Source organism: Dipodomys merriami, unplaced genomic scaffold (assembly GCF_024711535.1).
Source record: "Dipodomys merriami isolate MVZ:Mamm:240054 unplaced genomic scaffold, mDipMer1.0.p SCAF_15, whole genome shotgun sequence".
Taxonomy (NCBI): domain Eukaryota; kingdom Metazoa; phylum Chordata; class Mammalia; order Rodentia; family Heteromyidae; genus Dipodomys; species Dipodomys merriami.
The window spans coordinates 18,444,644-18,516,732 of NW_027202826.1; the positions used below are offsets into that span (position 1 = coordinate 18,444,644).

General features: G+C 41.1%; 2 protein-coding genes across 2 annotated transcripts; one reads left to right on the forward strand and one right to left on the reverse strand.

Annotated features, from left to right (window-relative positions):
* The first annotated feature begins 476 nt into the window (after positions 1 to 476).
* On the forward strand, positions 477 to 45,259 carry Mttp (microsomal triglyceride transfer protein). Its single transcript, XM_070022326.1, has 18 exons — positions 477 to 611; positions 7,607 to 7,794; positions 9,933 to 10,076; positions 16,304 to 16,411; positions 18,647 to 18,763; positions 19,197 to 19,336; positions 21,011 to 21,161; positions 22,920 to 23,077; positions 23,667 to 23,835; positions 24,704 to 24,811; positions 26,826 to 27,038; positions 28,863 to 29,074; positions 30,758 to 30,855; positions 30,947 to 31,068; positions 32,710 to 32,937; positions 39,543 to 39,667; positions 41,764 to 41,934; positions 43,801 to 45,259. Exons 1-18 carry the CDS (start codon positions 551 to 553, stop codon positions 43,970 to 43,972), a joined length of 2,685 nt encoding a protein of 894 aa, XP_069878427.1. The 5' UTR covers positions 477 to 550; the 3' UTR covers positions 43,973 to 45,259.
* A 9,164-nt stretch (positions 45,260 to 54,423) lies between these two features.
* Positions 54,424 to 70,627, reverse strand: CUNH4orf54 (chromosome unknown C4orf54 homolog). Its single transcript, XM_070022033.1, has 2 exons — positions 65,155 to 70,627; positions 54,424 to 55,603 (listed from the first exon to the last, which is right to left on the reverse strand). Exon 1 carries the CDS (start codon positions 70,625 to 70,627, stop codon positions 65,198 to 65,200), a length of 5,430 nt encoding a protein of 1,809 aa, XP_069878134.1. The 3' UTR covers positions 54,424 to 55,603; positions 65,155 to 65,197.
* Positions 70,628 to 72,089: the final 1,462 nt, after the last annotated feature.

The following is a 72,089-nucleotide window of genomic DNA, read 5'->3' on the forward strand; positions in this document are numbered from 1 at the left end:
TGCAGAGTGATTGTTGCAATTCCATATGAAAATGCAAAAAAAAAAAAAAAGATTATAGAAGACATAAAATTCAACCAGATTTAGCAGAATTTGACAGGCCTGCCCACCTGTCACGCAGAGTGGTGCAATGCAAAGAAACATTGGCATGGTGAAAACTATGGGCATGGTGACTATTACGTATTGAGCAGAGAAGGATCACTTCCAACTTAGAATCTTCCTCCATTCACCTATATTGAAAGAAAGGAAGGCAAGACGGATTTGGTTTAGCTGTCCAAAGTGAAACCTGTCTTGATTTTTCTTTCTTATAGAGTGAAGAAATATTAAAAAGAATAGGAAACTGAAAACTACAGCCCACCGATGTTTAATCATTAATAATGAGCCCTTTGGTGAACTTAGGTCCTGATTTTGGAGTTTGGAATCTGACCTCTTCCCCAGAGATAAACATTATTGTCGCAGGTTCTGAGGAGGGTCACTTCCTAGCTGGCTGCCATCAGAAGAGTCCACATCTCAGAGGCTCGGAGCTGGATGCAGCAGAGGGCAGCTAGTCAGGATGATTCTTCTTGCTGTGCTTTTTCTCTGTTTCATTTCCTCGTATTCTGCTTCTGTTAGAGGTAAGTGTTGTCCTTTCTGAGTGACAGAGAAAGAAATGGAGAAGCTCTTAATTAAACCATCTTCAAAACTGTGCAGCTTTGGAATGTTTGTGAAAGTATCAATAGGTGGAAATGAAAACCTAAATTGTAATCTCTATCTCATGAAAATAGAAAACCCTCTTTAGTTCAGCCCTTCAGATCAATGTGGTTTTTTTTTTTGCTTCAATTTCTCATTCAGGGTGGATTTTCAAAGGGAAGGAAAGTGCAGCTAGTGTTACCTGCTGCTGTTGGCCATGCTGAATGCAACGCCTTCCCTTGCATTATAAAAAAAGAAACAAAATGAGAAATCCCAGTTCTTCAATTTCTTTCTAGTTGCTAGCAATGTGACATCAAGAAAAATTACACCCAATGAAAAAAGGCATTTGATTTGTCACAGAATTAGGAGTGAAATGGTAAAGTACATACATTATTCTATTGCCACTCAAAAGTGGTAGAATCTGTGCTAAATTAAAGAAAATATAAAAATGATGTAGATTAAAAATAAGAATTTATTATCATTGGAAAACTAGCATCGATACACTAGCATCGATACAACTACTTAAAATAATTTTAAAAATTAAAAATATCATTGGTAGTTTCTATTTTAAGAGAAAATAGATTTTTTTAACAAACATACAAATTGATATCTTCAGAAAAAGACAAAAGAAAAATGTGTTCCATAAAGAATGGTCTGGGCTATATGTAATGTATTAATATAGAATCTAATTTTAAATTAGCTAGATATAAACTCCCTGTGTTTCATAAAAATCCAGATTTGTAAGACTGTAGATCTAATAAACAACTTCACCTGATTGGGGTTGATCTTTAGAACTATATACTTTTCTTAATATATGATGACTCATTCATAAACTTTCAAGACCTATTTGGGATAAACATGATTTTTTATTATAAAGTAGCAAATTTTCAAAATTTTTTGCATTGAAAATTCCCACATAAAGAAAAAGGGCAAACTTTAAAAAAAATCAGAGCAATAAGTAGAGGGCTAAATTTAAATTATTTCACCTAAGCCAATCACACTTTAGGTTCTTGAATTAAGGATAATTATTTCATTAGTTTTTTAAAATGGTTAGTATTTAAGGATATAGACATTAGTTAGCTGGAAAACAAAGAATGAGAAAGAAGTGCAGATTTATATAACTCATGTCTACCGGCGAATTGTTATACTATGATATACTATTTTGTAACTGTCAAATAGATTGTGGAATATTTGAAATCTTGGCGATGTACATACTATAATATCAAATCTAATACCATGATTATTTTTCCAAAAATAGCTGAGACACAGAAGTCACAGTGGGATTCTACCCCTCCCCATTTGATCAAAAATTACCAATGTACTTATGAAGTATTTCAATGCACACACCCACTTGGGCACTAATACAAGCAATTGCACGTAGGAGAAATGTGGCTGAGAACATGACAGGGCTGTGTACAAGGTCAGTGGCAAATTCAGATTTTAGAACCTGAAGCTTATGCAATTTAGAGGCTGTCTTTGAGAAAAGATTACAGAAATATCTTACACTTACAAAGGTTACTGGGAAAAGATAAGGTATATGTACACATTGCTAGGAGCCCCTTCCAAGGTTTTAGAAAGAACCCAGTCAAGTAAGACAGCTTGAAGCTGAAGCTTCTTTAGCTTCACAGGATTAATTTCTTCTGCCAAATATTATAAATAAAAGACTTAGCTTTCCCCCTCCAGAGGGGGTAGCCTTCAGTATTAAGTACAAGGATTGGATGATAGATTCTTTGCCCTCCTAATGATTAATATAAAACATCAAAAGCCGCATGTAGGAACTATCCAGTGTCAGTTGCTTCTAAATCTTGGGACCCGTACATCATCTCAAACTCAGCTCTAATTTAAATTACTGATGCAACTGTGTAGTGAATTCTAAGAACTGCTGGATAGCTAGAGAAGGGAAAATTGGGTGGGAGCAAGATTAGGACAGAATAGGGTCTCTGATTTTCTGAGTGTAAGCTTTCTGAAGTCTCAAATTTCCCAACTTTTTCTTAGTTTTGATATAATAGTGGGACTATTTTTAGCGCTATCTTTGAGCTTTCTTTATATAGTGCTTTTGCTCTCTAATTTGTCAACTCTAATGGTCTCTTCACTTCTAATCTTCTTAATTATCATTCTCTTCTGTTCTCTTCTCTTCCTTTTGATTGCTTCCCTCCTCTTCCCTCCCTTCCCTCTCCTCTCCTCCCCTTTCCTGTCCTTCCCTCCTCTCCCCCCTCTTCCTTCCTTCCTTCCTTCCTTCCTTCCTTCCTTCCTTCCTTCCTTCCTTCCTTCCTTCCTTCCTTCCTTCCTTCCTTCCTTCCTCCTCTCTCTCTTTCACTGTACCTGCTAACTGTGTAGCTCTCTCTTGGATTCTTACACTCCCTTATCATTACTGTACATTTTCAGGCTTTACTTTGACTTCCCTCTGGATTGTCTCCCTGACATTTAGCAGGTTCACTACGCTCATCTGATATTTTGTAAATGAGTACAGTATTTAAAACTTAAATAATTTCAGTTACTTAAACATTCTAGATATACTTGAAGGAAGAAAATGAAGTAGTGTGTGTGTGTGTGTGTGTGTGTGTGTGTGTGTGTGTGTGTGTGTGTGTGTGTGTGTGTGTGTGTGTGTGTGTGTGTGTGTGTGTGTGTGTGTGTGTGTGTGTGTGTATGCTGGTCCTGGGTTTTGAAATCAGGGCCTAGGTGCTGTCCCTGAGCTTTTGTGCTAGTACTCTAACCTGAGCCACAACTCAATTTCTGGCCTTCTGGTGGTTAATTGGAGATAAGAGTCTTATGGACTTCCCTTCCTGGGCTGGCTTTGACCTGCGATCCTCAGATCTCAGCCTTCTGAGTAGCTAGGATTACAGGTGTGAGCCACTGGTACCCAGCTGACTCTTTTTTTTCCAGCTAAAGTTAATTTTTCTTTCTTATTTCTTAATATGTGTAAATATCTATCCCAAAACATAAATACCATTATGTACACTTTGAAGAGCAATAGCCTAAAATAGAAATGAAGTGAGGAATATAAATGTGATTCCCATTGCCCAGGCACTGTGTTTGCCAGATCTCTGAATAACAAATAGAAACATGCTTACTGAACAGGAAAAAGGGTAGTAAGTAGCATAGTAGTAAATGTAGGATAGTCTATTTGAACCATTTTAGACTCTTATAGCATTAGTTAAAAGAGCAGCTATTTTAGGCCTATTGAGCAAGGTAGGAAAGCTTTAGGGGAACAAAACCCTTTCTTTCCTGATCTTCATTCCCTCTAAGTTATCATCAAGAGCTCATCTATGATATTTCTTTTTCACATTCTCTTTGCCAATAAAGTAAAAGTAAGATCAAAGAAAAAGTAACAGCTTGGTAATATCGAAAACTTGGGACATTAAAAAATAGGATACCTGCCTACAAAATCATCATAGCTATTTTAATCAGAATACATCTTTAGCTGGGTATCATAGTAAACAGCTGTAATCCCAGCATTCAGGGAAATAGAGCTACAAAGTTGAGACTGTGTTCTGAAAAGGCAAAACTAAACAACAATCAAATTGTGCATCCCAGCTGGGCACTGGTGGCTCACACCTGTAATCTTAGCTACTCAGGAGGCTGAGATCTGAGAATCCAGGTTCAAAGCCCGCCCCAGGCAGGGGGTTAATCTCCAATTAACCACCAGAAAAATGGCGGTGGGGCTCAAGGACTAGAGTGCTTGCCTTGAGCTGATGAGCTCAGGGACAGCGACCAGGCCCAGAGTTCAAGCCCAAGACTTTGTGTAATCCACAAACTTGGATTCTAATCGACTTACATATCAAATTCTGTATTGTACCAATTCTGTTGAGTTGAACCTGGAGTTGGCTTATGTCAGCTCTCCTATCATGCTTATCTTTCAGAATTGCTGTGAGGATTAAATAAGACAACATGGATCTCTTTGGGGACCTATGTGGAATTGAATAGAGGTTGTAAAAAAGGCCTTCCTGAACAAAATACTTTTCCTGGCAGAATGCCCCATCAGAACAAAGGATGCCTGGGCATGGAGGAGGCTGGAGAGAGTCAGGGCCTTCATCTCCATCTAGAGCTCTCTGGATTCCACCTCCTGCACTTTACACCCTGCCCAGCTCTACCTAACTTCATGTCTGGGCAGTCACTTGCACTGAGAACCTGATCCTGGCACTTCCTTCAACTGCCTCTTCTCCATTCCTAAGTAAATTCCTTTCCTTTCCATTTGAAGCTTGTTAGAGCATGGAACAGCTACACACCTAAAGCTAGATCACACCCTGAGCTCTCTAGCAGCATCTATCTGTCTTTGAGTCAAACTCCAAAGTCTCTAAGTGTCACCCCAAACACCTAGACCCTCAGAGGCATACATTAGATTTACTCTTTCTGCCATGTCTTTTATTTACCGTTTCAACCCCATTGGCCTCCCTACTTATACGTGCATGAGCCCTTCACAGGGTCTTTCTACTTACTACATCATCTATGAGGAGTAAGCGGAGTAGGGACCGTGGGCGTAGGAGAGTACCAATTCTACATGGCTTGCCTAAAGCCTTCACATTTTCTCAGGGGTCTTTCCCTCTGTGTCCCTATTTCCTTTCTTGTTTTCATTTTCCTTTCTTTTCTTTTTTTTTGGGGGGGGGCGGGGTTGGCTGGGCCCTGAGATTGAACTGAGGGCCTAGCCACTGCCCCTGAGCTTTTTTTGCACAAGGTTAGCATTTTACCACTTGAACCACAGCTCCATTTCTGGCTTTTTGGTGGTTAATTGGAGGTAGGAATCTCATGGACTTTCCTGTCTGGGTTGGCTTTGAGCCATAATCCTCAGATCTCAGCCTCCTGGGTAGCCAGGTTTATAGGTGTGAGCCACCAGTGCCCAGCCTTGTTTGTTTGTTTGTTTTCCTTTAGCAGTTCTACCATGTTACATGATTTGCTTGTATGTTTTTATTTCTATTACTCATCTCCCCTCAGTTAAATATAAACTCCATTTGGACAGAGCATCAGTGTCTGAAGAGTGCCAACCACACAATAGTAGTTCAGTATATCCTTGTCGAACAAATAAATCAATGTTAAAGAATTTAACATTTTAAGGTATATAGCATAAAGAAGTATATGGTCCCTAGGACTACAGGATCTGGGTTCAAAGTATAGCTCCAACACTAATTACCTGAATGCCCTTGGGTAAATTGTACACTCTCTATGTCTCTCCATTTCTTTATCAACTTTAAATAGGTGTGTCTACCTCAGAGCTGAATGTGGTGGTGCATGCTTATAATCTCAGCACTCAGGAGGCTGAGGTAGGAGGATCATTTTTCAGGCTAGCCTTAGCTACATAGAAAGACCATGGAAAGACCGGTGAAGACCAGGGAAAACCAGGGAAACAAAATATCACACCCATAATAGATTTTTGTGAATAACAGCACACATGAACTATTTTGACACTTGTTTCCTTTGGAAAGCAGATGTTACAGTTGACACAGCCAGTGGAACAGTTTGTTACTGAGGAGATAGTAACAATTTTTCAAAGGTTTACTAAGGTTTTTTGGGGGGAGATTTTTTGTTTGTTTGTTTGTTTTGTCAGTCATGGGATTTGAACTCAGGGCCTGGGTGCTGTCTTTGAGCTTTCTTGCTCAAGGCTAGTGCTCTACCACTTTGAGCCATAACTCTACTTTCAGTTTTCTGGCAGTTAATTGCAGATAAGAGTTTCATGTGACTTTCCTACCCAGGCTGGCTTTGAACCTCAATGCTCAGATCTCAGCCTCCTGAGTAACTAGGATTACAGGCGTGAGCTACTAGCGCCGAGGCAGGAGGTTTGTTTCCTGTTTCGGTTGCTCGACTTCTGGTATAGGCTCTCCCTTTTCTGTGTCTCTCCAAGAACACACTTCTTGATGGAAAAATGTTATGATTGCCTATTGCAGTGAACGAAGCAGTTAGTGGCATTATATCTGAGGAAAAACATACACTGAATTTTTCTTGAGTATCTCCTGAGAGCCATTCATAGAACATCTATAAAAAGACTTTATGTAATCAAAAATACCAAGTTCTCACTATGAAAGTCTTGATCCTACCTGTTTATGCTGAGGGAAAATATGCTAAGTTGAATTGGAAATTGTGTGAATTTTCTTAGTACACAATATTGAGTTGAATAATATTTACTGTTAAACTAACCCTGGCCAAGTGTAACCTATGTTAATATTTTATGTATTTAACACATCGTTTTATTCACTGAGCTTCTTTTGCTCAAAGTAAAACTCTACCACTTGAACCACTACCCCACTTCTGGTTTTCTGGTAGTTAAATGGAGATAAGAGACTCATGGACTTTCTTGCCTGGGCTAGCTTTGAATCATGATCCTCAGATCTCAGCCTCCTGAGTATCTAAGATTGCAGATGTGAACCACCAGTGCCTGGCTGAAATGTTCTTTCGTACTAAACATTTACTAATTAAATTAGTATAATAACATGGAGGGATGTTTCTTAAATATAAAAAATCAAACAAAGGAACTGCTCTTCTAACTACTATTTTTGCATTCAACTGCTGCAATTAAAATATGTTCATTATAAATGATTCTTGTTAATTGTATAAGTGATTTTTTGTTAATTACAAGATTGCTCATAAGGCAATTCCTATGAAGACCTGTATTTAACTCATATTCACACAATTAAAAGCAATACAATGGAATTACTTTAAAAATGCCATATTGCTGAATAGGGGTAAGATTTTATTAATTAGAGATTATTATTAATTATTAATTAGAGATACAAACTAAAGTTTTCTGAAATGAAATCTTATTTGTTTAATAGTTACCTGCTTGGTTAATGTATGTTTTTCAGCCACAGGTGAAGGGTACAAACCCTTCTCTTTCAGTGGACACTTGCTAAGTCCCCACCAGCTAAGGCTGGTCTAGTGGGCAGATAGCATATGTCCCCGCCTGGCAGGTGTCTTATGATTAAAACCGAACTTTTGCCACCCTTTCCTGCAGGTCACACAACTGGTCTCTCATTAAATAACGACCGGCTTTACAAGCTGACATACACCACCGAAGTGTTGGTTGATGGAGGCAAAGGAAAACTTCAAGACAGCGTGGGCTACCGGATTTCATCCAGTGTGGATGTTGTCTTACTGTGGAGGAATCCTGACGGTGATGACGATCAACTGATCCAAATTACGGTGGGCATTTTCTACCAGACACACACAAGCCCCGTCCCCCAACACAAGGAGATTAGGTGACTCCGAAGTCTTTGAGAAATACGCCATTTGACAATACATGTTCTGTGCTCTTGGTTCTATAAGTTGTTGGTTATCTTTCACTGAAATAAGTACTCCACAGTTTTTCATTGGTCAAAAACGATCTAGTTATGTCACATTGTTGAAGCAGGCAACTGGAAGATTTACGCTGATAAGTAGCTGTAGTCTGATGCCCCTATTAATGTCCCTATTAATATGATAATTCTATAAATCATATCATATCGTATTAATATAGTAATTCCACATATCGTATTAATGGGAACTTAAACTGGAATTCGTTCAAAATGTCCTAAGAGCCGGGCGCTGGTGGCTCACGCCTGTAATCCTAGCTACTCAGGAGGCTGAGATCTGAGGATCGCGGTTCAAAGCCAGCCCGGGCAGGAGAGACTGTGAGACTCCTGTCTCCAATAAGCCATCAGAAAACCGGAAGTGGTTCTGTAGCTCAAGTGGTAGAGCGCTCGCCTTGAGCTGAAGAGCTGAGGGACAGCGCCCAGGCCCAGAGTTCAAGCCCCACGACCGACAAAAAAAAAAAAAATGTCCTAAGAATGAAGGATCTGCAGTCCATGTCATGTGAAAAGCAACTGAAAATAACTGGAAAGGGAGATAAATTACAAGGTGCCTGAGTGCCTAATTTAATGGGTAGACTACCAATGAGAGGGTAAACCCAACTTTGAATAAATCAGGGACTCCCACGAATGGCAATGTTTGTACAGTTATGATGATATAGATCCATGCGATGAAAACAGAGGCCAAATTAAATGACCCAGATGTCTGTTTCCAGTTTTATCATGTGGTGATTCTGTATTTGTTTTTCAAGAACTTAGAGGCAATGTGTTCTATTTAGTCCTTCTCCATGTTAGCGTGAAATAGGGACACAGAATCAAACACTGGGAACAATAGTTTAAGGAGACTTTTTTGGGGGGGGTCCGGTCGTGGGGCCTGAACTCTGGGCCTCAGCTCTTCAGCTCAAGGCTAGGGCTCTATCACTTGAGCCACAGTGCCACTTCCGGCTTTTTTTTTTTTTTTTGCTTATGTGGTGCTGAGGAATCGAACCCAGGGCCTCATGCATGCAAGGCAAGCGCTCTACCACTGAGCCACCTTCCTGGCCCTAAGGAGACTTTTATAATAAAGCTCATTGCAGTGCATTTACCAAATGATCTGTTTCTTTGGTTATATTGTTTGTTGGATATATCTATATATACCTAACAACCATTATATCCAATATATAATACAATATATGTATATATCTATGTATAATAATTTATAATATGTTATATACACATATATAATATATGCACATATATATGTATATATAATATGTATATATAATATATGCATGTTAAATATGCTATATATATATGTATATATAATATATTGGATGTAATGGTTGTTAGATTTTCCAGATTGGAGCAAAGCATCATAATCCACATCCTTGAGTTATTTTTCAGTAGAATGGCACACCATTATGCACAAAATATTATATAGATCTGTGTCCAGCAGTTAGGCTGTTTATCTTTAATTTTATCTATTCAGATGAGGCAGAGTGGAGGAGCCCTGTCGGATAAATACTACAGAAAGTGAAGTGATGAGGCAGACAGCAAGAGAAGTGATTGATGGTGACATGGAAGAACCAAATGCATGTCAGTTTTTTGTGTATATTTTTATTGTATTATAAAGGTGTGCAGAGGGGTTACCATTTCACAGTAGTCAGGTAATGATTGTGTATGCGTCACCCTGTCCTTCTCTATCTCCCAGTTTTTGCCTCCCATCCCCCTCCACAAGTTGCATGTTACTTACTATAACCTAAAATATGGTGTTCTTGAGGTATTGATATTTTTCCTAATTCAAAAGATTTATTATTTCAGTACTTTATTCATTTCAAATGAGTGACAAAGATATATACATATATATATACATACAAGCATGCACACATATATATGTAAAATATATGTATATACATAGACTGGAAAATCGTTGATTCCTTTACCCCTTTACTTTCTAAGAAACTGGTGAAGACAGACAGAGAAAGTTGTTCTAGTAGTGTCTTTATTTGACTATAGATAACGGATGTAAATGTACAGAATGTGAATCCACAGAGAGGAGAGAAGAGCATCTTCAAAGGAAAAAGCCAACCCAAAGTCATAGGAAAGGAGAACTTGGAAGCTCTGAAAAGACCGATGCTCCTTCATCTAATCCATGGAAAGGTAAGGGGGCTAGGTGGTTCCACATCTTTGTCCCCCCAACTTCTCTTTTTTGTCTTACCTTAAATAGGGAGCATTTTGAGGTAATTGTGTTGTCACTATTTTTATGGTAAGTGCAATTGTTTCAAGAAATAAGAACTAAACAGAAGTTGTAAATTAAATATTTTCAGAATAAGTCAATAACCCAAATTTGCATATTTTCTGATCAGTTTATTCAGTTTCTATGGAACTCTTTATAGTAGAATCAAGTATTTGTTTTTTTATGAGAGGTGTACATTTTAAAAGTGCATTCCTTATTACATTACTAGCATTGCAAATCATCAGAGCATGCTTGTATAAAACTCAGAAAATTAAACAAATTAGACTGAAAAGCTTAGATAAGTGGAATTAAGTTGTTACAAAGATATCAATATCTGGCCCAAATCATGAAGCTGAAATATTGAAAAGACATGACATGTCTAAGGTACAGCTTGTTTACAAAGAATGTTTAAACAATATTGAAAAACTATGACTTGGAAAAGCATTAAATATATTACAATGATGAATGCTAAGTATTTAGAAATTCCATAAGTGTTCATTCTGTATGGTTTGAATTTAACCTATTTAAAATGGTCTTACTATATTTGGAATTGAAAGCAATTGTGACTAATGAATTAGTAGGCATTGCCTGTGGGAGTTTATGAGAATTACAGATATTTTACTGATATATGAAAAATATATCAGTGAAGATGAGAGATTAACCTCAGTCACTAAAGAAAGACATAAAGGAAATGCCATACTTTTAACTTTACACAACTTTAAAGTTAATAATTTTAGATTCAAAATAAAGAAAAACAAATGCTTTATCATAGAAATTTCACACATCTATTTTTTAATCAAGATGTTATTAAAAAGGGAGTTATGAGAAGGAATCTCTCTCTCTTTCTCTCTCTCTCTCAGTCATGAGGCTTGAACTCTGCACCTGGGCATTGTCCCTGAGCTTCATTTTGCTCAAGGCTAGCACTCTACCATTTGACTGACAGTTCCACTTCCAGTCTTTTGGTGGTTAATTGGAGATAAGAGTCTCATGGACTTTCCTACCCTGGCTGGCTGGGAACCATGTTCCTTAAATCTCAGCCTCCTGAATAACTAGGATTATAGGTGTGAGCCAACAGTGCCTGTTTTAAATCATCCTCTCTCATGCAACCAAACATAAATCATTGTCTTCAGCAATATTTTCTTTTCCTTCTTGTCAAAATACTTTTCATAATTCATATTTGCTTACAGATCCTCTTAAGTTCATACCCTTCTAGCTCGCTGAGGATAGCCATTCCATTTAGAATGCTCTTGGCACTTTGGACTTCGTTTATGCCCCTTATCACTTTTCTTTTGGCTTTGTATATTCATTACTAGATTGTGGCTTCCAGTCTCCACTACCCTTTTGCTCCCTCCCTCCCCAAATTGTCTTGTACTCATTGACTTTGTATTCCATCAAGTTTTTCTCAATATCCTCCCAAAATGTATGACGCCTCAAAGAGATTTCTATCCAAGCACTTCGTACAGTGGGTTGCAATCCTTTCTTCTTATCCTTATTCTGAGTACAGCTTCTTGCGGGTATGTACTTTATCTCTGTGTATTCAGCACCTTACTCAATGTAGGAACTCAGTAGGTACTTATAAAATAAAGGAATGATCTGTAAGGTTATGTGGAGCCAAGTAAGTCATACTTTGAGAAATGTCTTAGCCCAGTGCTGTCTGTAATCCTAGCTACTCAGGAGGCTGAGTTCTAAGGATCAGGCAGGAAAGTCCATGATATTTTTATCTTCAATCATCCAAAAAGCTAGGAGTGGAGCTGTGACTTGAGTGGTAGGAAAAAAATGAACTGACAGTGCCAAGCCCCAGTGCTGGCAAGCAAGTAAGGAAGGAAAGAAGGAAGGAAGGAAGAAGGAAGGAAACACATGTCTGGCAAATTGTTTAGTTAATTGATAAAAGGTACTTACAGTTAATGTGTTTGAAGCCTGTGTTTTAAGACATTACATTTATTGTCTCTTATCTCAGTGACAGCCCAGGAAGCAGGTGCTGTCGTATCAATCCTTTTGTGGCATGCAGGTCCAAGTTAAGAGGAGTTAAAGAGACTTGCCCTAAGATTCTATGACTGGAAAGTCGTGGAGTTGGAATTTGATACAGGGTCTGTGATCACGTTCTCATATTCTATGTCTTGTCACTGAAATACTCAGGGGCGATGGCCCCCTTTTTGGCTGGTGTGTCATATTCTGTATTCCATTCTTTACCATCTGTGTGAGGAATAATTTGAACCCGGCTCATTTTTGTGATAGGTAGGATATACTAGTCTTTTCTTCTCAGAACCTCCAGTGTGGCAAGACACTTGAGTTCATAACATATTAATTGCTCTTATAATCTTAATGTCAGTCAATCATTTTATAACTCCTTCGCTGGCACCTGAGTACAAAGTCTCTCGTTACACACAGGAGTGCACTTGGTGCTCTCACTGTTCAAAGGCTGACCTGGAACTGCCACATCATTATTTCAATGACACTCATGGGCCATTTCTAGAAGAGCTATGATTTGTGCAGCCACAGGGTAAAGTACATTATCATATCTCTCAGCTATATGATAAAGTACTCACTGGGAGGAGAAGGGAAGTAACTTGTCCCTAGAGACCAAGCTGTCAAGTGGGAGATTTGCTCACATTACTGTGAGATCATTCACTGTCATTGCAGATTATTATAAAAGAACTTATGCAAAAACAGGGGAAACTGCTGAGGAGAAATTTTCCAGGGAGTGTGTTTTTCTACCCCAGTTTGATATTCAGTTTTACTAGAAATGTCTGTGATTTCAAAGATACTCATAGGCATGTATTTTTGTCTTTCCAGAGAACCCCTTTTCTCCCCTCCCTTATTTGAAACTTCCATGTTTACGTGATAAAAGAGAACCAATACTTAAATACATATTCTTGGCACATTTTCTCTTTTCCATGACCATCCTTTTCCTTACATAAATATTTGAGCATGACCCTAGTTTTGTTTACAAATCATAAACTAGCATGGAAATGGTACAGTTATCTGGCTAAGGTTAATTAATACTGGCAATCAAAAAGTGTCTCCAGTTAAAGCATAAATTCTTTCTTGGCCTGATGTGCTAATGTAATTAGGTAGATAGTTTCTAGATTTCTGTTTCTTGTTTTGGCCATCCATATTGATTAAATCAACCACAGGGTTGCTGAGCTGGCCTATTATTTTGTGTTGTTTCTAGGCACAGATCTTCTTTCTGAATCTGGTACCATGGTGACACATGCCAACCTCCCAGAAGAGCTGTAATTCCTTTCAAATTCACCTTGAAAACTTTTCAAATTGGCCATATATTTCTTCATTAATTTGTTTTCTAGTTTGCCATTTCCCAGCTATGCTCTGTCATAGACAACAAAGATAATATGATTCATCCCTGTGTGCCAGGATCTTTCCAGTTTATTTTTACTCTTTTATCTTTTCTTATTCTTGAAGACTATATAAGTGAAGACTATGTAACTGACTATATTCAAAGAGTTATCTCCTTCCTAAGGAAAAAAATATGATGGATGCCTACTGATTCCAATGGACTTCTCCCTCCCTCCCACCCAGAATTTAACCAGGAGAGATTCTGCCTTTCTTGCTTAACAACCTGTTCAGTTGCACTCTAGATTTAGTTTTCTTGAGTTAAAGATTCGTTTGTAAAGACACTGTGCCTGCTAATGCTCACTGGAATATCTGGCGCCTATGAATTTAGATAAGAGCCTATGTTCTAGCATGTTCAGAATTTATTTCCGTGCTGAAGTAATCAGCTTTATGGCTTGAATATAATAAAACTTATTCAGTTCCTGTTGTAAAATAATGAATTTTAAATTATTGCTGTGGCAGCACATGGATTTCCCTGTAAGAATCTGAGTTATTGTGATGATTCGTAAATAATTTTGACATTTGGCTAATATAGGTAACTATCTTCTGTTTTATCTCACTGGTTTGCTCTAAGGAATAAAGTTTTGGCTTCAGAGATAGTAGTCACACAAAAGAAAAAAAATAACTTTCTCAACTTTTTCTCCACTAGTTCTATGGAAACAATCAAAAGTAATAGAAGGAATTTCCAATTTTTTCTTCATGTTTGCTAGTTTATGTTCTTCAGCCTGAGAGGAAAAAAGAACTCTATAAATGTATTTTCTTAGGGGTCTAGACACCAAAACCAAAACTTGATCCATAGAAGTGCATCAGTAATCAAAGAGCACTTGACCTTATGCATAGACCAAAGATTAAGTCTTGAATTGGTAGATAAAACTTTCTAAATAATTCTATAAATAGACACACTTTGTATCCTGGAAGCATATCAAAAATGATGATAGTGTAGGATTTTCCCCCACTTAATGGATCCCTTTGCTTTCGAAAGTATTTCAGCATTACCAGCCACAGTCTCATGCACTTGGCCACTAGATCAGCACTTCTGACTGCTTTGGGCCCAAGCTATGTGGTTATAAGCCTCTAAGAAGATGGCATCTGAAAGTACCACATCCCAATGTATTCACAAAGCCAAGTATGCTATCACTACTAAAGGAAACAAGACCCAGCTTATACCACAGAATGTCAGAAACTCAGCTTGGGACTGAGAAATTGCCAGTGATTTGTTTGAGAATATGATAGCATGGATTTTCAGACACTGAGGTCATTATTCCGGTTCCTTTTTAACTGGGACAAACAACTCTATTCTGACCTTCATGGGGACAAACTCTTTTTTAACATTTATAGGGTTGTACTGTACAATGACTGAAATTGATTTTCAGATAAAGTATCTAGTAAATCTATTTCTAGGAATAGTATGTGTAAGAAGTAAACATACAGATTTGAGACACTTGTGTGGATATTTCAAGTACAATATTCCTTTCTTATCATGAGAGTTTTCGATTTGTGCTGAATTATTCAGGTGGGACATTAACTGAATCATTACATAACTATTGAATTTTCTATTTTATTTTATTTGAAAAACTATGCTTGTTTCTAAAAAGAAATAGAAGATACTCAGCATATTTTTGACATAAATACTGAGCTATAATTATCATAAACCCTGGGGAAATTTATAGAGAAGACATATCTATCCTTGAATTCCAAACCATGTGAGGCTTTTGGAGTAAAATCAGGATGAAAACAACACAGGTTTCTCTCCAGATAATTACCCTGTTTCTTTTCTTTTCCTTTTTTGTTTTTGTTTTTTGTTGGTCATGGGGATTAATCTAGTGCTCTACCATTTTGAGCCACAGTGCCACTCTTGATTTTCTGGTGATTAATTGGGGATAAGAGTCTCAGGGGGACTTTTCTGCCTAGGCTGGCTTTGAACCATGATCCTCAGATGTCAGCCTCCTGAGTAGGTAGGATTACAGGCGTGAGCCCTGGCACCTGGCTAACCCTGTTTCGTTTGTATGAGTCAATTTAGCAGAATGATGAAAGACACCAGGCCCATAAATGTAAGGGTCAAGAATATAAGTAGTGAAAAAATCACTTAGTACTAATGCCAATCACAGGGACCTTTCCCATTTCAGCCCCTTCCCTATCTTCTAAAGGAAACCCCAAAGCAGAAGGCAAGTTGTACAAATGTACAGTCTTAACTTCAAACCTTCCAACCATCTACATTGCTTTTACCATGATCAACATGAATGCCCTGAAAATCATCACTATGGATTTTGTCTGTGATCATTATGGCCACACTTGAATCCCTATCATCCAAGGCTGTGCCAGGCTTAAGTATATTGGATGTGGTAATGATCATTCTCCTCAACAACCTCGTCATTCGCTGATTTTATTTAAAGCCCTGGTTAGTTTTTGTTTCAGTCAGGTTTATAGGTTAAGGTCATAGCGATTTGTTCAGAGAGAATGTTCCTAAGTTTTCTTCCTTGGATAAGTTTCCATCACAGAAATTTTAGTGTATGTACACTGATCTTCTTTCCTTTGTTTCCTTCCTTATGTAATGCCCACCATGTTCAGAATCTTCATGATCAGCCACTCTAAATTTTGTACCCAAATGATCTGGTTTCATAGAAATGTAAATAGCTTCTTTAGGAAACAAAAAAGTTGAAGCTTCATAACAGATTGATTTCTGTTAATATGAGTGAGGATTAGTATGGGTGAGAATCTGAGCTGTTCGGCCATTTATTTAACCAAATCTGATTAATGGTGCATCTTTGCTTCATTTGTATTGCCCTTATTCTCTCCACAGGTCAAAGAGTTCTACTCATATCCAAATGAGCCAGAAGCCATTGAGAATCTCAAGAGAGGCTTGGCCAGTTTGTTTCAGATGCAGTTAAGCTCTGGAACCATCAATGAGGTACTTACTAACAGTACTAAGGATTCAGCATCTTATTTGACAATAAGGTAATAAGATAAGAACTTGCACTTGTAGAAGAACAGTTACTACTATGATGGTTTCAGAAAAGGTGAGTTAGTCACATCTCCTTTATATATGACACAATTGCCAGAAATCCAGCGTTTATTACTTAATAAGGAAATTAGAATCCATTATACTAAGGAGAGTTAGGGTGATGGTTAGACATGGAGAAAGCATTGGGGATTAACATCCCAGATGCCTCTGCCATCCACTATCCAATGGGTAGTTCATTAAAAATACAGACTATCTGTATTTACCCCTACAAATTCTGATTTTGTAGATAAAAGAGGCCAGAAGATTAATATTTTAACAACCATGGTAATTGGGATGCATTGTAAGTATGGGAATCACTGCTCCAACTCCTTACAAATGATGAAAGCAAGTTTAATGAGAAAAATGCAGTGTATTTTCCAGGATCACACGTGGAGTGATGGCTGAAGTCCAACTTTCCGAATCTGAACTCAGCCAGACTATGAGTGAACAAATGAATGAGTGTAAAATGTCATATCATGATCAGGTTTAAGGAAAGGTAGAATAGAAGCAAATATACAATGCTGGCAGAGGCCTGCGGAAAAGCTCAGAGAAGCCAAATAAAGTCTATATAGATATACAGGTTTTGAAAACAAAAATCATTAATGTGACTAATAATTAGTTAAACCAATATTTTTCTCATACACATACACACACAATCCAGATACAGCTTTAGAAATCACTTCTGTCCAGACAATCAATTAGCTGAGACTTAATCTATTCAGCTAGATTTTAAAAAACTTATTAGCATATATGTGATATATAAGGATAGTTTCATTGTGACATTCCTATACATATATATATGCAATGCACCCTGATCAAATTCACTCCCTTTAGCTCTTTCCCTCAGCCTCTCTTCCTATTTCTTAAAACAATCTCAACAAGCTTCTTTGTTCTGTTTTCATACATGCATAAAAAGCACTTTGATCATAGTCACCCTCATCTACTCTTTTTTTGTTATTGTTGTGCTGGTCCTGGGGCTTGAACTCCAGGGCCTGGTGCTGTCCCTTGAGTTTCTTTTGCTCAAGATTAGCACTCTACCACATGACCCACAACTCCACTTCCAGCTTTTGGGGGGTAGTTTATTGGAGATAAGAGTCTCACAGACTTTCTATCTGGGTCAGCTGTCATCCTCAGATCTCACCCTCCTAAGTAGTTAGAATTACAGGCATATGCCACCGGTGTCCAGCTTCATCTACCCTCTTTTTTTTGTTGTTGTTGTTGGTCTTGGGGTTTGAACTCTGGGCCTAGGCACTGTCCCTGAGCTCTTCAGCTCAAGGTGAGTGCTCTACCACTTGAACTGGCTTTGAACTGCGATCCTCAGATCTCAGCCTTCTGAGTAGCTAGGATTACAGGTATGAGCCACAGCCCCCGACCTCTCCCACCAATCTTTATTGTACAAAGGGTTTTCACCAGGACAATTCACATGTGAGTACACTACAATTCACAGAAGAAATACAAATGGCTAATAGATACATGAAGAAATAACATTCAGTGCCTTTAGCCATAAGCAAAATGCTAATCAAAACTATAGAGAGTCTATCCTACTCCAAGAAAACAAAGAAGAAATGCTAGTAAGGAAAAAGGAACCCTCACAGTATTGGTGGAAATATACGCTAATGTAATCACTATGAATATAAGTATGGAGGTCCTTCAATAAACTAAAAGTAGATCTACTGTATGACCCCAGCATACCACTCCTAGACATATATCCAAAGGAGTCCAAATCAATATACAAGAGCTATACCCGCATAGTCATTTTTATTTGCAGTTTTGTTAACAATACCCAAGCTGTGCTATCAGCCCAAGTACCAAACAACCAGTTAATGAAGAAAGAAAATTTGGTACATATGTACTAGTTTTTCCAATGCTTATTGGGATCAAAGAGAAGTAGGATATCTTGTGTCACTGCTGAGCAATTGAGAAGGAGCTGCAAGACTAAACCCATGGAAGAGAGAGACTATTGGAGACTCAGAGTTCTTTCAATCTTTTTCTCTTGTCATTCTTGGAGGTGAGTGGTGGGAGTTGAGGGGGAGCAATTCTTAATGGCATGATTAGAGATATTAATTTTCATGGCACTTTCCATTAAAATTCAATTGGTCCACAGCATATTAAAAGCCGTTATGTTCTTGCTTTTCTATTCAGGAAGATATCTCTGGAAATTGTCAAGTGACCTACCAGGCTCAGCAAGACAAAGTGGTCAAAATTAAAGCCTTGGATTCATGCAAAATAGAGAGGTCTGGGTTTACAACTGCAAATCAGGTATAATCAATATTAATTTTTTTCTTTGAGAACTGCAAATAATTACATTTTGTAGAGATATATCAAAATAGAAAAAAAGGAAACAATATAATTTGGAAGTATTTATAATTAGGTAACAGTTCTACACGTGTCAAATGAGTAGACTTTTTGTTTATTTATTTTATTTATTTTTGTTGGTCCTGGGGCTTGAACTCTGGGCCTGGGTGCTGTCTCTGAGCTCTTCAGCTCAAAGCAAGCACTCTGACACTTGAGCCATAGCTCCACTGAATTTTTTTTTAACAAGTGTTGTCATTGTGAGTGTGGCAAGTAAAGGATAGACATCTTTATAAAGTTAAAAGAGAGTGTGTTGTTTGACTTAGTTCGAAAGCTGATTACTTGTGAGTTAACAGATATTAATGGGCTGATGAACTGATTCACTTACTTATTTACTTAGGTCTTGGGTGTCAGTGTGAAAGCCACATCTGTCACTACCTATAAGATAGAAGACAGTTTTGTCACAGCGGTGCAAGCAGAAGAGAGTCATGCTTTCAGGCTGAATTTCTTACAAACAATTACGGGGAAAATAACCTCAAAGTAAGACAATGTTGAAACTTTACATTCATTGTGTTTCTCTGATGTATTATTGTAGTTGATCTGTTAATAGAGGTGTATATGTGTGTGTAGTATACATATTGTTATCTGTGTGGTGTGTATATATGTTTGTGGTGTTTGTGTGTAGTGTGTGTATGTGTGTATATACATGTGTGTAGGGGGTGTGCGCATGTGAGCAATGTGTGTAGTAGTGTTCAGTGTGTGTGTATACTGCCTTCCCCTTGAAAGCATCCATCACATCTTGTTCTTTATTTTCCACATTATCCATAATAATAGATAACAAATCCTATTTGAATGAAATTTAACTATTATCAATTGTTACTTGAGCAGAATTTAAAACATAATTGACAATCTACTTGATTTGTTTTTATTCTAGTTGTTTTTCTAATTCCTTGGTCAAATTTTCTTTCTTTCTTTTTTTTTTTTTTGCATCCAGTCATGGGGCCTGAACTTTGGGCCTGGGCGCTGTCCCTCAGCTCTTCAGCTCAAGGCTAGCGCTCTACCACTTGAGCCACAGTGCCACTTCCGGCTTTTTTCTTTTTGCTTAATGTGGTGCTGAGGAATCGAACCAGGGCCTCATGCATGCAAGGCAAGCACTCTACCACTGAGCCACCTTCCCAGCCCCTTGGTCAAATTTTTTAATAGGAAAATTAAAAAGTGGTTGCATTCAGATGTTCTCTTCCAGTTTTTTTTTTAATTATCATTGCTTAAATACAAAGTTCCATAGTAAAGAGACATGAAAGAGGTTTTCATGAGACTTACATTTTAGCATTTAAACTATTACATGAATTGAGACCATTCTATCTGGTCAGAGTAGTTATATCAGGATGAAGAACTAGATTTCAGATCTAAAAGTTTGTTTTATTATCAGATTTTATTTCAAAACAAACATATTTCCAGCAATAAATCAATTGTACCTTATGTCCTTACGTCTCAAAAAATTTCCTCTGAAGTTGCCCTGATGTTAGAACCAGCAGATGAAATTATTGGAGAAATGGATGTCTTGCATCATAAAATCTTGAAAGTTTATTGAAGTCCCATCTGAAGTAGAATATTGCATTTTTCTTTGTATATATTATTTTCACATATTCTCAAAGAAAACAGGGACTTAAATTAATAACTAGCTCTGTAAGGTCTTTTAGATCCAATACCGGGATTCGAACCTGGTCCTTGACACTTTCACGCATTGGCTAGTGCTCTACCAACTGAGCTATGCCTCCAACCCGAAAGGATTGCTTCTTTCTTTCTTTTTAAAATGGTTTTTCCAAATAGATTGTTGAGACCATTTCTAGAAGATAAGCATTCCAAACTGATTTGGTTAATAACTGATGTGATTTTATTCAAGTCTCATTTTAAGAAAACTGGGCTTAGGTCAAAAGAGTTGACATCCCATATCTAGAAAATTTTTCTTTCTTGTATTTTCTTATCATCATATTTAAAAGACTTAAGATGTCAAATTTTGGAATAAAGTTGTCCTCACCCCCTCCCGAATGACTGTATAGCAATCTTGAGGTTTCTACGGCTCTGAAGATAGCAACGTTTGAACTTCTTTGACTTGAACACATGGGTATACATCTTTGCCAAAGAATAGCAATTAATATCTTGTTCACTCAGAACACTGCTTAGACTGTGATGTTCCTCTGTGATGTTGTGCAGGCAGAAACTGGAGCTGAAGACAACGGAAGCAGGCCCAAGACTGATGCCTGGAAAGCAGCTGGCCTCTGTAATTAAAGCCATTGATTCAAAGTACACAGCCATCCCCATTGTGGGGCAGGTCTTCCAGAGCGCATGCAAAGGATGCCTTTCTGTAAGTGTGAGCAAAGGTGGGGCCAGCAGTGGCTTATGTGCTGTTCTTCTGTCTCCAGTGAAAACATCAACTACAGAAAGTTACTAAAGGATTACCAGCCACCATACAGTGAGGGTGACTAAGCCTAGCAACCCATACTCAAGATGAAAGCATAAAACAAAAGTAGTTAAGAAAACATATTGCTATCATGTCTTATAAAGAGAAAACAAGATGCTAGCCAGGTGCCAGTGGCTCATGCCTATAGTCCCAGCTACTCAGACTGAGGATTGTGCTTCAAAGTCCAATTAACCACCAAAAACCTGTATAGAGAACTATGACTCAAGTGGTAGAGTGCAAGCCTTAAGCACAAAAGTTCAGGGACAGCACTCGGGCCTGAGTTCAAGGCCCAGGACTAGCACACACACATATATTCACACACACACACACACACACACACACACACACACACACACACACACACACATAAATAAGTAAATAAATAACACTGTGACTTACGCGAAGTCTTTTATAACTCATTCCATGCTTGGCCCCTGTGATTTTTAAAATAATTTTTTCTTAATTATTGAATGCAGGGTTTATGTCATTGCGGCTTTCCCAGTGTCACTATATTTTCATGATGGGAACTCTTTTAATGACAGAAAGTCTGAATTCATATTGATACACTCTTCCCTCAGAAATGACATAGAAAATAGTGAGCTAAATAAATCTGAGATTTTATATTCTTAAGATTGGGTAGATAAAAAGAGGGTTTTTGGTTTGTTGGTTTTTTTTTTTTTTTGCCAGTCCTAGGGGTTGAACTCAGGTTCTACTCAGAGCTAACACTTTACCACTTGAGCCACAGCATTACTTCCAGCTTTGTCTGCTTATGTGGTACTGAGGAATTGAACCCAGAGCTTCATGCATGCTAGGCAAGCACTCCACCACTAAGCCCCCTTCCCAGCCTTCAATAAAAGAGATTTTCAAAAGAGAAAAATAGTGTCTATTGCTTAGAAGGAGTCAATAATTTAAAAGCTGCAGCATGTTGCCACTAGTTAGTGTGAGAAAACTGGAGGCCACCATGAGATTTTAACATATTCTGTATAACTAGGGGGAAAGTAGTAAAGAATAAAAAATAAATCATTTGGTTGTTTCAAAGCCAATTGATATCATCAATTAGATTTGCTATTTTTAAAACCATAGTACAATAACCACACTGCTATATCTAACTACTGCTCTATTTGACATAGATGGGAGCAATGAACAAGTCCTACCTCAATAATAGAAAAGCACTGAATTTCATGCAAAATAGTAAAGAGAAGCTGAGGAGCTCAGACTGTCATAAAAATTGATTTTCAGTACATTGTGGTAATCTGGAAATGGGATGCAGTTCTCTAGTAGTTCTGATTTTTAGTCCTCTCAGATTCCCTGCTGTTAATTAAAATTCTGCACAGTTTCTGCAGGGTAGTTAAACTTGGCCTCAGATATGATTTCCTTGGGGGTAGTCATGGAATGATCTATATGCCTAGATGGCAGTAAATTGTTGCCCAAGGGCCTTCAAGGTCAATAGTAATAGACCACCATGGACCTTCCACTGAGGACTGGCACTCATGGTCATCACACCTCTATTTGCTTCTGGATTTCCGGTGGGTTATGAGAGAGGCAGGGAGATAGGTGGTATATTGAGATAAGAGACAGAAGGGCTTCTAATTGGCAGATACGCCAGCAGCTTTGAGCCTTGATCAGTGGGGATGCTCATGAGCCCATGGCCATGTCTTGCAGCTCTCCGAGCATTGGCAGTCCATCAGGAAGCAGCTGGAGCCCGACAACCTCTCCAATGCCGATTCCGTCCGAAGCTTCCTGGCCTTCATCCAGCACCTCAGGACCGCCAAGAGAGAAGAGATCCTCCAGATCCTCAAGGCAGAGAAGAAGGAAGTCCTGTAAGTTCCCCAGACTTTGGGTGGGGTTGTCTGTCCCCCAAATCTTTTTCAGTTTATTTCTTATTATTTCAGTTTATTTCTTATTCGAATCAATTGTTCTGCATTTCCATATTTATATCTAACCATTATGCCACAATGCAGTAACTCAAGGGACACCTGTCCAGAAATACAATGATAAGTGATTTGTCCTTACAACTCAGTGATAATCTAGTACACTGTATATGTTAGTATTGGAGAGTTAGTTGGTATATTCTGAATAAAAGTTTCTTATGAGAGAAAGAGAAAGTGAAGCGAGAGGTTTAGATAAAATGGAGAAAGGAATTTATTTATTTATTAATTTATTTTTATAAGTTTTTTATTGTGAAAATACTGTACAGAGGGGTTACAGTTACATGAGCAAGGTAATGAGTCCATTTCTTATCAAGCATTGTTGCCTCCTCTGGAGAAAGGATTTTTAAAAGAAAGTTATGTATTTGTTGCCTTTGCTTTTCACTTCTGTAGGAAACTGAAATGGATGAAGAGTCTGGGAGTGACAGAAGTGTTCAATAACAGCTTGCTCACACTGATGTCTTTTTTTTTTTTTTTACAGACCACAGCTGGTCGATGCTGTCACTTCTGCTCAGACCTCAAACTCATTGGAAGCCATCCTGGACTTTCTGGACTTCAAAAGTGACAGTAGCATTATCCTTCAGGAGAGGTTTCTGTATGCCTGTGGATTTGCCTCTCACCCGGATGAAGATCTCCTGAGAACCCTTGTGGTAAGCCGAAAGGACACTGGGAAAATAGCTCTCAGGGGCTAAAAGACAAAAAATAAAAACCTATGAAGAATATAAGCAGTAATTAAACAATGAATAGAACACCTGTATGTGGAACAAAAACTACAAAAGAGCTTTTGAACTTTCACATTCAAAGTCTATTGGATTATGTTTGCCCATTAATTACTAACCATATAGTAAAACCTCCATTTAGTGTTTGCCCTCATAGTCCCGCTAATTAGCCTAAACAAGACTTTGCGGAAACTTAAAGCTTGAGTTTGTCCATCATACCTCGTGGCATCAGATAGATGTCAAGAGGGAGAGGTCATCTGGATTATACTGCAAAAAGCAATTTTTGAAAAAAATGTTTTGACATCAAAACTATGGTATTTATATATACATTGAACAGACATAATCATTGCATTATAAAAATATATATTGGAAACAAATCTAGACTGTTTTGACTCCAAGATTTTTTCCAAGTATGCATACCTACTTATGATCTAGTGGAATAGTTGATAATCTTTTGGGAAAAGAAGCATATTTGAGAATCTAATCAAAGCAGTGTCCGCCTCGGCTTTCGCATATAAAAGTTAACAAACATTTTCCTTTGTGGCTTTCTGAAAGCCCAAAGAACCCAATCCCTTAAATCTTTAAAGAGTTCATAGACCATGATTAGGAAGGTCTTCCCTTAGCTCTCCATTCAAAACCAGACAGCGAATTTCTGAGTATCTCAAAGCAAAATATTGAGTTTGTTTGCTAGGACCATAAAAACAATTCCATCAGATATTGGTTACTTGTTTTCCATAACTAAAATTGTCCCTTGGGAATTATGTCTTGGTAACCTATTTTATCCCTGTATGGTTGATAGGGTAAGTTCAAAGGTTCCTTTGGAAGCAACGACATCAGAGAGACTGTTATGATCATCATCGGAGCCCTAGTCAGGAAGCTGTGTCAGAATGAAGGCTGTAAACTCAAGGTAAGTCAGATCAAATCTCAGGCTGGCTACAGTTCCAGCCCATCTCCTTAATCCTGGATGCACTGCCCTCTGCTGGATCTCCCAGTCCCCGACCTACTGTTTATTATTGTTTATTATAGTTCCTTCTTCCTTGGAAAGGCTTGTGCCATAAAAAGGATGCTGAGTGATGAGCCAATTAAAGTTCTTCTGATGACAGGACAGCTTAGTTCTTAACACATCTTTAAAGGTGTCTTTTAAGTAGTGAAAAACATCTATTATGTCATTCTCATTCAGTTTTATTAATGTTTTTGGACAATCTTAATTTTAAAGAATCTTTTAAAAAAATAATGACCTTTGGCTACCAGATATTCTGTGGTAAGGGTTCAAATTTTCTGTCTTCTGTGAAACACTCATTTACCTCTTCTCCAAATCAAATATATGAAAGAAAGTAAATGAGGTTTTTTAAGTACAAATTTAATGTATTTGCTGGGCTTTTGTTCAGCCAGCATTGGACAGTGATCTCCTGTGTACTGAGATTACAGATGTGTGTCACTATGCCCAGTTTATTTTTTAGAAAAAGCCTTATTAACTTTACCTGAGCTGGTTTTAAACCAACCTCTTTCCACCTTTTATCTTCTTCCTATATTTCTTTTTTTTCAACATTAAGAAAATTTCTATCATATTTATTTACATTATTGTATTGTATTGTAAAATATAGCCTCTTCCATGTAAACTCTTTCAAAGGTTATCTTTTCTGTTTGATATGTTTTAGAAATATTCCATATTACTAAAGAGTGATCTTCTTCATTCCCTTGTACAATTGCTTAGTACTCCACGGAGTCAACAAACTACAGTTTATCCCATATCTACTAAATACCATCATGTCAGTGGTTTCACTATTTAATGATCCTAGACACATGTTTTTCTTCTTGGATATATAATTTCAAGACTAGGACTACTGGGTCAAAATGGAGTTTTATTAGCTTTGGTCAACATATCTTCCATAATAGTGTACTATTTTATACTTCTATTAGCAAAATATAAGCATACTTATTTCCCTATAGCCTGGTCAACAAATTATTCCATCAAGCTAGAAAATTTTACAAATCTAGTGGACAATTGTCACTTCTTGGAGTCTGTGTGAAATTCAGGATCATTCCTTTTATTTGGACTTTTCCTGTTTTCTTCCCCACTCCCACTCTTCCCCTTGTAGGGTGTGTGTGTGTGTGTGTGTGTGTGTGTGTGTGTGTGTGTGTGTGTGTGTGTGTGTGTGTGTGTGTGTGTGTGTGTGTGTGTGTGTGTGTGTGTACATAGAATTTAAGTGCAGAGTTCACAAATCCTGAAGCACGATGAAGAATCTTTATTTTGTTTATTTATTTTTTGCCAGTCCTGGGCTTGAACTCTGGGCCTGGGCGCTGTCCCTGAGCTTCTTTTGCTCAAGGCGAGCGCTCTACCACTTGAGCCACAATGCCACTTCCAGCTTTTTCTGAGTAGTTTATTGGAGGTAAGAGTCTCATGGACTCTTCTGCCCAGGCTGGCTTCGAACTATAATCCTCAGATCTCTGCCTCCTTTGTAGCTAGGATTATAAGCAGCACTAACTGAACTCAGGGTCAAGTAAAAGAAGACATTCCAAAGCAAGCTCTAGAGATCAAGCTCTAAGCACTTTTACTAAAATCAGCTCTTCAGAAAAGTGACATTAAGAGTGTGGTGACAATGTGGGCTCCATCTCATTGTGGTTTTATAAATTCAATAAATAGATTTTTTTAAAAAATCACAAAAGGGAATTAAAAATGGTTTTATGCCTCCAGAACTTCATATACCCATATTTTATCATACTTCACTGCTTATTAAAGGTCTATATAGATTTTTTTTTGAAAGAAACTTTTCTCAAGCTTTCCTTGTTTGCATTCCTTGAGTGTCTCAGTCAGGCAGCCAAGGTGAATATTTCTAAAAGTTCAGATTGTTTAATTGGCCACGTTTTGGGCATATGTCTGAGTGTGTGTGTATGTTTGCTTTTGTTTTTGTTGTTTTTAGGCAGTAGTAGAAGCCAAGAAGTTAATCCTGGGAGGACTTGAGAAGCCAGAGAAGAAAGAGGACACAATGATGTACCTGCTGGCCCTGAAGAACGCCCTTCTTCCAGAAGCCATTCCACTCCTGCTGAAGTTTGCAGAATCAGGAGAAGGGCCTATCAGCCACCTCGCCATTACCACTCTGCAGAGATACGATGTCCCCCTCATCACCCAGGAGGTAAAGACTTGAGAATACTCACAATGTGACAGAAGGAGAAAAAATATTCCACGTCTCAATGTAAATCAAATGCAGACTTCTCTTAAAGCATCTCTGTTTTTCCAAATGGTCTTTCTTCTGCTTAGGAACAACTCCTTAAGTTTCATTTAAGAGAGCACAATAGAGTCAAATACATTTTCTTATTTAAGAAACAGACTCTTCAGAAATGTCTTTACCCTTGCATGCTTTTAAATGCTCTTAAATCTTTCTACACTGAAATATCCTGGTGTAAGTTATGTAGTTATAACTACATTTTCAAGAAGCTATCTAAATTAAAATTTTGTTAGGTGGCAATGTTTTAGAAACTTCAATATAAACTTCCTGTGAGAGGTATTTAACACCAAACATTGTATTTGGAGATTGCAGGCAAGTACCTTCCAAACAGTTTTGTATGAAAGCTGACTAGCTAAGCATGATAGTTAGCAGTATGTGCCTTAGACAGAAAGAGGTATAAACTTTGCCTTTATCTTTTCCTGCTTGTTCGTTTGGGAGTGAGTTGTTGAACTCCTCCATATCTGAGAGCACCGTGAAGATCTGAAGGAAATAGAAAAAGTCAGGGGAAAGTAGAACTGAAAAAAGAGGTCTGGGATAGAACCCACATATTACACCTTGTCAAGCAACATTTGTTACCAGAAAATTAGTTCCTGGCACAGGGTGCCATTATTATGGCGAAATAGTGTTGATTTAAATGTTCTGTTTAGGATAAAAAGATCACAATGTACCCTAGGTTCATCAAATATACCAATTTTGTAAGTCAGTTTGCAGTTGCTATAACAAAATATCCAAGGCTAAAGCCTTACTAAAGAAGTTTTTTAGTTCACAGTTTTGAAGGTCCAAGAGCATGACCCTGAAATTTACCAGCTCCCTTGAGAGAGAGCAGATGTGCAGATGTGCAGAAGTATGTTCAAAAATGGTCAGTGATTCATACGGCTTCAAAGAGGTTCCATGCTCCCAAAAGGATTTCATGCAGGCCATTAAAAAAAAAAGTGTGCCAGTCCTAGGGCCTGAATTCAGGGCCTGGGCACACTGTCCCTGAGCTTGTGTGTGTGTGTGTGTGTGTGTGTGTGTGTGTGTGTGTGTGTGTGTGTGTGTGTGTGTGTGTGTGTGTGTGTGTGTGTGTTTTGTGAATCCTGGGGCTTGAACTCAGGGCCTGGGCATGGTCACTGAGCTTCTTTTGCTCAAGGCTAGCATTCTATCACTTAAGCCACTGGCTTTTTCTGTTCATGTGATTCTGAGAAATTGAACCAGGGGCTTCATGTATGCTAGGCAAGGACTCTACTACTAAGCCACATTCCCAGTCCTCCCCAAGCTTTTTTACTCAAGGCTAGCATTCTGCCACTTGAACCACAGCTCCACCTCTAACTCTTTAGTGGTTAATCAGAGTATAGTTCATTTTCAACATAGTGTCTAGTGAGTACCACCGCTACATTTGTTCATTCTCTGTCTCCCCATTTCTGTGCCCTTCCTTACCCTCCTAAAGACAGATAAACAGACAAGACAAAAAGAAAAGAAAACAAAAACAGCAACAAAGGAAAAGCCTCTTGTTTCCATTTCCTGGAGTTCATGTCAATAAATATTATTTTATATGGTCAGAGGTACATAGGCATCGCGATGCCTTTGGATTCCTATCCCAAGCGTACCCTCCTTTGGTCTCACTGTGTGAATGTCCAGAGTCCTGTATAATTCACCAGGAGGTTCCAGTGTTTATTGGATCTAGCTTCCGCATATTATAATATCATTTTTTAAAATCGAGATGTGTGCTAAGTCTGAGTGTCTTTTGTACAGGTGAAGAAGACCTTGAACAGGATATACCACCAGAATCGTAAAGTTCATGAGAAGACGGTGCGCACTGCTGCTGCTGCTGTCATTTTAAATAGCAACCCATCCTACATGGAGGTGAAAAACATCCTGCTGTCTATTGGGGAACTTCCCAAAGAAATGAATAAATACATGCTCTCCGTTGTTGAAGACATTCTACGTTTTGAAATGCCTTCCAGGTATGATCCTTCTCTGGTGTCTATGTATTCAAACTTATTTCTATATTGATACAGTACACATGCAGCTAGTAACAATGGTATGGCTACTACCTTGGGCTATGTAATACAAACTCAGTTTTCCCAAAGAGGGCTGTTTAGTGAGGCTGGTAAGTCGGCTGCAGTGTGGCCATTTACAATTTGGAATGCTTGCCCTGTCTGGTAAATATGCATATCGTTGAATGTTTTAAAAATCAAATTGTACTTTCAATAGCACTATTTTTAGAACTGGCACAACACGAGAATGTACATTCTTACCAAACAGTCTTTTATTTTAATTTTACAAATGTTAGGAATCGTTAAAGCCTGATTTATCACAGCTAAAGTTAGTGAGTTTACCATCTAATTTTACAAACCTTACACATGGCCCCCATTTTAGGACAAGTCAAGATTAAATAGTGGTAACAGTAAACATCTTTGCTCCCAGTGACTCCAGGTGAGCTCATACCTTCCAGTTCTTCGTTGCTTTCATGAAACTCCCTGAGGAGGCCCTGGCTGCATTTCCTACCTTTGCCTTGTGAAACTGGGGCTTTGGAAAGAGGGCAAAGACCAGCCTAGTACATGAGAGGAAATCAGCACCAATATTACAGGACCAGATTCTCATATCCAACTACTTTAGAGTTGGCAGAAACACTAAAGGCCAACTTGCTTGTCCCTTTCTAGTAGTAGGGACTTGCCTTCTTGTGGATGGTATCCAGGCTTCATTTGCTTCTTTCTGATGGCACTGCCATCTGAGGAAACACATACTATTGTTTCATCATTACATCTTCATATAAACTGAAATCTTATTGACCCTAGTCTTATCTAGGGTGCAAAAAAGTGACTAATTACTCATACTCATGACTATCCTTTAAATATTTGAGGACATCTGTCATGACCTGTCTCTAGGCTATCCTCTCTTCTTCTCTAAGTCTTATAACTTAGTGGTATTGGATGGCACTCCCTTCTCTCACAAATTTTATATCTCATGTAGGTCCAGTTTACTGTGATTGATTGTTTTGATAACTTGCTGTGTTGTTGCAGTTTTATTATGATCTATAGGATTACATTCCAAGAAACACAAATCTCTCAACTCTAGTTACATAGGCAAGACACAGGCATGGAGTAAGAATTCAAACCAACTTTAGAGGAGATAATTGTTTATGGGTTTTATAGGGTTGTTTCTTTAATTATGTTTCTTTAATTCGAACCTATATGGATATAGAAGAAATCTTGGAAATGTATTGTTATATATCATTTGCCGATGATTAGCAGAAGAGGTGTTAGAAAGAAATGTTTAAAGAAAAATGGTTCCATCTCCTCAGTTGAATATAGCTTCCCTTAAGCATGCACGGAATTCAACAGGGGCACCATGATGATTCCAAGACTGGGTGCTTTTCTGCTCCAGAGTTGTGTCGCATCAGTCAGCTGATGCTATTTCCAAGCTGGGCATCCTTGCCTTGCTATCATTTTGATATCAAATTAAATTTCAATTATCTGAGGAATGGAGGGGGAGCCTTCATCTCCATGATGGCATTTAGCTGATACCTCCTTCAGTCTTGGAGTGGTATGAGAAAAACTTGGCCCCTTCTTTCTCCACTGAGGATTTCGTTTCCTAATTTTCTTCGGGGAAAAAAGTGATTTGCAGTATTTTCTTTTATGTTGCAGCAAAGTGGTCCGCCAAGTTCTCAAGGAAATGGTAGCTCACAATTACGATCGTTTCTCCAAGACTGGCTCCTCTTCTGCATACACTGGCTACATAGAACGTAGGTAACCCCCACACGGGCTTCTCCTCCAAACTCCACCCCAACTGCATTGCTGGAAATATTCCTAAGTTACGTGGTGTTTTGTCATTAGGTAGTCCGCATGCGTCGTCCACTTACAGTCTTGACATTCTTTACTCGGGCTCTGGCATTCTGAGGAGAAGTAACCTGAACATCTTCCAGTATGTTGGGAAGGCTCATCTGCATGGTAGTCAGGTAACTTATTTCCCAGTCATTTTTGCTTAACACAGTCTATAAGAAACTGGTCCATCACACAGTGTGTAAGCCAGTGGTGTTCTCTGCTGTATGCTGCCTGAGACTCCATCACCTGCAAGAGGCCACGTGGTATAAATTGAAAAGTAAGTTTAAATGGAGCTCAAAACTGATGGAATCTGATTTGCTTGATTCATCAAATATCCATGCGTCTTTTGGATTTTCTGAGAAACAGAAGAGGGTTAATGAATAATCTTTGAGTTTCAAAGATGGATAGTCACAAAATTAAAATTGTGCCTGCATTTTCCACTTCACTCTTTTGGGGGGGGGTGGTCATGGGGCCTGAACTCTGGGCTGGGCACTGTCCCTCAGCTCTTCAGCTCAAGGCTAGCACTCTATCACATGAGCCACAGCGCCACTTCCAGCTTTTTTCTTCTTATGTGGTGCTGAGGAATTGAACCTAGGGCCTCATGCATGTGAGGCAAGCACGCTACCACTGAGCCACCTTCCCAGCCCCTTCACTTAAAAAAAAAAAACAACTTAAAAAAATAACTTAAAAATATATTCCTTTCATTATCTTGCCCATTTAATTGTAAACCCTCTGTACAGTATCTTCACAATAAAAAAAAGAATATATATATATATATATATATATATATTCCTTAGGATCTCCTCCTAAGTTTTAAAATTTATAATTACCTCATTATAGTATCACTACATAGGGATGAATTCCCTATAATAGAATATGATTCTTTAAGGACTCAACCTACATTTCTCCAATCTTAGTGGGCAATAAAAGTATAAAGTATGGACATTTGACCACAGGTTGGATTTTCTCTGTTACTGTTACCCAAATTAGGTGACGATCCATAAAGCCTTCCTCGTTATGAAATATACTTCATTTTAGTTGTTATGAATAACAAACTATAATCTTCAAACTGAAGTCATTTAAGCACTAAAAAGTGATCTAGTGCTACAGAAACATGAGCTCTTGTCAATATGACATTGCCACACCCTGGGACAGTGCCACAGTCACAGTACTGTGCCTGGTCCCAAGGCATTGCCATCTGTTTCCTGCTGTACAGTCTGAAATGCCAAATGCCAAATGGTGAAGGGGCTGGGAATGTGGGAGAGAAAATACCTAGAATTCCTGTGTGTGCTAGAAATCAGGACATGGCTTTCCTCATCTTTTCTGGTGAGGGAGCAACGTTTGATATGGAAAAATATGAGTCTGGCTGAGAGAGTTCTATGCCCTGTCACAGTAGGAACCTAGGGACAATTGTGCCAGAATGGCTCCATCTCCTTTCATAGTTTATCCAAGATGGCGGATCCATTCAATGTGATAGCGTGGGTTCAAATCCTTCCCTTATTCTGTACCAGCTGGTGAACTTGAATCTTTTTTGTTTTGGCATTATCTATAATGGATAAAAATCATCCATTACATGGAGAGAATTAATTCACTTTATATCCAAGTACAATGTTTTGTGTGTTTTTTGAGTTTTCTTGGATTTTTCTTTCCCTAGTTACCATTTGCAGTTGAGGTTTTGACCCCTATCATAATTTTAGGTGAATCTCAGACGCCTTCCAGAGCAGGAGCGAATTCTGCCACAAAATGTGTATTTGTTTTGTTTTGTTTTTCTCTAGGTGGTCCTTGAAGCCCAAGGGATGGAAGGCTTAATTGCAGCCACTCCTGATGAGGGAGAAGAGAACCTGGACTCCTATGCTGGCATGTCACCCATCCTCTTCGATGTTCAGCTCAGGCCTGTCACCTTTTTCAATGGATACAGTGACCTGATGTCCAAGATGCTGTCAGCATCTAGCGACCCTGTCAGTGTGGTGAAAGGACTTATTCTGCTAATAGACCATTCCCAGGTAATTCCTTCAATCTGCAAGTATCTAGCAAGTCTCTAAACTTGCCTGAAATAGTTTAACTGCTTTCTGTGCCTGATATATCCAAGACAAAGTTTTGCTCATCTTGGTGTTCACCTGCTAAGCATTTGGTCCTGTATATATTGTTGCTGTTTCTCCTTTGCTGTAGATAAGTAGCATTTTCTTTTGCATTTATTGGCTGCTTAAAGATTCTCCTTACTTTGAAGCAAATAGACAGTGAGGCAAAAAAAAAAAAAAAAAAAAAGCCAGGCACCAGGTGGCTCATGCCTGTAATCCTGACTACTCAGGAGGCTGAGATCTGAGGATCTCGGTTCAAAGCCAGCCCAGACAGGAAAGGCTGTGAAACTCTTATCTCCAAAAAGCCACCAGAAAATGGGAAGTGGTGTTGTGGCTCAAGTGGTAGAGTGCTCACCTTGAGCTGAAAAGCTGAGAGACTGACCTCACGCCCTATGTTCAAGCCCTATGACAGACAAAAAGGAAGGAAGGAAGGAAGGAAGGAAGGAAGGAAGGAAGGAAGGAAGGAAGGAAGGAAGGAAGGAAGGAAGGAAAGAGGGAAGGAAGGAAGGAGGGAAGGAAGGAAGGAAAGAAGAAAGAAAGAAAGAAAGAAAGAAAGAAAGAAAGAAAGAAAGAAAGAAAGAAAGAAAGAAAGAAAGAAAGAAAGTGAGGCAAAAGATACTAACAAACACATAGAAACTACTGTTTGGGGCCCAGCTAGGATGCAAAGGGGCCAGGCCTTCATTGCCTTCTCACTTGTTTTCTTAAACACAGGGGCTTAGATGATGCTTATCCAAGATGCAGGAGCTCCTCTGCATGGAGTGCTGAGTTACTGGTTACATTTGCACTGACAGAGATGATGAAAATCCAATTAACGTGTCATTTTCACCACTGACACCAACCTCATGTTCATAGGTACTCTGTCCCCAACTAGCATGTTGGTAGACTCTTAGAAAAGTTTTCTCACTCCTTAGGAACAGAAGTTCAACTTTCATTCACTTGAACTTCAGTCTTCAGAATGTTGTCCGGTTTTCCTTGACCACAAACCTTATCATACCATACCAAAGTCTGATAGTAATATCTTCCATACAGTAAGACTCATGGGACCAGCTTACCAAGATGTGTGCCCAATTACATTTACTGAGAAACAGAAGAGGATTAATATGCATCTTAATTCATTTTTGAGTTTGAATGTTTGGTACTTAAAATTGTTTTTAATGGCCTGATTCATGTCCAGTTTCAGGAAATAAGGTACTATCTTAAAAGGAAAGTGTTTCCTAAACAAGGATCCTATAAGGGGATCATTATGTACTCTAAGACTTATTCTATTGGAGATACATAAGAATTTAAAGTTTACAGACTGTAGGATTTACCCAAACTTTGCTTTAGTAAATTCACAGGTCACAGCCTAAATTTAAGTATTGTCTCCATGACTTCCTGGTTGTGTGGTCTTGGGAACTGACTTGATAACTTGAAACCATGATTTCCTGATAACCAATGGAAACATTTGGACAGCTGCTCAGCTTTATTGTTCTTTAGATCAAATAATTTTGGAATGCAGCTCTGTGAAGTTTTGGTTACTCAGTAATAGGTTTTAAGAGCTGGAGTGTCTTTAGGTATCAGATTCTATAAAACTCTTACAAAGCCAGGCATTAGTGACTATGGCTGAGATCTGAGGATCACTGTTCAAATTAGCTCTGGCAGGAAAGTCTGTGAGGCTCCTATCCCCAATTAAATACCAGAAAGCAAGAAGTAGACCTGTCTCTCAAGTGGTAGAGAACTAACCTTGAGCAAAAATTCCCACAAACAAAAACAAAAAACTAAGGGATAGCGCCCAAACTCTAAATTCAAGTCTCAGCACTGGTACACAACAACAAAACCTCTTCCAAAGCATCAATAGCTAGAACTAAATATTAATTTTTTAGATTTATCATGCCCCATGATGGTCATATATAATAAAAACAAAGGAAAAATTTAGATTTTTGTTAAAACTATGTAATACACTTGAAAATAGGTAGTCTAGGGTTATTATGGAAACCTTATAGTGTTAGAATACAAACTATTCTTCAGTTTAGCCATCCTTATTTGTAGGGTGATTTTTTTCCCCCACTAATACTGGGGTTTGAAGCTCAGGGCTTTGAGCTTGCTTGGCTTGCCTGGTCAGTTGATACACACCTCCAGCCAAGCTTTTTGCTGATTACTTTGGAGACAGATTCTGTTCTGGCTAGCTTTGAACCTTGAACCTCTAGACCTTAGGCTCCTAATTAGCTAGGATTACAGGTATGAGTCATCAGCCCCCTGTTTATTTATGGCTTTTGCATGTCACCAGTTTGCATGATTACCAGTTGGCTGCTACATTTCCAGCTCTACCTCTTCGTTCCAGGAAGGAGAGAATCCTGGTGTGTGTGTGTGTGTGTGTGTGTGTGTGTGTGTGTGTGTGTGTGTGTGTGTGTGTGTGTGTGTGTGAGAGAGAGAGAGAGAGAGAGAGAGAGAGAGAGAGAGAGGGAGTGTCTTGAGACTTGAACTCAGGGCCCTGGTACATTCCTTGAGCTTCTTTTACTCAAGGCTAGCACTCTACCACGTAAGCCACAGTTCCACTTCCATCCAGCCTTTTGGGTAATTATTTGGAGATAAAAGTCTCACAGGCTTTGCCCTCAGATCTCAACCTCCAGAGCAGTTAGGAATACAAGTGTGAGCTACCAGTTCCCAGCTTTCTTTTAAAGAGTTTTCTTGGTAGTAAGAGTGGTGATGCATATCTGTAATCTCAGCATGAAGGAGGCTCAGGCAAGACAATCAAAAGTATGAGACCTAGGCTATAGACTCGACCTTTTAAAAAAAGTTTTTTGTCTAAAATGCTGTCGACAAAAACTATGGCTATGCTATATCTTAACTACAACAAAAACTTCAAGTCACACATGGAAAACACTTATTAAACCGTATCAAAGTTGTACATTGTACAATTCCATCATGCTTTTAGTGGAAGAAACTTCAAAATACAGATCAGAAAATCAAGGATACAGGACAACACACACCTTTTCAAGACACGGGATCAAAAAGAAAAAGACACAGGATCACATCCTAACACAGTTTCATGTGCTCAGTTAGCCACTAACAATGTCTGATCATATGAATCAGAAGGACAAAACGATGTCAATATAAGAAGCAATCTAGATCTAGGTTGGCCAACTTGTCTAGTGAAGAACAGGAAGTGAATAGTTTGTGCCTGGAGGGCCAGATAGCGTAGGGCACAGCTTCTTGGCTCTGTTGTTGTAGTGTGAAAACAGCCATGAGCAATATAGTAACAAATGAGTAGGGCTCTGTTCCAATAAAATTTTATTTATGAGAACAGCTAGTGGTGCAGACCTGCCTACAGGTCATACACTTTGCCAAGGTTGGATTGCATGGTCTTGTATGATTTTTCTATTCATTAGGCCAGGGTAACTTAGGCAAAATATAGTCCCTTAGTTATTAAGCATAACTTTGTGTGTGTGTGTGTGTGTGTGTGTGTGTGTGTGTGTGTGTGTGTTTGTCTGTGTCTGTGTGTCTTTGTGTGTGTCAGGCTAGAGTGTTTGGCAGATCTGGGGTTATCCAAATAAGCTGTCTGAGGCCCTCTGGCTCTGTAAAGCACTCCAGTAACATCATCCTAGCTTCAGAGCACGTACCGCTCTAGGTCAAGTGCTGACATTGAAGGAAATTTTGGCAGAGTGGCCTCTCCTAGCCACAGGGACCGATGGAATTACTCAGTACCATGCTTTCTCTCCTTCCTCTCTCTCTCTCTCTCTCTCTCTCTCTCTCTCTCTCTCTCTCTCTCTCTCTCTCTCTCTCTCTCTCTCTCTCTCTCTCTCTCTCTCACTCTCTAACTGGGCACTTCAGAAAAGGATTTCTGATAAAGTCAGTTTAATGAGGGAATTTTCTTAAGCCAGGAAAGAATATAATTCCTTGGGGCAAGTTGTCAAAGTGTCAGTATGTGAGCCAGAAGAAACTCCTTTGGGACCAGAGAGAACAGGAGTCACATGAACTACAAATGCAAAAATCTATTCTCCTGTTTCTTGTTCCTCTAATTCATAGACAAATACAGAAATGTGCATTGGGGGCCAATCAAGGACATAAACCTATGTTTGTGGCAAATGGGTCTCAGGATTGAGTGAGTTACCAAATATAGAACTCTGGGTACACTGTGAGTGCTCACAGACTGATATGCCATTTACTCCAGACCCCTCAGTAATTAGAATCACTACACCATGTGCTTAGTCCCTTTCACAGAATGCTGTTTTTCTGTGGTGGTAAGTGGTCTGTCCTCATAAGGGGGTCCACAAAAAGTCTTTGTAATTTCATGGAAGAGTTCTTCCCTGGTCCCCTAGCATGAAACTAAAGAACAGCAAAGGCAAATAAGCTACCTTGCTTGTGTGAAAATGTTACAATATAATCCCTTTATATAACGAGTACATGTTAATACAGAGAGAGAGAGAGAGAGAGAGAGAGAGAGAGAGAGAGAGAGACAGAGACAGAGACAGAGACAGAGACAGAGACAGAGACAGAGACAGAGAGACAGAGAGACAGAGAGACAGAGAGACAGAGAGACAGAGAGAGAGAGCAAGTCTCCCTTGTGATACAGCTGTTCTTTTCTCACTAGTGATGGGTTGTTTGAAATACACCATGAAACACTTGTCTGATGTAGCTTGCATCCATCTGCTTACCATACAGTTATTGAGAAGGTCAAGGCCCATATCACAAGCCTCTGTTGACTGAATGGATTAACAAGAACATGAATTTCCCATTGGGAATGGAGAAGAAGATAGAAGGAAAAGACTACATCTAGAGCAGAGGATGTAATAGGGTTTGTTTGACAACAGTGACAATTATAGTGCCTGTAGCAAACATGGAAATTGTCTTCCTTCACACTAGTTACAATGTGCTATATGGCCCCTGTGTCCTATGATAACGAAATTTTTGTTCTAGACTAAATATAGCTTTGTGTACCTCTAGACATGTCTTCTAATCACTCTGGCATCCCATACTTTCATAAGGAGCAGCCTTCAGAATGAAAGTTATTTTCCTGTCATGACCATACATTCATAGTAGAGCTGGTCATCAACCAATACTTTGAGCCTCCCTGCCACGATTTTTGTAATTCAAGGAGCTCAACGTGATCCTTGCTAGAAAGTGAAAGCATTGCATTTAGAGTTGGCCAATGCTGGCTTGTTTGGTCTGAGTAGAGCAGTTGCATAAAGAGTTCAGTCATATTGCTGCTTGCTAAGTACTTAAGATCTTTAAATCAAAATCAAGTTCTTTTCTTCTCAAAATCATTATTACGTTTAACCCTGTCTTCAGGAGATTTGATCCCTATGTAGTGAAACCATTCTCACAATATCACACCATATAATGTACATGGGAAATGAAAAACTTAAAGCCTACATACAGTTAAACAGCACAAAACAGGTTTGAGACAACAATACAATTACTCAGGATGGACTGTTTGTAAATAATTACCATGTCTCTGAAAAATACCCTTGAGTTCATGTTGGACTTACCTATGAGTTTGGGATAAGGCTTACTTAAATTGCCTTGTCTTCCTTCTTCATTTTTGAGTGTTTTTTTTCTTTTTTTTTTAAGTGATTTAGGTAATTCCTAGCACTTGAATGATGCACTAGGAATTTTTAATCCTATTTTTTTATTTGTCAGAAGTATGCCTTTGCCTTTATTTAACACAGCTTGTCCCCAGAGAATTGCTTAAAAGACCCCAAGAAGTCATCTTGTTTACCTTTCCCATCTCCCTAAAAGCTTCCTCTGGATATCTGATGCAAGTTCCTCCATTTGTCCATTCTTCAGTGGTTCTCAAAACAATTTTTTTAGGTCTGTAATGGGGTTAGAACTCAGGGCCTAGGAGCTCTCCCTTGAGTTTTTTTGGCTCAAGGCCAGTGCTCTACTACTTTGAGCCACAGCTCCACTTCTGGTTTGGGGGTGGTAAACGGGAAGTAAGAATCTCACAGACATTCGTGTCTGGGCTGGCTTCAAACTGTGGTCCTCAGATCTCAGCCTCTTGACTGGCAAGGATTATGGGCCACCACCCAGCTGATGTGCAGATTTTAGTGTGTCAGAATCACGTGGGCCTTATTACACATAGATTGCTGGAGCCTCCCTTCAGAGTTCTAATTTAGAAAGTTGGGGACCTGAGAACCTGTATTTTTTTTGAACAAATTCAGAGGTGTTGCTGGAGCTGTTCCTGAGAGCTCCACGCTGAGAATCATTTGCCACTCCTCAGTAGGTCAGTGAGTGAAAGCCAACACCCTGCTCATTGGTATACCACTTCTCCTGTATTTTAACTGACTACTTAATTTTGTAAATCACCCAGTAACCTTTGTGTGAGCAATAGGCTTCCAGGCCTAGAGAAACACTCCTCCACTGGGGCCTACCTCCCCTCAGTGGCAGAGAGCGTGCCCAGCACACATCCTCAGCACTGAGCCAGATAAACAGAAGGCCTTGATGAGAAAGACTCTTCCACAAAGACAAGTCAAACAGCACTATCTACCTTGGAAAGGGTTAACTACATTTTGCTTATTATTATGTCCCTTTCTTTTCTTTTTCCTCACTAGGAGCTTCAGTTGCAATCTGGACTAAAGGCCAACATGGAGGTGCAGGGTGGTCTTGCTATTGATATTTCAGGTGCCATGGAGTTTAGTCTGTGGTATCGCGAGTCTAAAACCCGAGTGACAAATAGGTAAGCATAATATATTTAATGCTTTATGCAAAGGACTACACATATCTTTGTGAATTGGTAGCCCTCAGACTTTTCAAAAGCTGTTGTGAAGTTCGTTTCCAACATAGTGTCTTGTAATTATCATTGTTGTAATGGGTCATCCTGTGTTCTTGTTTCAGCATTTTGTTATTTCCTTTCCCCTCCCCAAATTAGATAAATATATTTACAAGATGCAGAGTACCAAAATCAAATACAATGACAACAGGGGATATACCATGGGGGAAGAACATACAAAAGAAACAAAAGAAAAATCACATAGTACATTGACAACAACTATGACAAAGAAAAATCACCTCTTGTGTCCATATCTTGGGGTTCATTTCATTCAGCATCATCTTATATGGTCATATATACATAGCTTTTGAGCTTTTCTGTTCATCTGATAAGATTATCCTAGATGTGTACTAATTATTGCAAATAAGGAAAACCATGGGACCTATGTTTCTTTGGGCCTGGCTTACTTCACGTAATATAAATTTTTCCAAGTCTGTCCATTTCCTAACAAATGGGGCAATGTCATTCTTTCTGATGGAGGCATAGTATTCCGTTGTGTATATATACCACATTTTCTTGATTCATTCATCTACTGAGGGGCATCTGGGTTGGTTCCATATCTTAGCTATGGTGACTAATGCTGTCATATACATATTAAAGTATTTTTTAAGATAGACATTTCTCCAGATTAAACTGAATTAGATTCCTTGCAGAGAGAAATCAACCACCAACAACCAAAAAATTCTAGATGTTTTTAATAAGATGCAATATCCTTAAGTAGTGCCAGTATCCACATTGTAACTAATCTTTCTTCTTTCATCTGCTAATTCATTCATCCATTAAAAAAAATCTCTTAATCCTTTGCTCAGTATAAGACATTAGAAAGTCCTTCAAAGGATTCAAGCATTAAAACCACCTCTGACCTACTTTTATACTGACAACAGAAGCAGGAGTTTTCATTTGCCTACCCAAAAATTAGTACTTTTTTTAAGTATGGATTTGTGACTCTGATTTAATTATGGAAGTAATTTCCTAAGTTTGATTGAGAACTATTGTAATTTATAGTAACCTTAACCTGTCCAACCCATCCATCACTGATGACTGTGACACCTACCCTACCTAGTCCCTCTACACACTACACTACACTCCTCCTCCCCTCCTCCTCCTCCCCCTCCTCCTCCTCCTCCTCCTCTTCCTCCTCCTCCTCCTCCTCCTCCTCCTCCTCCTCCTGCTCCTCCTTCTCCTCCTCCTCTTCCTCCTCCTTCTCCTCCTCTCCCTCCTCCTCCTTTTCTTCATCCTCCCTTCTTGTCAGTCGTGGGGCTTGAACTCAGGGCCTGGACACTGTCCTTGAGCTCTTCATCAAGGCTAGGGCTCTACCACTTTGAACCACAACACCACTTGTAGTTTTCTGGTGATTAATTGGAGATAAGAGACTCACAGATTTTCCTGCTTGGGTGGGCTTCAAACCAAAATCTTCAGATTTCAGCCTCCTGAGTAGCTAGGATTAAAGGTGGAGCCACCGATGCCTGGCTAAGAATGGCTGTTTGGAACAGAGTATTCTTTTAAATATCTTGGTAACTGTAGACCTATGTCTTTTGAGACATTTTGGAGAGAGTAATGAAATGGAATTGAAGTAGCTGTCTCAGAGACAACAGAGATGGTAGCAAGAAAACAACTACAAACACCAGCTGTCTTCTTGGTGAGCTTATAGTTCTTTCTAAGATAACTTAGGTAATTATGTCCTTCTGAGAAGACTGGATTCCGGCATTCTTTTATCTTGGTCCTTGGTGTACCAGCAGTATCATACCTGATCACTCTTAGTTCCCATGTCTAGAATGAGAAGCCAAGGAAGTTGAGATGTAGAGCAAACCTTCCATAGCCAATCTCCGGCACCAAAAAGGCCCTTATTCCAACAGGGTTCTAAGTGTATTGGGGTCCCTTAGGGTTAATTTCTAAGTGTTTTCTTCTAGTTTTCCATGCCATGAGTTCCGACACTGAAATTCTTAGTTCAACTTAGTTCAATGTGATGTGAACAAGTTCTTTTTTTCTTTTCTCCATTTTAGGGTGGCTGTGGTCCTGACTGGTGAGCTCACCGTGGACTCTTCTTTTGTGAAAGCTGGCTTGGAAACCAGGGCTGAGACAGAGGCAGGCCTGGAGTTCATCTCCACAGTGCAGTTTTCTCAGTACCCATTCTTAATCTGCATGCAGATGGACAAGTCTGAAGCTCCCTTTAGGTAAGATGAGTATTCCTGGAATGTTCTAGAACCACCTCCAGTTCACCAGAAACTTGCATTCATTGTTTTAGCATGCAGCTCCAGGATGAAAAAAAAAAAGCCTTAGAAACCAAGTAAAAAGTTAGTTTTCACTGGGCCAGGTGGCTCACGCCTGTAATCCTAGCTTCTCAGGAGGCTGAGATCTGAGGATTGTGGTTCAAAGCCAGCCCAGGCAGGAAAGTTCGTGAGACTCTTATCTCCAATAAACAACTAGAAAACTAGAAGTGGCACTGTGGCTCAAGCGGCAGAGCACTCACCTTGAGCTGAAGAGCTCAAGGACAGCACCCAAGCCCAGAGTTCAAGCCCCATGACTGACCAAAAAAAAGGTTAGTTTTCTTTCAAGGACTTAAAGAACAATTGATAAAACTAAGAAAACACAGCTCGGAGGAGGCTGAGCAATTCTAATGATTACTTTTTCTGACATTAAGTCAAATCATATTTGATCCAGCAACAACTTTTCAAGGAAACCACCCTGGCATTTAATTTGTCACAGGAGTTGTCTCAGAATTTTAACAGAAATACCAGATGTCTTCCTACGTGTCTCCCAGGTAGAGAGTTCAAAATAGGGAAATTCACTTCCCGTGAGTTAAGGGCCCAAATAAGTGCACAAGTAACTCTATACAGCAGCAATGTGGCATTAAATTTGGACTCAAATTTGAGAGTCAGGATCTTGCATGTTTGAAAAAAAATCTGTTAGTAGAATGCCTACTGCCCTTCAAATCAAATATATAGTTGTCCATGAACTGCATAGTATTTCTTCCATTAACACCATGTCCTTACATCTTATAGCCATGGTGCTGTATAGTAGTTCCCTGTGGTCAAGCTGGAGTCCTTTGAGCTTAGATAGCACTGACTCTTCTGTAGCTGTTTTCAAGGTCTCCTTGACATATTCTCTGACCATAAGGCAATTTGTGCACTCAAAATATCAAGTCACGGGCTGGGAAGGTGGCTCAGTGGTAGAGTGTTTGCCTTGCATGCATGAGGCCTTGGGTTTGATTCCTCAGCACTACAGAAGCAGAAAAAGCTGGAAGTGGCATGGTGGCTCAAGTGGTAGAGCGCTAGCCTTGAGCTGAAGAGCTGAGGGACAGCACCCAGGCCCAGAGTACAGGCCCCATGACTGGCTATATATATCAAGTCACCATTTCCATTATCTTCTTTGATAACCAAATAAAAATAGAGCCCCTTATTTTCTGACATTTCCCAAGCCATATAAGGAATCCATCAATAATTTAAGTGCAAATATGAATGGATTACATTTTCATAGCATACATGATAGTGACTATCAAGCTGTCACTGCTTACATTAACTTATGTCTAGAATAGTCCTCCATAAGGGCACTAAAATTTTTTTTAAAAAATTCAGCCTTCTAGTGGTAAGAATGTAATGATCACCCACCCCGCCAGCCACATGGATGTTTGGCTTGACATTTCACTTGGACCAGAGCTGGGGGAAAGTTTTTCAGTCTGTGTTCTCATCTTACAGTTTATTCTTAAGGGGAGAGGCCCCCAAGTTGGGGCTCTGGAATGAAGAATGGAAGACATAGCTAGATCTGGGAAACTTCACATCCTCCAAACTATGAAAAGAATTCAGTCCTTCATTACAGAACAATAGATGGCAGGATTCCCACATCCGGGGCATTTTCAGTGCATCTGAAGGGGAAGACATATCCTCTGTACTTAGGAGAGTACAGCTACTCAACTCCTTTCTCACACTGCTTTGGGTTGAGAAACTCCCAGTGCAACCAGAATGTGGTTGCATATGCGATTGGATGTGGACAGGTGTGACGTTGAGGTGTGTAATTCTGTGGTTGCTCCCTTTGTTCTACAGGCAATCAGAGACAAAATATGAAAGGCTGTCCACAGGCAGAGGCTACGTCTCTCGGAGAAGCAAAGAAAGCCTCCTAGCAGGATGTGAATTCCCACTCCATCAAGAGAACTCTGAGATGTGTAAGGTGGTATTCGCCCCTCCAGCAGAGAGTTCTTCCAGTGGATGGTTTTAAGAACTAATCGGTGATATTTCACGTGAATTTGTCTTCCGGGAAGGGATAGGACGAGACGTGGGGTGCCGGATGAAGTACTTGCTCTCTGAGAGCAGTGTTTACATATTTACATATATTTAAGATTTTTGTAAAAAGCAATGGGAAAACTTCAGTTGATTAAATTTAGGCCTACTCAGTACACCTACCCATAGTGTCCCATTAAGTCATCATGTGACACTTTCAACAACATTTGTACTTTTCTGTACCTCTCTCAAGTCTCATGTTGCACACAGAGTAAGACCAGTTTCTGCTCTAAGAAGAAATGACTATTTGTTAAAAATAAAATCTCCAAATATTCAAGGAAATCCAATTTTGTTTCAACAGTTTTCACCCAGGGTATCTGAAGGGAAAGCTCTAGGCCAAGCTCACTTTCTGTGAACCACACTGCCTAATCAGAAATTGAGGATAAGCTATGTTCTTTTTCTTTTATCTCTTGGTGGGGTACAGGTTTCAATGAGAGAGTAGGTACAAGACTTTTAAAGGAATTTTATTAGTCAACTATAAGAATGACTGTTTATGCCTTCTAGGGTGCTAAGCATTAGGGTTGAAGACCCATAGAATTCAAGCAAACCATTTCTGTTGACCATCTAGTGAGCTGGCTGATATCCATCAGACCTCTGCCTTCAGCCCTCAAATATCTAGAATGAGCATTTAGGAATAAGAAATAAAATTGTTTCAGAAATACCATTTGAACTCAAGAGGCTAAGATCTGAGGATTATAGCTCAAAGCCAGACAAGGCAGGAAAGCCCATGGGACTATTATCTCCAATAAACTACCAAAAAGCCAGAAGGGGAGCTGTGGCTCAAGTGGTAGAGTGCTAGTCTTAGTTAAAAAACAAACAAACAAACTCAGGTATAGTGCCCAGGCCCTGAGTTCAAAGCCCCAGGATCTGCACATACAAAAAACAAAAACAAAAATGAATAAGCTTATGTGTGTCTTTCTGAGGCTGTCATGTAGAATTCTATTCTTTGTAAGACAGACTAGTATAGCCATCTCTTAACCTCTTCCTCTCTTGTGTGGTGTGACACAGTGCAGTCTATACAACTGCGAGGTACACAGTAGCCACAATGACAGAGAGAACATTACTTCAAGAAACTGATGGATTTGAATTTTAACATGATGAGATCAAATAAAGTCTTTATTTGTATGCATTATACAAGTCACGTCAGATCATTTTAAATATTTATTAGCAAAATAGGTAAGTTTTATTGCAATAAACTCTCCCCAGAACTTTAGGGTCATTTATCCATGAACACACACACACACACACACACACACACACACACACACACACACACACACACACACACACACACACACACACACACACACACACAGATGAAAGTTCCGCTAGCCCTCTAATAACTGTCAACTGAAAATGAAACATGATGAAATAAATATGTGGACATCTTCTTGAGTTATTTTGTCTTTCATTGCTCTGACGTCCATGCTGGTCTCTAGATGGGAGTTCAGTCTTTTGGAAAATAAGCCACTGAAAACCATCACAGCCAAACCTCCTCACGACCTGGGAGTTCCAAAGCAAGACTAACCCTGGTTTTTATACCAATTCCCATTAGCACCTAGAATTGCCTTCTTGTTTTGGACATTTATCAGCCTCCTTTGCTGTCTGTGAGTTTGAGATCCCCAGAGTGGGGTCAGATCCCCTTTCCTCAACCTTGAATGGACAACCAACTTGTACGTTTAGAGAAACCAGCTCTGTAGTTGCAAAGTACTACTTAGATTCATAAAAATTCTACCATTGAGAGTACATTGGCTAATACTGACCTTCCATCACGGGGATTAGAGTTAGTCTAGAATGACAGCACTAATCCTTTGCTACCCTCCTATTAATAAAAATGTAATTTATTCACAGTTGACTTGGAACATCACCTACACCTATAAACTATTTTCACCCTTCTATTTTTACTAGAAAGATTCCTGCCATAATCTTCTAGGATTACATGGAAAAGTGTGGATGTTCTCTTTCCAGAGCACGCTTACAGTTTAAATTACCTGATTCCTTTTGTTAGTGGAAGTCAGTAAGCTCCATTCTGCTTTGGAGTACTTCTCCCCACTTTTGTTTCTTACCATCTTCCACTGTGTTTGCCTGAAGATTAACCACATCAACAGAGTTTCTGAGCAAGAGGTCAGTATGAGAAGTATTGAGGTATACAGATATGCATGCTCAAAGCCAGACATGTTCTCATATATTCTCCAACTAGAAATGAAGATGGATGCTCTAAGCATGCTAAATACAAAGCACTTGGATAATCAAACAAGTCCCAGACATGAAAATGACCTATGCCTAACAAAAGCTTCCTTCTACCTCTACCTCTGTTACTTAGCAAACCTGTGTACTACGCTGGGCACTTGACAGGTATCTTGTCTCCACTGCATAAGCATGATTCTCCTGAATAACACCTCCTCCTGTCCTTGTCCCATGCCCCAGTGGATTTTACATGCCTAATTCCTACCACATTTCCTCACTTAGTCCCGCTGGTTTCCACTTGGCAACTAACCACACCAACTTAGATGCCTGGCCTATTCGATTGTCTCCTGTCATTGTCCTTTTTCTTAAAAAAAATAATGTAAAGATCTTCCCAAGTACACGGTCAGCTTCTCAAGCTAGGACCATGCATATAGCCTGTAGTGTCCTCTGACAACATGGCGCCCACGTTCACTGGATACTAAGCTTGCTCCCTGAGGCTGCCTGGGCATTCTAACTTGCTTTACCCTTCAGGATGGCCAAGATGCTCTGTGAGGAGGGCAAATTTCTGACATACCTATCTCCAAGGTTAAGGGACGTACTCTGCCCTCACATCAGAAGGAATTGTTTGTTCGTGTCCTACAAAAGAAACAACTAAAAGGCCAAGAAGAGAAACCATATGAAAGTAAGCGCTTGTAGCTTTTGTGATGAGCGTTTGCAATGTGCATTGTGCAAGGAGACCTCATTTCCAGGACAACTGAAATGTTAAGGGAGATGTTTTTAACTGGGATATTTTCAGGACAGCTCTTCATTCAAATAGAATGTTTCAAAAGAATAAGATGACTGGTGTAGTGGTGCATGGCTATAATCCCAGCACTGGGAAGCTGAAGTAGGAGGACATTGAGTTTAATGCCAGCCTGGGCTACACAGCAATCCCCTGCCTGTCTCAAATAACAACAAAGAACTGATAGTTTAGGTATGTTGAGGTTAGTGGCTTTAGGACATGGAAAGAGAGAGAGGTCTCAAAGTCTTGTGTGTTGAAAGTTTTAAAAATGTGCCAGGCACCAGTGGCTCATGTCTGGAATTCTAGCTACGCAGGAGGCTGAGATCTGAGGAACGTGGTTCAAAGCCAGCCCGGACAGGAAGCTCTTATCTCCAATTAACCACCAGAAAGCCAGAAGTGGCACTATGGCTGAAGTGGCAGAGCACTAGCCTTGAGCTGAAGAGCTCAGGAACAGCAAGTGCCCAGGCCAAGAGTTCAAGCCCCACAACTGACCAAAAAAAAAAAAAAAAAAAAGCTGGTACTTTTTACTCAGTAATTCTAATTAGGGGGTTTGTCACATGGAAATAAGGGGAAAGAGATGTATGCAAGCAAAGACTGATGTTTAAAGATATTTGTTGAAGCTTATTTTCATAGCCTCAAATTATACAAATGAAACACTTCAAATGAGAACTTAATCATAGCAGGATATAGCCATACCAAGATAAAAGATATCACCATTAAAAGTCATTCCTCCAAGAGTACCGAAAAATAGAGGTAGACTTGTTTTTGTTTTGTTTCCTTTAGAATATTGGGGTCTGAATTCAGAGCCTTACACTTGCTAGGCAGGTTAGCCCTAAGAGACGGGTTTTCAAAGTTACAAAACCGTGTGTGTGTGTGTATGTGTGTGTGTGTGTGTGTGTATAGTTATATATAAAGTGAGAGAAGAAAAAAAGAACATAAAAGTATCAACTATACTTACAAATATGTATATTCTAGAGTCTCTCTAGATTACAAATTTTTCCTCAGCCTAAATATGCTTATGTACAACTATAATTCCAGACTGAATCAGGAAGATCATAGTCTCAAAAACATTTCTGTCCCAGAAAATATTTCTCCCTATTTTTCAACTTTTAGATGATATTTTCCATATTTCCTTCAATAAATTTATATTGCTTTTGTAAATAGAAGAAGCCACCAAAAAGTTTCAAGTGTTTTAAATCCGTCTATGTAATAGCAGATTTGAATTTTTCAGAGGCAGGAGTGCAAAACCAGAGCAGTAAGTCACAGCTGCTGATATTCCCTTAATGATAAGTACAGAGTGAAGGCAATAAGCATGCGCTCTTAATTTGCATCATAATTATTTCTAATATGTCACATATTACACACAATAAATATGCAGTACTTTGCTGTGTATGCATAGATGTTATCCTGCAATTTCTATGATTATGCTAGTATCATAGGAATATGCTAGAAGCTTAGGAATCAAAGTAACTTGATGGTAAGCAGTAAAATTAAATTTTGAAGGCATTTCTGATTTGAAGAAGCCTGTTTTTACCCTCTCTCCAGCTGAACTAAAAGCATACACATCTGCAAGAAAGCCTATACTCAGGGACTGGTCTGTTGATTAGGTTGTAGATTCAAGGATTAGAGAAAAACAATATTAGTTTCTGCTATGCCTATCTGCTGTGACTATCTCTTCACACCTCTTCTGTTGGATAGAGTGCTGTCTAAGGCCTTGAACATGCTACTTTTTCACACCCTGCTCCCTTACTGTCCTTCAGTAGCTACTTCACCCCTGAACAACTGAATAGCCTCTTTGCCTTCGGTCTCTTGCCTTGATCTGTTTTTCCTGGTCCTGATCAAGTAGAGTGCTGTCTTTTCCCCTTGCTGCCCCATGCTCCATCATTGGTCATTGACATGGTCTCTCTCTGTAGCTGTTGGCCAGCTTCCTCTTTCAAACTCAACATCTTTGACCAGGCTTAGACTAGAAGCTTTATCAACATATCAAGCATTCTCTCCATATTTAAAGACTTCCTGAAATCCTAACCTCTTCATGAATCAGAGCATTTGGTATGTAGTAACATTTATTTTTTTTAATCAAAGAAAGCTGGTGTCTGTCCTTCTAGATTCTAGCATACTTCCAACACACACAAAGAAACACAGGCCCACAAAACCTTTTCTAGACTGCTCTTGGTTCTAGCTTTTTCCCCTAGAGTGTTTTGAGCCTACATAGACTTCAGAACAGAATCCAGAACTCTTTTTATACATATGTTTTTTAAAATACCCTAGAGTGAAAATTGTGGCTCTAAAATATTTTACCAAAATTCTTTGGCTCTCTTCCCACTAAGAAGTGGAATTTATGTCCCAGAATATTAAATCTTGGCTCTCTGATTACTCGTCAGAGATAATGAAGGGAATGTTATATTCATTTCTAGGATAGGCCTTAAGCAACTGGCAGCATCTGTTTCTTGCTTCTTGGGATGCTCAAAGTTGGAATATGTTTTTCAGGAAGCCATGTTTTCAGGGAGCCCAAGCAGCAAGGGGCTCAAATGAAGAGATGTTAACCACTGACTCTTAGGCTCAGCTTTGCTGGTGACAGCTGACATCAACTCGGCTGACATGTCACTGATCTGTGATGGAAGTGCACTCTCCTTTTCCTTGTCTGCCTTTGGGTGAAGCAGAAACTAACCTCCCATGTCCAGCCCAATTTCAACTGCAGATGTGTGAATCAAACAAATGATTTTTTTGTTGTTTTTAAGCCACTACCGTTTTAGGTAGACAGTTGCTCAGCAAAATATAACTAGAACAGTGGGTGTGCTTGGTTCTGAAGGTCAAATCTTCTGGACATAAGGTATTGATGGGAAGCATTTAAATACAAGTGATGGGGATATGCAAATGGAACGATAAAATGGAGAAATATGGAGATTCCTGCAGTGCCATGTCCTCCCCCACATACCCTTCCCAGCTTATTTTCTTACACATTTCAATCTAAGCTTTTCTTCTGTGTGTGTGCTGTTTATTTATTTATACTACCACTAAGTCATCATACAAAGGGGTTTCAATTCCATGTATCAATTTGTGAGTACAACATATCTTGATCAGTGTTACCCTTTTATCATTCTCCCCCATTTTTTCCAATTCTACCCATCCCCTCAATTTCTCTGGTTTCATTTTTGCATATTATTATTGCATATTATTATGCATATTATTATTGCAATCACCCTTGCTCTATTTGCCCTCTGCATAGTGATTCCTGAGACATCCTAGAATTCTCACAACTTTTATGTCAATCACTCCATGTGGACAGGTTTGGGGGCAGGACTTGATGCTGAAGGACCCTAAAACCTCAACAAAAGTCTATACCTGGGAGAATGTAATGGTTGTTATCTACCTCTGTAAGAGGACTCAAATTTACTTTTTTTTTTGCTGGTTCTGGTACTTGAACTCAGTGCCTGTCCTTGTCCCTGAGCCTTTCTGTACTCAAGGCTAGTGCTCTACTAGTTGAGCCATAGTACCACTTCTAGATTTTTCTGTTTATGTTGTAATAGAGTCAAACCCAGGGCTTCACGCATGCTAGGCAAGCACTCTACCACTAAGCCACATTCCTAACCCCTCACACTTACTTCTAACCTAATAACAATCAACTAGATTTTTACTCCATTTCCCTGTAATCTTCTCTTGTTAGATGCATGAATCAAGATAGCTGCATGGACACTTAGGTCACAGCATGACCTACCTACGTAGGGCAGTGGCTTTGGAGTAGTAGAGCTTCATTTAGGTGGTTAAATTGTTCTTGTGAAGAAATGGCAAAGAATTGGAGGGTGAAGAGAAAATGGCAAAGAATTGGAGGGTGAAGAGCAACATGCTGGGGGTCAGAGGTATCAGAGGGTAAAATGAGAGAGAAGACTCTCGTAATAAGGACAGTGGCTAGAACACAAATGAACTCAACAACCAGTGAACTTACCTCATGCCAATGATGGCCTGAGGTTGTTTAAGCATAGGAATGCAGTGCCTGAGATGTCCGCGATACAGCTGTTGTCAGGGGATAGGCTATTTGCTCATCTCCATCCAGTTTGTCTAAACTTTCAGGAAAATCCTGCCATATATATAGCCCTTGATTCTGGACCACCTAGTGTTGGGTGTTGTTCTGCAAGGAAGGTTAGCAAGGTAATGCAATGCTGAGAAAAACAATGAGACAACATGGTAAACATGGTGTGGAAATGCATTGGAAACAAGAACTGAAAATCAAGGATGACTAGAAAAGAGGACTGGAAGTACTCTCAGTTTTCTGTTTTGTTTTGTTTTGTTTTGTTTTGGGGGTCCGGTCGTGGGGCCTGAACTCTGGGCCTGGGCGCTGTCCCTCAGCTCTTCAGCTCAAGGCTAGCGCTCTACCACTTGAGCCACAGCGCCACTTCCGGCTTTTTTCTTTTTGCTTATTTGGTGCTGAGGAATCGAACCCAGGGCCTCATGCATGCAAAGCAAGCATTCTACAGCTAAGCCACCTTCCCAGCCCCTGTCAGTTTTCTTTAGTGCTCTTTACTCTCCAGCCCCTGGGTATAAGTGAGGCATCCAGAATGTTCTTCTTACGGCACCAATTGTCTTGGGGTTTTCAGTTGACCAGTGGGGTGATTTAAGGAAAATGTTTCCCTATTGAGCCATGCTGGGCAGCAGGTGTCTGAAGTGATTTGTATACTCTTCTGATTTGTAGTTTTTAAGAGGTATAGGTACCAATACTTCCTTGGCTTTCTGGGTAGACTCTTGTTGTCTTGGTAGCTCTTTGGTGTGAATAAGACATCTCACACACTTAGGTAAGTGCTCTTTACAGTGTTACTTCATAGGAGACATGTAGGCCACACTTAGATTGACCAGCTGGGCCACTGGGAAAAAAAAATCAATACCAGCCTTCCAACCTCCAGAACTGTAAGATGAGAATTAAGTGTTAAACTAAATCAACAAATTTTTAGACATTTATTCTCACAGCAAAAAAAAAATCTGGATATGTAATGTTAATAGATTAAGTTCAGTGAATGATTTTAGCCAGAAACCAGGAGAAAATGACAATGTCCAAAGCATATTTTGTGAGTTAAAATAAAGAACAATGATATATTTTATAGTGCTTTTACTGGAAAATAAATCCCATTTTTCCAAAACAGTCAAAATTTGAACACACACACACACAAGATTGCACAATCATTTACAAATGCTGGCAATTTAGCAGGCTTTTCTCACAGAGTCCATGCCCAAGTCATCTTCTCCATATGCAATGTACTGAAAAGGTCATTCTTGTCATACTTGGGCTGGATTCAAAGTCTCCTTCGCCAGGCTCACAACATTCTACCATCCAATCACATCAAGCCTCTGGTAGGAAGTTTTCCATCAAGATCTTTAGATTTGATTGAAGTTTGAAATTTCACATTCTTTCCACAAACCACTGGCTTTGTCCAACATCAGGAGTACAATCCTACATTATCAACGTCCTTTCTTTTTTATTACCCGTGAATTTTTTTCAATTCATACATAACTTCTACAGCCCTCACATTCTTTTCAACCACCACTGTCCGTACTAGACAAGAATATGGCTTATATGCAAATAGAGAAACACACATCTTCATTATGGGGAGAGAAAGAGAGTCCCATCTGCTTGAAAATGGTTACAGATCTGATATATAACTCAGGATACCCTAGGAAGGACTTTACGCCATAAACCCTAAAAAAAAAATTCTGAAACTTAAAAAAAATCAAACTAGAGATGAGTGTGTTTGATTCTGCACCATTATGAATTAGACAGGAATAAATATATAATAAACTCCAGTTGTGATATGAGACACTGGTTGTTAATAGCTTATAAATGATACTTTGAACATTCAGTTCTGTTCTGAGACACAGCATATACAAAAGAGTCCAACTGCCAGAATTCTCCTCTGGACTGTGTCCACACATGTCATAGACAGACATGGTTTCTTTCCAGAGGACCAAAGTCTGTAGCTGTGATTAGATTCAAATGCAAGGCACCATTCAACAAATGTTACATGTTTTGTTAATGATTTTATGCACCTGTGAGGTCTACTTAGGACCTAGAATTTAAAGAATATATAAGCAGTCTCTTGAAAAAATCTTATTCATGTATATATCTCCTTAGAAATTATGTAAAAACCTAAACATAGTTTATGGATTCAATTTTTATAAGCAGTTTTATCAAACAAACTCACACAATTTTTCCCCTCAACAGTACAGATAAAATACAGGGCACCTTTTTTCTTTCAAGTATTTGGGTAAAATAACATACCCTGAGAATTTAGGGTGCAAACCTACACCTTGTAAACTGTAGAATGAAACTCCTCAAGCACCACATAGGAAAATGTATACCATGATAGTTTTAAATACAAAGACTATTATTGAATGTTGGCTTCCCATATACATCAACATATGTATCGTGAGATCATAGTCAATCTATAGGAATCAATACTGTCCTGCAGTTCAAAGCATTATTTCAGGTCATATGAGCAGTCCAATAGGTAGCAGACACAGACTTTTATTTCTACAAAGGAGGAAGACAATAAAATGCATTCAACCTTTTAGAGAAGCAAGGATGATAAAATCAAATCTGAAATTAAGAAAAAGTAGCTTTATCTCTCTAGCCATAACCTAGTGATATCGAAATAAAATTGAAATGCATGATAATATTTGAGATTTATCATAAAGTTGTCCAAATGGACTTTGTGTTAGATTATTTATTCAATGATAGACATACAGTGAGCTTATATACGAAGTTATTTTAATCCTAGGATTTGTTTAATCCTGAGAACGAATTTTAGTGATTGTTCTCAAAAAGCCTTGCAAACTGAAAATTCAATTTGAAAACAACTCATGCTGTTTACAAATATATTCATTTTTCCAGAAACAAATCAAAGGTGGCCTTGTTCAATATGCCCTTTTTACCAAGAGAGAAAAAAAGAAAATGGGTCACAATCTCTCTACATTTTTTTTGTGGTTCACCTGGAAAGCTAAGCTACATGTATAACACTGGGAAGAAATTGCAAAAGCCAGACTCCACAATTCTGATTAGAGTCAAGATTAGAGATCTATTTGGGAAATACATAGCTAATGACTATATGAACATAAAGCATAAAAGAGTAGTTCAGTAGTGAAAGACATTGGTTAGGGTAATAAATTGGGGCTCATAAGCTATCTGGTAATAGTTCTAAGGGTTGGAAGACTTCATAGATCCTTACTTTATTTTGGTTGAGAAAGGAAGGGTATAGAAGTAGAGCTGTGGTTCAAGTGGTAGAGCACTAGCCTTGAGCAAAAAAGCCCAGGGACAATGTCCAAGCCCTGATCTCAAGCTTCAGATCCAGCAGCACATACACACACACAAAATTAGCAGAATGTTTTAGATTTATATAGAGAAGGAAATGGAAGGAGATTCCTTAAAGTCTGAGAGAATGTTCAAGCTTTTACAGGGACATTGCTTTACACTGAATGTATGACTACTATGAAATGACTATTTCACTGTAATACTTGCTGAGTGTCTCCTGACACAGTTTTAGCTATGGCAAGTTGAATATGTATCTGATCTGTCAACCCTTCCAGACTCACTGTGAACACACACTCCAACAGCCTTCCCAGTGGGTTACTATCCAGACTGCCTGGAATATGAATGCAAGTACATACATCTCTTCAAACCCACCTCAGGAGAAAACACTGCTGTTCAAGGTTATGGCTCTGGGGATGATTAGGGATAGATGAAACAGAGTTCATCTTCTTCCGGTGACAGAGAGCTCCTCGGACTCTAAACAATGTTTGTGAGCAGGAAGAAACAGCTGTAAGGGATCACTGAAGAAGCAAATGCTGCCTGTTCCTAGCAGAAGTTGATTGCTTCAAGAGAAGTGGATATTGTATACCCCTCAGAGACTTAGAACTCATGTTAAATGCACCCACTCTATTTCCAGCTCTTCTGTTTTAAGGCAACAAAGTGTCATGGCATTGCAAAAATGGCAAACAAAACTACTAAAACAAAAGACATAAACACTTTTTTTTCCACAATCCCATTTGATATTATGCCAGACCCAATAAAAGAACCTAGAGAACCCAACCCAAAGAATGATGAGGTTTAGCTTATCTAGAACTCAAAATGCAGACACATCTATTGAAAACCTAAATACACACTACTGCTCTGCTAGCTACCTTGGATAGAATATGAGAACCTATAAAGTAATGTGTCATCCAAATTATTGATTTGTTGACTTGATATACACAACACCAATCCCATTCTATTGTATGTTTTGAATGAACCATGCCGAGCTTGATGGATTGTTTGCCTGGTCACAAGTGCTGGAGGGTAGGAGGTGAATAGAAAACATATATCCTGTATTAAGTATAAACAATTGTTTTGTTTTTCAAGGGGTGTGGGGGGGAAATGCAACCATTCAATCATCTTAGTAAAGCTGAAATAACAAAACTGCCTTGAAAGAGTTGTTCAGGAAAATATAGAAACTTGCACACGTGGCTTATAAGAAGCAAAACTGAATAGGAACACATGTGGAAAGGCTTTTCAGATGAACTTTTAGCACTAGAATACAACTTTCAGATTGAAGAAGTACAGTCCATATTTCTGTCTTGCTCCTGCAAAAGAAAAAGAAGGAAAAAATAGTCAAAGTAAAGGTTGTTAGTTTTGAAGGCACATTCATTTTTTAGAGAAGCAAAAGAAAAATTAACAAAAAACATATACTATTTAGCTAGCTGGCTAATTCATTAAGACTAATTTGAAGTTCATAATTTAAAATGTCTTCTGTGAATGTGTTTGTGAACCTACAAGAGATTTTATGGGCTGCAGGAAATTATTCAGAAGTGGTTTAAATATTGAAATTATTGAAAGCAAGGGAAAACAATATATGTGCTCCTAAAGTTGGCATGCAGAACTCATATTTGTTTACTTTTTTGTGTTGTAGGTATTTTTAATGTTTTCTTAATTTTATTTTTCTCTGTAAGTACTCATGAAAAGGAGTTGCTATTCCACAAAGTAGTATATGAATTCAATTAATCTAAATCATGCCATTTCATCATTTTTCCCCATCCCTCCTAACCTCACTCCTTCCTTCAATTTTTAAAATTTTGTAGACTATGCATCGGTTTGTTTTTTTTGAGGTGGGGATGTCAGTCATGGGGCTTGAACTCTGAGCCTGTGCACTGTCTCTGAGCTCAGCTCAAGGCTAGTGCTCTATCACTTGAACCACACGCCACTTCCAGCTTTTTCTGCTTATGTGGTGTTAAGGAATCGAACCCAGGGCCTCATGTATGAAAGGCAAGCACTCAACCACTGAACTACCTTCCCAGCACTGCATTGGTTTTTTATAATGGCATTTCCTTCCTTCCTCTCTTCATTCATCTACTTTGCTCCCCCAAACTGATATTTCAACTAAATGACATTTGAAACCTACCATGGGTCAGTAAGCTAATTAGGTGAAGGAATAAACTCAACAGTAAAGATTCTTAGTAAAGATTCATTAAGTAGATTTTGTGGAATTTCACAATGTGTTTTCCTTTAAATGAGATACATTGCTTAGAATCTATAACTTCATAAATTCATTCTAAGACAAAACTGACGTAATCAAAAATGTATTGAAAATTAGCCCTTTCTTTTATTGCCATGTTTTAGTATATCTTCTAGAATTTTCCCTAGGGAATGTTTGTTAACGCTAGCAAGTTGATATTCGATCACAATATTATCAAGACAGAAATAGAGTGGACTACAGGTAATACATTCTAGAGATTAAGAAGACTTCATGGTGTGAAAAAAATAACCTCCTAGCAGTATTAAATAACAGCTGTCTAACCAGTTAGATGCAATCAGAGAAGCAAGGCAACGGATATTTCAATCCTGACATCCAGAAAAAGAACTGTACAAACACACATCTCAGAAAAACAAAGTCTAGAAGAATAACAATAGCCTGAGAGCTGAAATGAACGTACTTCATTTATCTCGTATTTGAGAGATTGTCTTCAGGATGAAAGAAACCAATGCTTATTTGGAGCATGCAACACCCTGGCTCAGCAGCTCTTGCAGCTGGCTGCTCTTTCACTTGCTTAACTTCTCTTTCCATCTTAGGATACGAAGGATGGCAGAAGGGAAAGAAAATATAATTATGAGGGAGAAGAAACGATGAGGCTGAGAAAAACTAATGTCTACATGAGTCAGAGATTTGATGATAACTCTAGCTGGGTCCTATCACAAGGCAAAGCTAGCAAAGACATCCAAACAAACAGAATAAAAACACACCAGAGAGAGAGAGAGAGAGAGAGAGAGAGAGAGAGAGAGAGAGAGAGAGAGAGAGAGAGAGACAGACAGACAGACAGACAGACAGACAGATAGACAGACAGACAGACAGGGCACCTACTGGATGGTGATCGCTATCTGAGCCAGGAAAGCCATATTTGTTTATACAATCAACTACACTCATATTTAGGAATCAACAGTGCAAACTTTCCCTCTTTGAATGTTTGTGAGGTATTGTTTCTGTGTCTATTAACGTCAAAGAATTTTGTTTGAAATCTTGAAAGTAATAAAAGTCCCTCCAATTCCTATTAAATATCAAATAATAACAATTGCCAGTAAAGCTTAGCAAGGCCTAGCGAACCCGCTCTGTGATATCATATATCATGAAGAAGTCAGTAGTGATGAAGGATGAGTACATCTGGTTTCCAGCGAGTGTGACTGGGTGACTTTTAGAACCAGGGCATTGACGGGGTTCAGCGGGCATGCTGGGTCAGAGTTTCCCTTGCTTCACACAGTCCTGTGTCCAGTCAGAGAGGAAAATCACTACCCGCACCTGGCAAGCGAGGTCAAGAGTTGTATAACATTCAGGAAAGCCATGAGAGATAGTAGCGTACCTTGACTCTTGGCCAATTGGCCTTCCCAGAGGACAGCCAACACCAAGGGGACTGTGGAGCCATGGGCACTGTCTCTAGTTTGAGGAAATGCAGAGCAATCCTGGGCGTGGACCCCTACCACTGTCCTGTGAATCTGAAAAAGTAGGGCTGATTGTCAACTCTGAGGGTGAGCCCTAAGATGCTGGAGGTACTTTTTGGTGTTCATGAGGTTCTAGTCTTTAAGTGAGACTGAACACTTACTGCAAGCCATGCACTGTGCTGTGCTTTTGTAATTGAATTTTCACAACTCTCCTGAACGGAATCCTCACTTCACAGGAAAGTGCAAATTCTTTTCCTAGGCTAGTGAGTCAGAGACTGAGTCAGGGCTGGCTGACTTCAAGGCACATGGACTAGCATGTCAGGAAAAGGCACACAGGCCCATCTCCTAAAAAGCTTCACCTCATTGGCCTCCAGGCACCTCCTACTCCCACCCCTGCATTCTAGTACTTCCTTTCCTCGCATGTTCATGGACTTACTGCATCACTAGGCCATGCCGGCTCTAGGAATTCTGAAACTGCCTCTAATTTCTCTTTGGGGCTCACAATGTTCTGACTAAAGGATGGCCCATTTTTTAATCAAAAGGAAAATTCATATAGAAGCATAGTATATACTGGACATTGTCCAATTCCGAGCCAGATTCTTTACAAATGTATTCCCTTCCCCTCCTTTCCTGCTTCTTCTCCCAAGTGTCACACATGCACACACACACACACTCACACACACACACACACACACACACACTCACACACACACAACCAGCAGGGACTAAGAAACTACACACACACACATACACACACTCACACACACACAACCAGCAGGGACTAAGAGACTATTTCCTCGTGGGTAGAACTTTTATTCTTCCTTGAATAAAACTAAAGTTAGGAAACTAGCAGCAGCCAATCCCACAAGACTTAAATATATCATAAAATTAGTTTTACTCCTTTATCAGGCTGATTGGCCAAGAGGCAATGTCTGAAAACTTTAGAGAAGTTAGACTGGCTACAAAAAAGGAGAGATAGAGGAGCAAGGGCAATTTACAGCAAGGAGAAAGGAAAACAGAGAGTAAGAGAAATGAACTGGAAGTACTTAAAGATCCTGGACCAAGAGTTCTAAGGACCTGGACTGCAACAACTGTTGATGAAGATGAGTTTTCTTCATTTGTCTAATAGTAATTAAAAGTAGTACTTACTTGTTTAAAGCATCCAATGGAATGGCATTGTGCCTTAGTATGCAATCAATAATACATATTATCTATACTTTTCATTTTGATTTATCTTAAGATAAAGAAGAAAGGATAAAGGCCATAGTATGGTGGAGAAAGGCACACCAGATAAGCTAGAAGGTAGAGTCAACCTCCTAATAAAAGGGGGAGGAAAGAAAGAAAAGGCCAAAACATAGGACATTAAAAATATAATAGCAGTACATATAAAAGTAAAGAGAGGAAGCCATCATCAAGTTAGAGGGGAAAATAGAAATAAACTATTGATTCTAGAGTGCAATTCTGGGTTGAACTGAAAATGAAATGTGCCTTTTCCTGAAATGAAATGGGTGGAAAAGTGGATTTTGCAGCCTGCAGCTTAGCTATCCCATCCCTGCCCGGCAGGCCAGAAAGAGAGGCCAGATTTCTGTCCCTCTGATGACCCATTATAACAGCTCATAGCTTCAAAAGGTGTCCAGATGAGGGAACAGCATGGCCTATTCCGCCCTGCCCCGTAACAGAAACCAACTATAAAAAGTGAGGAAAAGGAAAACACAAGGTATAACATGGAAGCTAGTCAAGTTGAAGGAAGAGAGATAATAAGAGACATAATGCAGATCCATCCATCAGAAAGCTAAAACTAATTTCTCAAACAATTAGTTTGAGGGAAAATCAGGAAGGGCCACTAATGGGACAGAAATAAGAAGGAAGACCCTTAAAGAAGAGTGGCCTTAGAATGAGAAGCAGAAAGAAACACACCGAACCCCTGGTTTGGAATATTCCGATTTGAGTCCCAGTTCTACCTGTAAAGGGACACTATAAAGAAGGATAACTTAACTTCTTTGAAACTCAATTTCTTCCTGCAAATTTAACACAAAGAGACTGGGTTTGACATCTAAAGACTTGTCTAAGGCCCCTCAGAACCCTAGAAAAAACAGCTTTCCCTGACTCCAGCTTTCTCCACCACTTCCATTGCTGACCTGTGGGGCTCTATCGACCAGGTAGAACTAACTCAAGAAATAAGAAGAAAAGAAAGATCAGGAATGTAGGCGCAACATTAAACAAAACAAACAAACAAAAAGCCAAGAAACACTCAAATACACAAAATGACTGCAGTTCTCTTCTGTGGGTTCCATTAACCTGCACAGTGCTGGTGGTGTTTCTTTTATTAGTGTTATATCTTTATTTATTCAGTATGCCCCTATGCTAGTGGAATTTTGTAGCATCGTAATTTAACATTTTAACCCAAAATACACCATCAAAGTAGGAGAGCAGGAGAAGGCATGAAAAGTAGATATGTCAAGGAAGGAAAAAACACAGCTACATACTACTTAGGACAGAAAATCAGAACAGAACCAGTCTCCACAGAAGGTCATCAAAGATCCAGAAGCAAAGGGACTTTCAAAGCCCAAACACACAAACATTAAAGGCCTAACCAGAACAAAAAGTGGAGAACTTTGTCAACTGATGGCCTGCAAATTAGTTGCCTGGATATCTGGCTTTGGGGCCACAGATGTTAGCGGTATTGCTAAACAATAATAAAACAGGTATTGCAAGTTATATGGTGTGTGTGTGTGTGTGTGTGTGTGTGTGTGTGTGTGTGTGTGTGTGTGTGTGTGTGTGTGTGTGTGTGTGTGTGCAGGTACCAAGGCTTGAACTCAGATCTCAGGTACTGCCTCTGAGATTTTCACTCAAGGATGTTTTCTACTACTTGATCCACACTCCACTTCTAGCTTTTTGTTGATTACCTGGGAATAAGTCACACAGACTTTCCTTCAGGGGCTTTGAATTATGACGCTCAGAACTCAACCTCCTGAGTAATAAGGAGTACAGCGTGAGCTACTGGTGTCCTGCAATATTACTCATTATCTTTGTCAGTGTCAAGGCAGAGTTAAGACTGGGAAAGGGCTGAATGTTAACTACAGAACCAAGTGAGAAAACTCTACTGCAACCAAAAAGCTAAAGGCAAATTCATAAGTCAGAAAGAACTAGCAGCAGCTGGTTAGACCCAAATATATACAAAAAGGAAAAAGAGAAAGCTCCCTGTTACAGTGTAGTGCTAAAAATAGATGACAAAATGCTTATTCTCTGAACAGGGAAGGAGTCTTAAAGGTTAGGTCAGCTCTCGCATACCAGTTTGCAGTTTTGTGTGTTGTGCAGTCTGCTTTCTCCTGCCAAAGACTCACCTTCTGATCTGTGGCACCCTAGAGGGTCACATGGGGACCACAGCCCCACTGCAGAGTCTGTGTGACTGGCAGAATAAAGGCATAAAATTCATATTCCTTGACTGACTGAGAATATTGGTGCATTTCCCTCAAATACACGTTACAAGTGTCCAGAAGGCAAATGGAAACAGATGGTCAACGTCTAAATGTCACTAGGGAATAGATCCCAGATGTCCTTGCTGGCAGGTCAGGGCTATCTTCTGCCAATTTTCCTTCACTCTGTGATTTGCTACCCAGGAGTCTCGCCTGGGAAGCATGGCATGGCCTGAGAGTCGAGAGCAGGCTCCATGGCCGTGCGCCTCTCACGCTTCCAGAGCTAAACCAAACCACCTCTTGCTCCTTTGTGAAATGCTACGATTGGATCAAATAATTTAGGTGGCTTCTTAGCTGAAAGATGGACATAAAACTTTGTGCTGGGGTGGGGGGAAGGGGGGAAATCTCTGTTAACAGTCTGCTTTTCGAAGTAAATAGTGAACTAAAACCTCTTAAGATCTTTCACACCGCCATCCTATGAGCATGGGGTTGTGTTTTGAAAAACTTGAACAATGTATGAAAAATTGTTGCACACAGAAAAGCAACAATACACTTCATTTAAAAAAAATCTAGCTGACTTTTCTTTGAAAAACAGTATAGAACTTTCAGGACAATGTTCCAAAGGATAATAATTCATATCTGAGTTTCACCAACCATGATTTTTTGCCTATTTACAAAAAACAAATAAACAAAAAACCTAAATCTTACTTTTAGACAGGTCCGTTTAAATTAAGAAGCCATTATTTGCCTTTTTATCTAAAAATAGCCTTTGCTATTTACTAAAATCAAGGTCGTTCTTGAGAGGAAAAGTGTTCAGAACTTGCTGTTTCAACTTCAAATCAGCAAAATTCTGATTTATATCTGTGTCCAATGGAAACAATCTCGAACTTAATCTCTCCAGACTCAGCAGGACAAAGGCCAAAAGCAGCTGCTACAAAGACACAGGGTGTGTGTGTGTGTGTGTGTGTGCGCGCGCGCGCGTGCGCACACACATGCTCATTCGCACGCGATGGCTTGTGTTCCTCCCCTTGTCTTGCTGTTGTACCTCTACTGCTTCATAAATGCCCTGCAGAATTAACTGCTTCAAAATAGCCTTAAGTAAACACACCTCTGTCCAGCAGATTGAAACACATTTGCCTATAGGCCAGTCTTTTCCTTCTACAAAAACGAATTCTGAATCTCCTTCATGTACAAACTGAATGTTTTTCTTTATTTTCTTCATCAAACTAACAATGAGGTCTCCATCTCTGATTCCTTCCCTTTCTGTTTGTGGTCATTACACAATGCCTGGTACAGATGAGGCACCATTCAAATCGTCTAGGTCTGAAGGGCAATGATAACAAGTCCTGTGCTTTTACCAGAATTCCTAGAGATCCCAAGGAATGTTGAACAGTGTCTAGTGTCTTATAGGCTCATATATGTGATAATGCTGAATGACAGCTCCGTAATCTGGAGAAGGTTTTATGGTTTGCGACACACTAGTCTAGCATTTGACATTCCAATACATGTTGAGAGACAGATATTATTGTCCCCATTCAAGATGACACAGACATGCTAGAGAATTTGCCATGCTCAAGATCACACAGCTGATGAAAAGCTCTGTGACTCAAATCTAATGATCTTAGTTCCTTAATTCAAAGTTTTTTTTGATGGAACCAAGGAAGAACATTCCTCTTTTACTTTTCAGTATGTGAAGAAATGTAACAATGGTCTGTTTCTATTATAAAAACATAAATAAGCCAGGCACTGATGGCTCACACCTGTAATCCTAGCTACTCAGGAGGCTAAGATCTGAGGATCGTGGTTCAAAGCCAGCCCAGGAAGAAAAGTCCCCATGAGACTTTTATCTCCAATTAACCACTCAAAAACCAAAAGTGAAGCTGTGGCTCAACATGGTAGAGCACTAGCCTTGAGTACAAAAGCTCAGGGACAATGCTCAGGCCCTGAGTTCAATCCCTACAACAGACTAAACAAAAAGTTTTTCCTTATCTCCACCTCCCTTTTTTTCATGCAGTGTAATTTTTACCAAAGAGTGAAGGTACAAATGCATACGTAATCTTAACCTTTTCCACTCTGAAGACTGCCCAGGCACAGGGGACAAGTTTGTGCCACAACTCTGACACCTTTGTGCTGCTCTGAGGTTTCTTGTTTATTTGTTTGTTTGTCGGTCATGGGGCTTGAACTCTGGGCCTGGGAGCTGTCCCTGCGCTCTTCAGCTCAAAGTGAGCACTCTACCACTTGAGCCACAGCACCACTTCCGGTTTTCTAGTGGTTTATTGGAGATAAGAGTCTCATAGACTTTCCTGTCCAAGTTGGTTTTGAACCATGATCCTCAGAATACAGCCTCCTGAGTAGCTAGGATTATAAGCATGAGCCACCAGCGCCCGGCTCTTAGGCGTTTTTGACCTGCCTCCTGTTTGGGACCTTTAGTGTCATGGTTTAGACCAGCCGACCTCGTTCTTTCTATCAAGTTCCATGAGTGTGTTTCCAGCAAGGATGCCTGTCTATGAGTCTATGTCTACGTCTGTTTCTATGCCTGGATTAACCTAGGTGTCAGGAGTCTATTTCCTCTGTTTTCCTTTGTGGTAAACACGGAAGCTGATTCTTTGCTGAAAGGAGAGGAGGAACACATGGAAATGCACTTTGTGAGGATGATGAGAGTTCAGTCTGAAACAATCAGACCAAACACTGCAACTCCATCCAGGGAGCAACTCCAGAATCTCACCCTCCCATGCAGTCTCTGGAGGCCAAACTGTGTGAATGTGAGAGACAGTGGGTGAGGGAGGGAGGGAGGAGGAAAACAAAGAAGGAAAGGAAAGCAAGGAAGCAAGGAAGAAGGAAGGAAGGAAGGAAGGAAGGAAGGAAGGAAGGAGGGAGGGAGGAAAAGAGGGAGGGAGGTAGGAGGGAGGGAGGGAGGGTAGGAGGGAAGGAGAGAGGAAAGAGAGGGAGGGAGAGAGAATGTATATGTGTGTGTACATATCTGAGTATGCATGAGAGAGAGGGGGGAAGGAAAGAAGGAAGGAAGGGAAAGAGAGAAAGAATGTGTGTGTGTGTGTGTGTGTGTGTGTGTGTGTGTGTGTGTGTGTGTGTGTGTGTGTGTGTGTGTGTGTGTAAAATTTACATTGAAGACCTTAGACTGGTGCTAAGGAAATGCACATTTTGAGTATTCAAATGTCACAATAAAACTTATTATTTTGCACGGTAGATATACACTGATACAAAATGAGAGAAAAATTGTTCTGCTCATTTAAAAGCTAAAAAATAAGAACCTTAAAAAATACAGTTCTTTGCAGAGGGAATTTCAAGAGGAAGGCATGAAGGGAGAAAGAAAAGGAGTATTTCTGTTGATTTAAGAAACCTCCCTTAACAAGTATACACCGATCTTTGATTCCTGGTGATGGACGATGTAGGTGCCCGTGTCAGCAAGGCAGTCAGGTACAAAGAGGGGCCACAAAAAAAAGGCAGCTCTTTTGTCTCTTTCTCCTGACTGCCATCCTCTTTCCTGAAGGCTGAAAAGCCGGATAAAAGAAGACTCCCGATCCCGTGGGATTCTCTGCTGGGAGAGGGAAGTCTGGCAATTTGCAAAGGTCAGATGGAAAGCCTGTAGGGAGTGAGGAGCGGGGAGGGGAGGAAAGCAGAGGAAAGAAAATGTGCTCCTTCTCAAATCCTGTTCCAGGAACATGCCTGCTTCCAGAGGCACCCCCTTTCTGCCGTAAAGCTCTCCCACTTCCAACCCCCAACAGCCCTTCTCTCACACTCTTAATCTGATTAGCCACATGCAGTTCACTCACCAGTGGCGGCTGCTTCGTTCTGCTTTCGGGTGACTGCTCGGGGTCATCTGTGCTCTACCACAAAACTCATGGTGGTGCCATCGAAGGAAGGGGGCGCGATGATCCGTGGCCCCAGGGGCTGCGAAGTGATGCTGATGACAGGTTTGCCATGCAGCTGGGCAAAGCCCTTGGCCCCCACGAGCTGGGCTGTAGCTGCTGGGGTTGAGGAGGAAGAGGAGGCCGGAGACTGACCAGAGGCCATGAAATAGGGGGCCTCGGAGAACGTCGCAGCTGCCTCTTTGTTGGGGTGCTCCGTGGCCATGGAGAGCTCCCCGCTCCCCGGAGTGTGAGCAATCGGAGTGGGCTGCATGGCGTTGGTGGGCAGCACCGTGGGCAGAAAGCCAGGGTAGATCATATAGGTGGGTCCGTAGGCCCCAGGACTCAGGGCCAGAGGGGGCACGGGGAGGGACATGGGGGCCACAGCCTGCTGCTGTGATGTCATGGGGACATCCACATACTGGCCCGTCTCAGGGTCGAACAACCTCCGGGTCATGGGCTGAATGGGGGTGTCCACCAGATAGTACTGGCCAGTGGTGACATCCAGCAGCATCTTACGCTGAGTCTGTGGCGGCTGTGGCTGCTGGAAGGGGTCGGTGGGGACTGCAGCGGGGCCTGTAGGTGCTGGGGCAGGCATGCCGGGTGGAGAGAAGCAGAGGACCTGTGGCTGGGCCCCCTGGAGCGTAAAGGGGAGCTGCTGCTGGTGGTAGATAGCAGTAGGGGGATGCTCGGGGCTTTGGGGCCCTGTGGGAGCAGCTACTGCCTCCCGGGAGGTGTCAGGTTTGGTACGCCAAGCTGGCCTGCTGGTTCCACTGACCTGAGACCCTTTGGGGGTGTTGGGGACCTGACTGCGGGCACTCAGGGGGGGTAAGCTGCACAGAGTGGCAGCCGAGGAGATGGGGGGCCCTTCTCTTGCAACCCCAGGCCTGCCCTGCAGGTCTCCCACAGCAGAGCTTCCTTTAAGAGGGATGGTAAGGTAATTCTCACAGTCACTGTTGCTCTTCTCCAAACCGAGGCCACTTTTCCTGGGGGTGGCCTCATCGGGGGGTGCCCTGGTGGCAGGAGAAATCTTTAGGGAGCGCAGTCCCTGCGATTTGATGCCCTTAGCAGCTGGAGGGCTCTCCGGAGAAAGCCCCTGTGGGAACTTGCCTGCCACACCCCCAGTCTTCTGGGTGCTGCTGGCACTGACCGTGAACACGTTCCTGTTGCCAGGGAGGGGTGGCAGTGGCTGGAAGGGTGGGGCTCTGTCTGAGTCCTTGTGGACTGGGGGAATATAGAGGGATCGAGGTCTTTCCCTGGCCATGTTCTCGAAGGCAGCTGCCCGGGCAGACACGCTCTCGGTGCTGGGGTTGGAGTTCCTCCTCTGGAGATGTTCTAGGGGGGCTGCTCGCAGAACCACACCTCCTTTGCTGCCCGGGGGCCGTTCTTCCACATCAGCCAAGCGTTTGGCCAGCTTCTCCGGGTCTCCCTCGGACCCTGCACCCCCTTCTCTCTCCTCACTGGCAATGAGCGACAGGACGTGGCTGTCTACCATCACAGGCAAAGGGTCACTTTTGCGTTTCCACTCATTCCTGTTGAAGCTGTACAGCTCCTCCATGGACCTCACGGCAGCAGTCAGCTTTTCCAGAGCATTCCGGGCAGGCTTTGGGGTTTTCCCTTCCTCCTTGACATCCTCATCCTTAGGTTTTTCCGGGGTCTTCTGAGCAGAAGCCTTGGAGACAATCTTGAGCACAGGCAGGTATGAGCCCTGCTCGGGTTTATTGGGGGCGATCGTGGCCACGGGCAATCTTCCAGATGCCCTGTGAACCAACACTGTCCCTTCAGGGGAAGAGGAATTCAGAACCCTGCTGCCACCACCCCCTTTGCCCACGTTTTCCCTGGACTCCCGATCCATGCTGTCTTCTCTTTGGTTCACCACTGCCTGGCATGTAATCACCATAGGGGATAAAGATCTGGACCCGCTGGCTGAAGTAGCCAGTTGCCTGGGTTTAGGTCCCATTAGCCCCTGCTCTGGGGTCACGCTGCCCTTGTCACTGCTGTCCCCTGACCCTTTGATTAGTTTCCTGACATCTCTCACCTGGTGGAGTGGACCTTGAGGCTTAGATTTCTCTCTGACATCTCTCACCTGGAACTGGGGCACTTTCTCCAGACTGTCTCCGCGGAAGTGTTTCTGCTGTGCTCTGCTGTTGTCCTCAATGGTCTTAAAGAGATTAGAGGCGGTGCCAGCAGCCAGTTTGGGTGTGAGCAGTTTGGCAATGTTGAAGTCGGAGCTGGGCTGTTGTACACTTCCCAGACGGATCTTGATTTCGGGAGCCTTGGGCCTGATCACCGCCGTGGAGGTGGCCTGGGCCGCAGAATACTTGGTGGCTTGCTTTCCTGGCTGATTGTCTTTGGGAATCTGCTGGATGTTGGGGACAAACAGGCGAGACATGATGGTGGCCTTGCTGGCAGAGATCTCCCCGAGATCAGCCTTCCAGTCCCCCCCTTTGAGGAGCTTCAGCTTCCCGAGGGGTGCCTGCTCTTCCTGTTTTTCAGCCTCTTTCTCCTTCCAAGAGCGGAAAGCACTGTTTTGGCTACGAAGGAAGATGCCCTTCACGGTCTCCGATGCACTCTTTTTAATTTCACATACTTCTATGTGGCCGTCTGGGAGATTCCGGCCAGAAGCTGCATTGCTCTCCCGAGGAGTGCTGGCTTTGAAAATGGGGGATTTAGAGCCAGCCACAGAGCCGGCCACAGATCCGTCTCCTCCTGCATCAGACACGCTGACCACCGTGTACTCGGAGCCGGCTTCGGAGAGGCGGGAATTCTGCCTCTGCAGACCCCGGTCCCGCTGCTTCTCGGCCCCTGCAGGACCGTCGGGGTCCCGGGAGGCGGCCGATGGGGGGTGGTGGTGGGAGGTGTCTGTGACTTCTCCCCTCTCCATTTTGAACTCGTGTTCCCGCTGCATCTTCTTGGAAATGACATTTTTGAGCAGGCTGGATGCAAACTTGGACTTCTTCTGGGAACCATCGGCCCGGGAGGCAGGCTTGCTACTCTCGGAGGCCTCCGAGCTGTCATCCGTGCACACCGAGCCCGGACCCTTGGAGGGGCCTTTGGTGGCCTTGCAAGGTCCAGTCGCCGAGCTGGCTTTGCTGTCGCTGCGTAAATTCAGGGGCTCCAGGAGGGTGACAACACGGGAGCCCGTCTGGATCTGTTTCTGGAAACACAAGGGTGTCTCCACATGTTTGATTTCCCCTTCGACTTTGCTGACCACGAACTCCAAGGCCTTGGTCTGGGACTTCTTGGACTGGATGTACAGCTGATCTGCCGTGGCCCTGGCCTGGCCACCCTTCCTCAGGCCTGCGGCCACCGAGGCCGCGCTGCTCCGCAGGAGGCTCTGCTCCACCCTAGCTCCCACACCTCCACATTTTAAGTCCAGGAAGGTGGACCAGCGTCCAAAGCCCACTTCGGAGAGGGTGGTGGAGGACTCTCGAGAGCTGATGTTTAGGGCTTCGAAGTAGGGATACGCGAGGCTCCGGAAAGCCCTGGAGGTCAGGTTCCGCACCTCTTTGTCTGCATCGTCCAGCTCGCTCACCGCACTGGAGGCCCCGCTGGAGTAGTCCACCAGCTCCTTTGCCCGGATGGCCCCGCACCTGGTTTGCAGGCGTGCAGGGACAGCAATGAATTTCTTTGCATGGTCCTGAGCCACGGCTGCAGCCGAGGTGTGCTTCAGAGAACTTGAATTGGGTTCAGCAGCTGCAGAGACGCGGAGGCTCATGTCGCCTTCATGCTTGGCAGCGTAGAGAATGTGTTGCTTTGCATGCACGTTGCTAGGCTCATTTATAGTCCGGGAAGTTGGTTTGATTGATAGGAGGATCTGGCTTGCTGCACTCCCACAGCTCCTAGTGGTGGTGGCAGCAGTGGCTGCCGTGGTGGTGGTGGTAGCGGTGGTGGTGGTGGTGACGACGGTGGCGGTGGTGGCGGCTGCCACTGATCCTATCTCTCGGAGCTCCAGCAAGGGCTCTGGCAGAGTAGCAGAGCCAGGCCCCGTGAGTGGGGGAGTGGGGTCACTGTCAGAGGAGCCACCGCCCACCTCCGTGCTGCCGGTGTCGCGGTCACTGCTGCCTGCGTTGGGACGAGCCAGGTCACTGCTAGTTAGGCTGGGTGTCCGGGTGATAGTGGGGCTTGGACTGGTGCTAAGGTAGCAGCTGTTGTCATCGTCCTCTTCCGTGGGGGTGGTGACATCTCCTGGGGTCTCGTCACTGCCAACAAAGGAAGCATAGTCCACGAACGAGTAGATCACGTTGTCATCCTCGAAGTCCCACCGGGAGGCCAGCCCCACGTCGAAATCCATGTCCTGCTCCACCTCACTCAGCTGGATCTCATGCGTGGTGATGTAGTGCGCCTCTTCATTCTTCGGGGGGACCCGGTGGCCCTGAGATTTGACAATCATGGCCCTGCCCGCTGTTTCATCTCCTCTCCCTTCTCTCTCTCCTTCTGCTCCTGTCCCTCCTTCTTCTCCCCTGGGCAGGCAGCTGGCTTCGGGCTCACTCTCAAAGCCTAAGGATGACGATGAGGTGGCCAGAGTCTCGGAGGATGGGGTGGAATCATCCATTTTGGGAACACCTTCATTCTCTGCTTTGCCCACCGGGGAGGAGGAGGAAGAGGAGCCGATGGTGGCCTCCTTGGGGAGGGAGAGCCGGGAGCTGTCGCCTCCAGAGGAGGCAGAGTGCTTCAGAGCACCACAGTCTCCCTCCCCACGACTGGCCTCATCCCGGGTGTTTTTCTTCGGGCTCTTCTGATCCCCTAGACGGGACTCCAGTGTGAGTTTCTTGGCTGGGGGGCTCTCCCTCCTGACGGCCTCCGAAGCAGACATCTGCACGTATTTCGCTTCAGGCTGGGTGGAGGCTAAAGGCTTGGGGCTGGGCTGCAGCTGCTGCGGGCACTCCTGGCTTTCCTGAGCCCGGCTCTCCCCGTCCTCCACTTCCACCAGCGCGGCCTGCGAGGTCCGATCAGGAGTGGTGACTTCCATCCTGAGCCTTTGTCCCGGTTTCAGAGACAGCAAGAGGCGATGGTGAGTGCTGGAGCTGGCCTGGGTCCCTCTCGGGTCCTGGAGGGGCCACCGAGCTGCCCGAAGGAAGATCCCACGTGCCTGGGCTGGCCCCAAGGCTCTAGGTACCAAGTCTCTCAGTACTGACACCACTTTCAGGTACTTCAGCCCCAGTGGCGGGGTCGTGGCAAGCCTGAGGGGGCTGGCAGGGGAGGGGGCAGCAGAGGTGGTCGGTGGCTGGGGGGCTGCTGCTCTGGCCGGGACTGTGGCCAGTGCGGAGAAGCTGAGCTGTCCTGTCCAGTTGTTCGCCTGGCGCCGCCGGTAGCTGAGCTTCTGAATGCCATGGACCACATAGGAAGAAGCATCTGTTGGTCGACCCCGAGTCTCCCCGAAATGAAAGGAAAGCATGTGCTATTTCTTGTGAAGCCTTGTCCCTTTTCTGGATGGGGCAAGAGAGGGTCACGTCATTCCGGAAATATTTTTAGTGTTCCTTTGCTGGTCGTATTGAAATCACAGGGTAGAAGCTCTAGAGAGAAGAGGTTGGGGGTGGCGGGGGCAGGTGGGCTCTAATTCAACTCAACCAAATGTTCCATGTAATCTGTTACAGAGTCGTCTAGCAAGTGGATTCCTTAACTCCCTGTTATTCTTCTTTCCCAAGTCTGGGATTAAATGGGTATTTTTGGCACCCCTTGTTCTTAAACCAAACTCAATTTTTGCACTGTACTTCCAACACAATTAAAGAGACTCCAGAAATACTGCAGAATCTCCCTTGTACATATGGCAGCTTTATATTTGCCTCACAATTCTGGTCATCAAAGTTTTTGTAAGAAAAAAAAAAGAATGTTTCATCCTTCTTTCCCCAGAGTAAGACCTTGTGAAACGTAATCTGTGTGTCTCAAAATAGGGAGACTCCCTTCTGGGGTCCTTATGGTGTAAACTCAAAGCATAAAAGGGCGATTTTCAAAGACCTAAAATAGTTAACTTTCAAAATAAATGTGCAATCATAATCGCTAAGAAAAGGGGAGGACTTCAGGCCAACATTGACACGACTTCAAATCCTGACAATATCTTACCAGTTTCCAGAAAAAAAAATCCCTAACTATAAAAACCCACAGCAAGGCAATAAGCCCCCAATTAAATATAGCCTGAGCCCTGGTCTCACGATGTGATTATGCTGGCTGCAGTCCAGGCCTGCAGGGCACCAAATCAAAAAGCAGAAAAGAACAACGAATATGCTTACCCGAGTACAGTGCGGCTTGGAGGGAGGTTCAGAGAGGAAATCTGACCTGCTGGCACACCCCAGGGAAACACAGCCAAACCCCAGCTCACTGGCTCTGAGATCCCGCCATTCCACACAAGTCAAGAGCTGTGTGACAAGTTTGCCAGGCTACCCCAAATGGGGGGGGGTCTTTGCTGGCCATCATCAGAGCAGTGCCCTGGGCACTACTGGTGGGAAACCATGACATGATTTTGGTGAGATCTGGACCTTGTCACCTGCCACTATACATAGTCTATGTGTCATTTATGCCGATTGAATAAAGCCCTATTTTAAACATTCACATTTGTGGGGGACAAAAATAACAGCATCAACCATCCTCTTCCAACGTGAATGCCTCCCCCACATTAAAAAACAAAAAAACAAAAACAAAACTTCCTTCCTCTGAATAGGCATGTGGGTAGGTAAGAAGTGGGAGCCCCTAACAACGAAGCTCTACCTTCTCTTGATTGGGACACAAACAGCCCAGCCCTGCCATTCTCCCTAGGGCAACTCTCCCTTGTCTACTGCCCTACCATTAAAAACACTACATAAGTCAGGCACTGATGGCTCGTACCTGTAATCCTAGCTACTCAGGAGGCTGAGATCTGAGGA

Excerpts from the sequence above, each read along its gene's own strand:
- Mttp (XM_070022326.1), top strand. The coding sequence starts at position 551 with ATGATTCTTCTTGCTGTGCTTTTTCTCTGTTTCATTTCCTCGTATTCT. Across the intron at positions 18,764-19,196 it reads GGTTTACAACTGCAAATCAG|GTCTTGGGTGTCAGTGTGAA; the intron begins GTATAATCAATA and ends TTATTTACTTAG. Across the intron at positions 41,935-43,800 it reads AAGTCTGAAGCTCCCTTTAG|GCAATCAGAGACAAAATATG; the intron begins GTAAGATGAGTA and ends TTTGTTCTACAG.
- CUNH4orf54 (XM_070022033.1), bottom strand. The coding sequence starts at position 70,627 with ATGCTTTCCTTTCATTTCGGGGAGACTCGGGGTCGACCAACAGATGCT.